Here is a 72,089-nt window from a genome sequence, read left to right as displayed (position 1 = left end):
TCGAATTGTTTTCTCAATATCTTCCCAATCTGGGTGGTTAGGGATGGTCCTTGAATCTCTGAACATGAAATCGTGTTGAGGGTACGGTTGCCTTCTGGTAATTGAACCTGCTTGCCTCTCTTGGTTTTATCTTCGTTATCAATCTTCTGTATATATTGCTTCAGGTCACCTGCTTTGATTAGTTTTTGAATCATTATCTTGAGATTTTTGCACTTTTCTGTTTGGTGACCGTTGAAACAGTGGTATTCACAGTATTCCTTGGATTTTTCTGATCTAGGAGGCTGCTTTCCCTTGGACCGTGGCCAATCTAAGTTCTCCCTCCCTTTGATCTCTCTCAGGATGCGCGAATAACTGGTATTCATCTTGGTATAGATTTGATCTTCAAATTTCCGATCACCTCTTCGTCTATCATCCCTTCGTTTTTTCCTTTCTTCGTTGGGGCGTTCTTCTGTGATTCCTTTTTTGGACCCGCTAGCTTGATCCACGTAATTTGTGCGTGTGGGACGTTGAGTATGAGCTCTGGGATTTTCATGCTGAATTTCTTCTAACCTTGCATGCTTTTCTATGATTATCCGGAGATCTCCTTCGGTGGTAGGGATGGTTCTGTGGATCTCGACAAATAAAGGACTCATCCTGTCCATCCCCCATTTGTAGCAGTTGATACTAACCACGGGATCTACGTTGCCAATAGCTTGGCAAATATTGTGTCATCTATTAGTATATTCTCTGATGGTCTCTTTGTATTTCATCTCCAGCGAGAATAGTTTGTTCATGTCGGTATTCACAACCTTGTTGTACATGTATGTTGATAGAAATTTTTCTGTGAGTTGGTCGTAGGAGTCGATGGAGTTTGATGGAAAATTATCAAACCATGACAACGCGGACCCTTTTAAACTTGATGGAAGTATCTGCACAGTATAGAGTCTTCGTTATCCCAACGGGCCATCATTAGATTATAATATCGAAGATGAGCCGTATGATCAGTTGATCCGTCATAGCAATCGAAAGCAGGAACCGAACACTTATGCGGTATGGAAGCCCTGGCCAAGTGTGGTGTCAGCGGGGTAGTGTTTGCTTCCTTCATCACTTGCTCTAGCCTTCCGCCTCCTTGCCTAGTCTTTAGCTCCTTGGTTTCTTCCAGCATCTCAGTATGCAGACTTTCCATTGCGATCTGGTGTTCCTCATGAATGGTAGATTTTGCTCGTGGGAAGGTGGTACCGTCGTAGTAGTCCGAGTTCTCGGGATTGTAATCAGGGTCTGATCTTTGGCTTCTCCTTGCTCCTCTTCGATTCAATGGAAGTGGTTTGTTTGCGATCACCATTCTTCTATCTTGATTAGGTGTTACAGCCTTGGAGTTGGCTTCGTCGCGTTGGTTTTCTACCTCTACGCTATGAATGATTCTTTTCTTTAGTGTTTGGTTCTCTTGTGCTAATATCGCCACAGTATCTGCGTATGCCTTCTGGTTCTTCCTTAATTCTGTCAGCTCGGCCATCATCTGAGCGGAATGATTTGACCCTTGATTTGGTGTTCCTGCCCGCAATTGCTCATCAGCGGCTATGGTTTGTTCCTCATCCACGATCTGTATTACTGGTTCTGGTGGGTCTAACTGTGCACCTTGGGACCTCGAAGGTTGTTGTGAGGGTTGGCCTGCTATTAGAAGCGGTTGCTTGGCTGGAAAGGGTATGTTTTGTTCGTTGGTTAAGGACATCCTATAGAGGGGTTGTTGTATTACTGACTCTGCCACGACTTCCTGATGTTCCTGTAGTTGAGCATTGGTTACTCTGGGAGCTCCAACTTTGGATCCGCCAGCTCTTGAAGCTCCTTCTTTGTCTGCCGCGGCATTTACTGCGTTTGCTGCGATGATGTTGGCATTGATGGGGGCCATGATATCTGCATTATCCTGCTCCCTATCCGCTGCCTTTAGCTTTTCACCTCTCTGATTACTCCTAGTTACCACTGGGGTTGTCCTTGGAATCTCTTTCGAAGGAGCTTTAGCCTTCCCGACATCTTTGCTTCTCTCCATTTTCCTGAAAGAGAGAGAAAAAATCACGAAGACAATGGGCCTTATCCTCTTGTGTTTTGTGCCACTCACGCAGAAGTCTTCGTGTTCTCGGTTGCATCTGCGTGTTCTGTCTGGATACGCAGTATTATCTGCGCTTCGAATACAGGCTGGCTGACACGTATGTTGTTTGAGGGTATTTAATGCGGGTAGTTGAGATGTCTGTCCGCGGTAGACACCTGTCCTCTGCCCCTGTCTTGTCTGCGTCAGTCTGACTATCCCCAGCCGTAGATCTTAGATCTTTCTAGGGATAGGATAAAGTGACTCTTGGCTGTCCACGCGTGATATCATATCTTGATGCCCTTAGCCGCATGTCCTCCACGTGTGTCTTTGTGGGCACGTGGCGGAAGATGAAATATGTACCTACACCAAGTACACATACCGGTACGCAAACTTGCGTAAGGTATAGGTACGGGAATATCTGCTGGGATTTGGAAGTGTACTAAGTATGCATACCCGTTTGCATACTAGCGAACCCAAACTCAGACTGGCTACTTAAGTATGCATACCCGTTTGCATACTTGAGTGGTTAAAGTTCTAAAATCGGTTGGCTCATGAACTAATACATTTATATATTAAGGAATGCATTCTTTGCAAACCGTGGCTATAATGTTCATGAATTGATTCGAGTGAATCAAACCGATTTTGCTTCAATTGTGTTCTTGTACACTTCTATGAGAATATAGAAATTGAACAACTCTTTAACTAGTTTCATTTGAGTCATTTGAACTAGTTATGATTAAGATGAATAAGGTTGATATGAGAGTGTTCATATGGATAACTTCAGTTAACTATTGTTGAGCTAACATGGTGTACATGTTTAGGTACGATTACATAAAACTAAATTAGGGTACATTTCATTTGTGTATAACAATCTAAGTTCGATCTAACAGTTGAAAGATATTGGATTGAATCTAATCAGGTTTTCATCTAACGGTGAATATTGAATGCTTTGTTACCAAGATAACATTGATTGCAAACCCTGATTTGAAAACTATATAAAGGAGAACTCTAGCAACTGGAAAACCTAAGCCCCACACCTCCTGTGTGATACTAGTTGTATAAGCTAGAGTCGATTCTCCTTTAACCTTAGGTTTTTCACGAGAAGCTGTAGGTTAACGACTTGAAGACTTTATTGGGATTGTGAAGCCAGACCCAACTATTTTCTACGTAGTTGCGTGAACTGATCTTGCTGTTTGTATTGTGTTTGAGTACTATCTTCTTTAAGATTGGCTCGAGATTTAATCTCCGATAGGCAAGATAAAAAGTAATCACAAACATCTTCGTCTCATCGTTTGTGATTCCACAATATCTCATTTCGCTACCATACGATTAAGATTATTGTGAAGTGATTGATATTTCTAGGTTGTTCTTCGGAAATATAAGTCTGGTATATCAATTGGTTCACCTTGATTTATCAAAAGACAGAACAAAACTCGTAGGTATTTCTGTGGGACACAGATTTATATATTCCTATAGAGTTTTCTGTGTGAGACAGATTTGTTTATCAAGTCTTCGATTTTGGGTCGTAGAAACTCTTGGTTGTGGGTGAGATCAAGTGCGTAGTATCCTGCTGGGATCAGAGACTAAGGAGCGCAACTATACCTTGAATCAGTGTGAAATTGATTAGGGTTCAACTACAGTCCAGTTCGAAGTTCATTAGTAGTAGGCTAGTGTCTGTAGCGGCTTAATACAGTGTGGTGTTCAAATATGGACTAGGTCCCGGGGTTTTTCTGCATTTGCGGTTTCCTTGTTAACAAAACTTCTGGTGTCTGTGTTATTTCTTTTCTGCATTATATTTTTTTATATAATTGAAATATTACAGGTTGTGCATTGAATCGATCAATTGGGAAATCCAATCTTTGGTTGTTGATTGAAATTGATTGATCCTTGAACATTGGTCTTTGGTACCGTTCAAGTTAATTCTCTTATATTCAATCGGGCTCGCAAATTCCTATTTGCTGATTGCAGATTGAATTGAGAAAGAGAGATACAAATCTATTTGATATACTTTTCTCTAGATTGAGTCTAACTGTCTAGTTGATTCTCTTGAAAGTATATTGGAGTTTTCTATTCAGATTTCCAAATGAATTGTTGGGTGCGGTTTTTAGACCATCGCTTTTTCAATTGGTATCAGAGCAGGCAAACACATTAAATACCTTATAAGTATGTGTTTGTAGATATGAATATGGACAGAAGTGCTATCTCCATAAACGTACCACCAGTCTCCGATGGCTCAAATTACTTATGGTGGAAAATTGTTATGTTTGTGTTTCTTCAAGCGCGTGATTTTTAATCATGGGTTTATGTGGTTAATGGCTATAATCCTCCGGTAGTTACAGAAGGCGGTGTAACAGTTCCAGAGGATATTGGTAGATATGATGTCACCGAGATTATTGTTACGCGCAAGGCAAAATTATGATGGGTTAAATGCTATCATTCATACCATTACCTCAGATCTCCAGCATTATGTGACTACTTGTACAAAGTCTAAAGATGCTTCGGATATCTTAGAAACTGTATTTGAAGGAAATACCAGTGAAAAGGAAGCTAGGATTCAAAACCTAAACTCCGATTGGAAAAACTTTCGTATGGCAGATGAAGATTCATTTGATGATTTTAATCACTAAGTGTCTGAAATTGTTAATGCATCTTTTACGTTGGGTAAGACTATTCCTGAAAAGGACATTGTGATGAAAATTCTCAGATAGCTGCCATCTAGATACGATTCTAAGAAGCATGCCATCGTTGAAGGTAATAACCTTGCTACTCTTTCCAGAAACACTCTAGTTGGGAAGTTAAAAATCTTTGATCATGAGCTTACAACCAAATCCGGAAAAGATCGATATGGCTTTCAAAGCACAAAAGAACACTAGATTACTTGATAAAAGTAGAAGTGTTTGCATCTCTAAAAATGATCTTTCTGAGGCTGATTCATCAGATGAAGATCTTTACAAGTCCGTCTCCTTGATCACAATGCAGTTTAGGGATCTTCTTTTGAAGAGAACTAAAAGATTCTCCAAAGGTAAACCTAGGTCATCAGTTAAACCATGCACATAACCGTGTTCTCCTAAAAACAGGGATGTTGATGAAACTGATGACGAGGATATGCCTCAGTGCTTTAAGTGTAAAGGTTTTGGCCATTTTGCAAATGAGTGTCCAAATCGTAAAAAAATACACTGAGAACAAAGGTCTAGCTGCAACTCTTGATGAAATGTCTGACAACTATGATTCTAATGAAGACGAAAAGTCAAGTGTTGCACTTCTCTGTGAAAATGTTGATTTTGATAATTGTAGCAATACATATATCAATCTTGATATTCTTTCAGAAGAAATCCCAACAGGTCTGGAAGAAAAAAATGGATCTACCTGTTTCTACTGGAAACTTTTTTTTTCTGATTTTTCAGGTTCCACTACGTGTCTAGCCGCGTACACATCTCAGGCGTCTGAATCATCTTCCAGGTTGACATGCTCTTATTGTTCTCTCAAAGTTCATGAACTTTCAAAGTGTTTCAAGTACAAACACAAAATTAGATATGTCAACAAACTTCAACGAAGAGCGAATGGATTAGCAAACAAGCTCAAACTTGTTCAAAAATCATCAGAGGTATGTAAACGCATCTCTTCTTTAAAGAAGTTAGTTTCCAAAGAAAAGACTAGATCATTAGAGAGAAATTCATGGTCTAAACACTATGAGAAACATAGCTCTATGAATTCCTTTAGAAAAGGGTATGGTGGACAGATTATTGTTCATCCCAGCACAACTTAATTGTGTTGGTTATTGCATCTTGTCTCATGTGCCTGATCAAAAGAGACAAGATTATGCACACCTCGGGCTTTAGGGAAATAAAATTCTTTTAGATTTATTTTTATTTTTTTGTTTTCGTGGTTTTGCTCTGCTGAGCATTATAAGTCTGGAATTTGTGCCTCTTTTCATATCTAATTGATATTGGAAAGGACTTACCTGTTTAATCAATAAAAGAGGGTTATTTTAGAAAATTCTACCCTCTTTAGGGTTGAGAGTTGTGCATGCGCGAAATTGTGTTTAAAAGTTTCGTAACCCTACATTCCTTTTTCCTTCTCTTGAAACTCTTTTTTATCATGAGACTGCTTATTGAGATTACCTTGTGATTTCCTCTCATATTTGCGCTTGTATGGATACTCCAAGCATTATGTCTTCTGATGGAAAAGATGTTAATATGATTGTTAAGCCATCAATCATGAAGGAAAAAGATAAATTTCCGTTATCTCCAACTTTGAAAAGAAAAAGAAGGAATGTGAGGAAGCCAAGAGTTGTTCCTTCAAATTCTCGGAAGTTTTCTGATGTTCTTCAAGAGTTGAAGGAAACAAGGAAGGAGATTCAGGAAATAAAAGCTATAATTGCTTTGAGAACTCTTGAAATTCAGAAGGCCCTGGTTCGGCATCAGTTCAAAAGGTTTGTTAGAATTGACCCCTTTCTTCATGAACCTTATGTTCTCATGGTTGTTGACAACAAGGAGTTCGGGAACGATAAAGAATTTTTCAGAGGTCTCAATGTCTATGAAAACTTCTTCTGAGAATTTATTCTTGTGTTTTTAAGAAGGATAACTAGGGTTTGTAATAGATATTATTGCGAGTACACATAGCTATTGCCAAAGTTTTCATCTTGAAATGTTTCCAGATTTATTTATTTAAATTCTAAAGTTTATTTGGAAGATGACTTTTGCAGTATTAATCTTTATGGTTTTGTATATTGCAAATTGTTATGGGATATGTTGTTTACGTCCGTGAACCTTGACTATCCCATACATGTTCAAAAGTTATGTCTATCATGTGGGTATGAAAGAATTGATAAAAGATAGAATGAACTTTTGACTACAAAAGTTAAGCCTTTTATGTCATTATGCAAATATTGATGGAAGAAAGGATGAACTTTTGTTTACAAAGATTAAGCCTATTATATGTCGCAAATAGTGATGAAAAATAGAATGAATCTTTGATTAATTCCGCAGTATTGGTCGTTCACTTATCCACAAGTTTGTGCATATACTCTGTTGCTCCGTAAGTTCTCTTATGTTCAGCATGACCAATTGAATTGATCATTTTTCTTGTGGTTAATTCAATTGAGATTTTTGGATACAAATTCATATTCTTATATGATTTGTTAATGTCCAAAGAAATCCTTCTTTTCGTGTAAAAGTAAGGTCGCTCTTGTTGTTCTTTTGGGAGTAAAATTTTATGGGGGAGAGTTCTTATTTGAACTTGTGCTTAATTGTCAAATCTTTGTGGGGAGTGCTGCTGTGGAATATTATAGGGGTTATCTTGTATCTTTATAAACCCGTTGATGTATGCATTTAGTTTTTGCTATATGATTGCATCTAAACAAGTTGATATGTTGTTCTCTTTTGGTCATGAAGTATCTCTATGAAAATTTCATGAGGATCCCACTAGTTTTCGTACCTTTGCCTATTTATATTGACAAAAAGGGGGTGAATTAATGTGTAGTTCACACTACAAATACATATGGTTTACGGATCATTATGTAAGGAGGGGTGGTTTTCATGATGAGATGAAGTATTGACTAAGGGGGGGTGATACATATCACCATAGTATTGTTGTCAAAGTTGTGATACAATTATACTTTGATGTTGTATAATAATGATTGAGAGCAATTGTTTTCTCATTGTTATTTCTACGGATCTTCAACAACAATGATGCGGAATTAAACACATTTGGAATCATTGGAGTACCTGGAAGTGACGAAGATTTCGAGTAATGTTGAACCAAGGAGATCAAGCATTTAGATGAGAAGCTACAAAGTTTATTTATTTTGTAATCCATCTTTGTGCATATACTGTGTTTGTAGAGATAAACGTACCACCAGTCTTCTATGGCTCAAACTACTTATGGTGAAAAATCGCTATGTGTGCTTTTCTTCAAGCTCGTGATTTTCAAACATGGGTACGTGTTGTAAATGGCTATGATCCTCCGGTTAATACTGGATGCGATGTATTTATACCTAAGGATATTAGTAGATATAGTCCGGAAGAAATCCTTGCTGAAAAGCAAAACTCTGCCGGCTTAAATGCTATCATACATGTCATTACCCCAGATCTTCAGCACCATAAGAAAAAATGCACAAAGTCTAAAGAAGCCTGGGATATCTTAGAAACCGTATTTAAAGGAAATACCAGTGAGAAAGAATTTAGGCTTAAACACCTAAATTATGATTGAAAAAACCTTCGTATGGCAGATGAAGAAACATTTGATGAGTTTAATCACAAAGTGTCTGAAATTGTTAATGCATCTTTTGCATTGGGTAAGACTATTCCTGAAAAGGACATTCTGATGAAAATTTTTAGATCGCTGCCATCTAGATACGATTCTAAGAAGCTTGCCATCGTCGAAGGAAATAATCTCGCAACACTATCCAGAAATACTCTGGTTGGGAAGTTAAATATCTTTGATCATGAGCATACGTCCAAGTATAATAAGGATGTTGCTTTTAAAGCACTAAAGAACACTAAATTACTTGATAAAAGTAAAAGTTTTTGCATCTCTGTAGATGATTTTTCTGAGGCTGATTCATCATATGAAGATATTGACAAGTCAGTCTCGTTGATCACAAGACATTTTAGAGACCTTCTTTTGAAGAGAAATAAACGGTTCTCTAGAGATAAATCCAGGTCATCGGACAAACCTCATAATTGTGTTCCTCCTAAAAATAGGGATAATGATGAAACTGATGACGAGGATATGCCTCAGTGCTTTAAGTGTAGAGGTTTTGGTCATTTTTCAAATGAGTGTCCAAATCAAAAGAAATACACTAGGAACAAAGGTCTTGATAAAATGTATGACAACTATGATTCTAATGAAGACGAAAAATCAAATGTTGCAGTTCTTTGTGAAAATATTTATTTTGATAATTGTAGCAATACATACATCAATCTTGATATTCTTTCAGAAGAAAACTTAGCCAATCTGGAAGATAAAATTGACCCTCCTATTGGAAACTCTTTGTGTAATGTTTCAAGTTCCATTATGTGTCTAGCAGCTTGCACATCTCAGGTGCCTGAATTATATCAAAGATTGACGTGTTCATATTTTTCATTCAAAGGTCATGAACTATCAAAGTGTTACAAGTATAAACAGAAATTGAGGCATGTCAACAAACTTCAACGAAGAGCAAATCGATTAGCAAACAAGCTCAAACTTGCTCAAAAGACCGCTGAGGTATGTAAGATTTTATTTTCATCTAAGAAGTTAGTTTCCAAGGATAAAATAAGACATTGGAGAGAAATTTGTGGCCTTCGAAGTATGAGAAAATGGTTCTATGAATTCCGATCAAAAGGGATATGATGGACAAATTATTGTTTATCCCAGCACAACATAAATTGTTTTGGTAAGTGCATCTTGTCTCATGTGCCTGATTAAAAAGAGAAAAGATCTTGCACACCTCAAGCCTTAAGAAAAGAAAATTCTATGGTTGTATTGATATTTTTCTTTTGTTTAAACAAAGTCTGGAATTCACGTTTCTTTTCACATCTAATTAATTTTGGAAAGAACTTCCCTATTTAGTCAATAAAAAGAGGGTGAAAATAGACAATTCTGCCTTTTATAGGGTTGAGAGTTGTGTGTCCACGAACCTATGTGTTTATAGGTTTGTAACCCTACATATCTTTTCCTTCTCTGTAACTCTTTTCAATCAAAGACTGTTTGTTGAGCTTATTTTGTAATTTCCTCTCATAAACTCATACGCATATGGATACTCCAAGCATCATGTTTTTTGATGGAAAAGATGTTAATATGATTGTTAAGTCATCAATCATTTAAGGAAAAAGAAAAATCCCCGATACCTTCAACTTTGAAAAGAAAAAGAAGGAATGTGAGGAAGCCAAGAGTTGTTCCTTCAAATTCTCAGAAGTTCTCTGATGTTCTTGAAGAGTTAAAGGAGACAAGGTTGGAGATTCGGCAATAAAGGCTTTTGTTTTGAGAACTCTTGAAATTCAGAAGGCCCTGGTTCGACATCTTCAGCCTAGAAGATTTGTTGAAATTGACTCTTTTCTTCACGAACCATATGTACCCATGGCTGTTGACGACAAGGAGTTTGGGGACGATAAAGAATTTTTCAGAGGCCTCAATGTCTAGTAAATCTTCTTATGAGAATTTTATTCTTGTGTTTTTAGGAAGAATAACTAGAGTTTGGAATATCCATTATTGTGAATACACATAGGTATGTCAAACGTTTTCATCTTCATTGTTTTTATATTTATTTTTTTAAACTCTAAAGTTGTTTGGAAGATGATTTTTTCAGTATTAATATTTAAGTTTTATATATTGCAATTTATAATGGGATATGTGTGTTTACGTCCGTGAACTATGATTGTCCCATACTTTGTCAAAAGTTAAGTCTTTCACATGTCGATATGCAAGTATTGATAAAAGAATGAATGAAATTTTGACATTGCAAAAGTAAAGCCTATTATATGTCATTATGCAAATATTGATGGAAGATAGAATGAACTTTTGTTTACGAGGATTACATGTATTGTATGTCATTGTGCAAATAGTGATGGAAAATAGAATGAATCCTTGTCTATTCCGCAGTATTGATCTTCCCTGATCCATATTTTCATATATTGTGCGGCTCCATAAGTTCTCTTATGTTGAGTATTTCCGATTAAATTAATCATGGGTTTTCTTGTGGTTAATTTAATTGAGTATTTTGGATTCAAATTCATATTCGTATTCGTATGTGATTTGTTATGTCCAAAGAAATCCTTCTTTTCTTGTGAAATTAAGGTCGCTCTTGTTGTTCTTTCGGGAATGACATTTTATGGGGAAGAGTTTTTAATTGAACTTGTGGTTAATTGCCAAATCTTTGTGGGGAGTCCGGCTGTGGAAGATTATAGGGGTTATCTTGTATCTTTATAAACTCCTTGAAGAATGCATTTAGCTTCGGCTATATGATGGCATCTAAAAAGTTGACATGTGCTTTCTTTTGGTCATGAAATGTCTCTATGGAAATTTCATTAGGATCCCACTAGTTTTCGTACCTTTGCCAATTTTATTGACAAAAGGGGGAAGAATTAATGTGTAGTTCACACTACAAATACATATGGTTTTCGGATCATTATGTAAGGGGAAGTGGTTTCCATGTGAGATGGAGTATTGACTAAGGGGGAGTGATACATATCACCATAGTATTATTGTCGAAGTTGTGATACAATTGAACTTTGATGTTGTGTAATAATACTATGACACTGTGTAACAATGATTGAGAACTCTTGTTTTCTCATTGCTATAGCTACATATTTTCAACATTACAACCTTTGGAATCATTGGAGTACCTGAAAGTGACAAAGTTTCGAGTAATGTTGAAGAACCAAGGAGATCATGCATGTAGAAGAGAAGCTATAAAAGTTTATTTATTTATTTTGTATTCCATATGTATTGATAGTTTTGTCATTAAAATTGACAAAGGGGGAGATTGTTAGAGCACTGCTCGGTTGAACTCGCATGTGTTACTATCTCAAGCATGTTTGTCAATATTAGTGATCAAAACTATAAATCTTGATTTCTAGTCTACTAATAGCTAAGTCTTGGACAAGGATAGAAAGTGTTGTTGAGCTCTAGACTCTATGGCGAACATCATACAAAGACTAAGAACTACTCAAGGAACTGGTGGAACTTCATCGACTAAAACGTATGTGGAGAATTGAACTTATCTATAACTCAAAAGTCTATCTACTCTATCTCTTATCTTGAGACAAAAGTCGTATTGCTATATAGACTATGATTATACACATTTGCTATTTCGAGCCGAGTTTATCTCGCTTATCTATTTCTCGAAATATGTGTTAGTAAGCTTTCGCTTTGGCCAAGTTCATCTTTACTAGTGACGAAAGTCATATTAGTTTCAATTACTTGAAAATCGTTTTGACGGAAAATGGCTTGTGAACAGCAACTATATAACGTCCTCTAAGAATGTTTCAATGACTGAAATGAGAGTTTAGAATATAACCTTGAAAGGATATAAACATTGTGTGATAACTCATACGTGTGTAAGTCCTTATTCCTTGAACCAAAGTATGCGTACTTTGTTACTCAGGAAAACCAGAATTGAAGTCCGCGTACCAGTACGCGCACTGTCGGAAGTTTATATCCCGTGAATTTCTGCTGGAGTTTATGAACTGAAAACAAACTTATTCCGGGTACTTAAGTCCACGTACCAATATGCGTACTTAAGTGGGTTAGTTTCTAAAAACGATTATTCGTGAACTTAAACTTATATAAACTAAGAAATACATACTTGCAAACCGTGGATATAAAGTTCATGAATTGATTCGAGTGAATCAAATCGTTTTTGCTTCGATTGTGTCTTATATACTTCTATGAGATTTAAGCAATTGAAAAACTCTCTAACTAGTTTTCTTGAGTCATTTGAACTAGTTATGGTTAAGATGAATATGGTTGATATGAAAGTGCTCATATGGCTAACCATTTAGTTAACTACTGTTGAACCAACTAAATGTACATGTTTGGGTACGATTACACAAACCTAAATAAACGTGAATTTCACTTGTGTGTAACAAGATAAATTCGATCTAATGGTTGAAATATATTAGCTTGAATCTAATCAGGTTTTCATCTGGCGGTGAATATTGAATGCTTTGTTACTAAGCTAACACTGACTGCAAACACTGATTTGAAAGACTATATAAAGGAGAACTCTAGCAATTGGGAAACCTAATCCCCACATCTCCTGTGTGATACTAGTTGTATTATCTAGAGTCGATTCTCCTTTAAACTTAGGTTTCTATCGAGACCCTTTAGGTTAACGACTTGAAGACTTCATTGGGATTTTGAAGCCAAACCCAATTATTTTATCTGTAGTTGCGTGATCTGATCTTGTTGTTCTATTGTATTTGAGTACAATCGTAAGATTGGCTTGAGATTAATTTCTCCGATAGGCAAGATAGAAAAGTAGTCACAAACACCTTCGTCTCATCGTTTGTGATTCCACATTACCTTGTTTCGCTAGTCGATTAAGATTATTGTGAGGTGATTGATAATTCTAAGATGTTCTTCAGGAATACAAGCCCGGGTTATCAATTGGTTCCTGTTCACCTTGATTTATCAAAAGACGGAACAAAAACTCGTTATTATTTCTTTGGGAGACAGATTTATCTATTACCGTAGACTTTTATGTGTGATACAAATTTGTTTATTAAAGTCTTCGACTTTGGGTCATAGCAACTCTTAGTTATGGGTGGGATCATCTTAGGGAATCAAGTGCGTAGTATCTTGCTGGGATCAGAGACGTAAGGAGCGCAACTGTACCTTGGATCAGTGTGAGATTGATTGGGGTTCAACTACAGTCCAGACCGAAGTTATTTTGTAGTAGGCTAGTGTCTGTAGCGGCTTAATACGGTGTGTGTTCAATCTGGACTAGGTCCCGGGGTTTTTCTGCATTTGCGGTTTCCTCGCCAACAAAACTTCTGGTGTCTATTTTATTTCTTTTCCGCATTATATTTTGTTATATAATTGAAATATCACAGGTTGTGCAATGAATCGATCAATTGGGAAATCCAACCTTTGGTTGTTGATTGAAAGTGATTGATCCTTGAAAATTGGTCTTTGGTACCGTTCAAGTGATTTCTCTTGTATTCAATTAGACTCGCATATTTCTATTTGCTTGAGTAAGTAGTGAATCGAGAAAGTGAGATATAACTCTTTGATATACTTTAATAAGATTGAGTCTGACTGTCTAGTTGATTCTCTTAAAAGTATATTGGAGTTTGTCCATACAGATTGCTAAGCGAAATATTGGGTGTGGTTGGTAGACCCCCTCTTTTTCAATTGGTATCAAAGCAGGCAAACACGTTTAAAGACCTTATAAGTCTGTGTTTGTAGCGATCTGACTCTATGGACAGGAATTTTATCTCCATAAACGTACCACCAGTCTTCGATGGCTCAAACTACTTATAGTGGAAAATCGCTATGCGTGCTTTTCTTCAAGCTCGTGATTTTCAAACATGGGTACGTGTTGTTAATGTCTATGATCCTCCGGTTAATACTGAATGTGATGTATCTATACCTAAGGATATTGTAGATATAGTCCGGAAGAAATCCTTGCTGCAAAGTTAACTCTGACGGCTTAAATGCTATCATACATGCCATTACCCCAGATCGTCAGCACCATGTGACAACATGCACAAAGTCTAAAGAAGCCTGGGATATCTTAGAAACCGTATTTGAAGGAAATACCAGTGAAAAAGAAGCTAGGCTTCAAAACTTAAATTATGATTGGGAAAACCTTCGTATGGCAGATGAAGAAACATTTGATGAGTTTAATCACAAAGTGTCTGAAATTGTTAATGCATCTTTTGCATTGGGTAAGACTATTCCTGAAAAGGACATGTCAAATGCCTGAATTATATCAAAGATTGACGTGCTCATATTGTTCATTCAAAGGTCATGAACTATCAAAGACACAAATTGAGGCATGTCAACAAACTTCAACTAAGAGCAAATCGATTAGGAAACTTGCTCAAAAGACCGTTGAGGTATGTAAGATTTTATCTTCATCTAAGAAGTTAGTTTCCAAGGATAAAATAAGACCATCGAAGAGAAAGTTGTGGTCTTCGAAGTATGAGAAACATGGTTTTATGAATTCCGATTAAAAGGGATATGATGGACAAATTATTGTTCATCCCATCACAACTTAAATTGTGTTGGTAAGTGCATCTTGTCTCATGTGCCTGATTAAAAAGAGACAAGATCTTGCACACCTCAGGCTTTAAGAAAAGAAAATTCTATAGTTGTCTTGATATTTCTCTTTTGTTTAAACAAAGTCTGGAATTCACGTTTCTTTGCACATCTAATTGATTTTGGAAAGAACTTCCCTGTTTAGTCAATAAAAAGAGGGTTAAAATAGACAATTCTGCCTTTTATAGGGTTGAGAGTTGTGTGTCCACGAACCTATGTGTTTATAGGTTTTGTAACCCTACATATCTTCCTTCTCTGAAACTCTTTTCAATCAAAGACTGCTTGTTGAGCTTATTTTGTGATTTCCTCTCACAAACTCATACACATATGGACACTCCAAGCATCATGTCTTTTGATGGAAAAGATGTTAATATGATTGTTAAGTCATCAATTATGAAGGAAAATAAAAATATCTGATACCTTCAACTTTGAAAAGAAAAAGAAGCAATGTGAGGAAGCCAAGAGTTGTTCCTTCAATTTCTCAGAAGTTTTCTGATGTTCTTGAAGAGTTAAAGGAGACAAGGAAGGAGATTCGGCAAACAAAGGCTTTTGTTTTGAGAACTCTTGAAATTCAGATGGCCCTGGTTCGACATCTTCAACCTAGAAGATTTTTTGGAATTGACTACTTTCTTCACGAACCATATGCACCCATGGCTGTTGACGACAAGGAGTTTGAGGACGATAAACAATTTTTCAGAGGCCTCAATATCTAGTAAATCTTCTTATGATTATTTTATTCTTGTGTTTTTAGGAAGAATAACTAGAGTTTGGAATAGCCATTATTGTGATTACACATATCTATGTCAAACGATTTCATCTTCATTTTTTTTAGATTTATTTATTTAAATTGTAAAGTTGTTTGGAAGATGATTTTTGCAGTATTAATCTTCATGGTTTTATATATTGCAATTTTTATGGGATATAGGTGTTTGCGTCCGTGAACTATGATTGTCCCATACTTTGTCAAAATTTAAGTCTTTCACATGTCGATATGCAAGTATTGATAAAAGAATGAATGAACTTTTGACATTACAAAAGTAAAGCGTATTGTATGTCATTATGCAAATATTGATGGAAGATAGGATGAACTTTTGTTTTCGAGGATTATGTCTATTGTATGTCATTGTGCAAATAGTGATGGAAAATAGAATAAATCCTTGTTTATTTCGCAATATTGATCTTCCCTGATCCATATTTGTATGTATATACTGTGCGGCTCCATAAGTTCTCTTATGTTGAGTATTTCCGATTACATTAATCATGGGTTTTCTTGTGGTTAATTTAATTGAGTATTTTGGATTCAAATTAATATTCGTATGTTATTTGTTATGTCCAAAGAAATCCTTCTTTTCTTGTGAAAGTAAGGTCACTCTTGTTGTTCTTTCGGGAATGAAATTTTATGGGGGAGAGTTTTTAATTGAACTTGTGCTTAATTGCCAAATCTTTGTAGGGAGTGCGGCTATGGAATATTATAGGGGTTATCTTGTATATTTATAAACTCCTTGATGAATGCATTTAGCTTCGGCTATATGATGGCATCTAAAAAGTTGACATGTGCTTTCTTTTGGTAATGAAATGTCTCTATGGAAATTTCATTAGTTTCCCACCGGTTTTCGTACCTTTGCCAATTTTATTGACAAAAAGGGGAAAAATTAATGTGTAGTTCACACTACAAATACATTAGTTTTCGGATCATTATGTAGGGGAAGTGGTTTCCATGTGAGGTGGAGTATTGACTAAGGGGGAGTGATACATATAACCATAGTATTGTTGTCGAAGTTGTGATACAATTGAACTTTGATGCTGTGTAATAATACTATGACACTGTGTAACAATGATTGAGAACTCTTGTTTTCTCATTCTTATAGCTACGGATTTTCAACATTACAACCTTTGGAATCATTGGAGTACTTGGAAGTTACAAAGATTTCGAGTAATGTTGAAGAACGAATGAGATCATGCATGTGGAGAGAAGCTACAAAAGTTTATTTATTTATTTTGTATTCCATATGTATTGATAGCTTTGTCACTAAAATTGACAAAGGGGATATAGTTAGAGCACTGCTCGGTCGAACTCGCATGTGTTGCTATCTCAAGCATGTTTGTCAATATTAGTGATCAAAACTATAAGTCTTGATTTCTAGTATACTATTCGATAAGTCTCAGATTAAATAGAAAGTGTAATTGAGTTCTAGAATCCATGGCGATCATCATACAAAGACGAAGATCTACTTAAGGAACTGGTGGAACTTCATCCACTAAAAGGTATGTGGAGACTTGAACTTATCTATCACTCAAAAGTCTATCTACTATATCTCCTATCTTGAGATAAAAGTTGTATTGCTATATAAACTATGATTATACATATTTACTATTTCGAGCCGAGTTTATCTCGCTTATGTATTTCTCGAATTATGTGTTGGTAAGCTTTCTCTTTGTCCAAGTTCATCTTTACTAGTGACGAAAGTCATATTAGTTTTAATTACTTAAAAATCGCTTTGACGAAAAATAGCTTGTGAACAACAACTATATAACGTCCTCTAAGAATGTTTCAATGATTGAAATGAGAGTTTAGAATATAACCTTGAAAGGATATAAACAATGTGTGATAACTCATACGTGTGTAAGTCCTTATTCCTTGAACCAAAGTATGCGTACTTTGCTACTCAGGAAAACCAGAACTGAAGTCCGCGTACCAGTACGCGCAGTGTCGAAAGTTCACATCCCGTGAATTTCTGCTGGACTTTATGAACTGAAAACAAACTTATTCTGGGTACTTAAGTCCGCATACCAGTATGCGTACTTAAGTGGGTTAGTTTCTAAAAACGATTATCCGTGAACTTAAACTTGTATAAACTAAGGAATGCATACTTGCAAACCGTGGCTATAAAGTTCATGAATAGATTCGAGTGAATCAAATATTTTTTGCTTCGATTGTGTCTTATATACTTATATGAGATCTAAGCAATTGAAAAACTCTCTAACTAGTTTTCTTGAGTCATTTGAACTAGTTATGGTTAAGATGAATATGGTTGATATAAAAGTGCTCATATGCTAACCATTTAGTTAACTACTGTTGAACCAACTAAATGTACATGTTTGGGTACGATTACACAAACCTAAATAAACGTGCATTTCATTTGTGTGTAACAAGCTAAGTTCGATCTAACGGTTGAAAGATATTAGCTTGAATATAATCAGGTTTTCATTTTAACGGTCAATATTGAATGCTTTGTTACTAAGCTAACATTGATTGCAAACCCTAATTTGAAAGACTATATAAAGGAGAACTCTAGCAACTGGGAAACCTAATCCCCATACCTCATGTGTGATACTGGTTGTATTAGCTAGAGTCGATTCTCCTTTAACCTTAGGTTTCTATCGAGACCCTGTAGGTTAACGACTTGAACACTTTATTGGGATTGTGAATCCAGACCCAACTATTTTCTCTGTAGTTGTGTGACCTGATCTTGTTGTTTCTATCGTTTTTGAGTACAATCGTAAGATTGCCTTGAGATTAATTTCTCCGATAGGAAAGATAGAAACGTAGTCACAAACACCTTCGTCTCATCGTTTGTGATTCCACATTACCTTTTTTCGCTAGTAGATTAAGATTATTGTGAGGTGATTGATAATTCTAGGTTGTTCTTCGGGAATATAAGTCCCGGTTATCAATTGGTTCCTGTTCACCTTGATTTATCAAAAGACGGAACAAAAACTCGTAGGTATTTCTGTGGGAGACAGATTTATCTATTACCGTAGACTTTTCTGTGTGATACAGATTTGTTTATTAAATTCTTCGACTTCGGGTGTAGAAACTCTTAGTTGTTGGTGGGATCAGCTAAGGGAATCAAGTGCGTAGTATCCTGCTGGGATCAAAGACGTAAGGAGCGTAATTGTACCTTGTATCAGTGTGAGATTGATTGGGGTTCAACTTCAGTCCAGACCGAAGTTAGTTTGTAGTAGGCTAGTGTCTGTAGCGACTTAATATGGTGTGTGTTCAATCTGGACTAGGTCCCGGGGTTTTTCTGCATTAGCGATTTCTTCGTCAACAAAACTTCTGGTGTCTGTGTTATTTCTTTTCCGCATTATATTTTATTATATAATTGAAATATCACATGTTGTGCGTTGGATCGATCAATTGGGAAATCCAACCTTTGGTTGTTGATTGAAATTGATTGATCCTTGAAAATTGGTCTTTGGTACCGTTCAAGTGATTTCTCTTGTATTCAATTAGACTCACGGATTTCTATTTGCTTAAGTAAGTAGTGAATCGAGAAAGTGAGATATAAATCTTTGATATACTTTTAATAAGATTGAGTCTGACTGTCTAATTGGTTCTCTTAAAAGTATATTGGATTTTATCCATACAGATTGCTAAGCGAAATATTGGGTGTGGTTGTTAGACCCCCTCCTTTTCAATTGGTATCAGATCAGGCAAACACGTTTAAAGACCTTATAAGTATGTGTTTGTAGCGATCTGACTCTATGGACAGGAATTTTATCTCCATAAACGTACCACCAGTCTTCGATGGCTCAAACTACTTATGGTGGAAAATCGCTATGCGTGCTTTTCTTCAAGCTCGTGATTTTCAAACATGGGTACGTGTTGTTAATGACTATGATCCTATGGTTAATACTGAATGCGATGTCTATACCTAAGGATATTGGTAGATATAGTCCGGAAGAAATCCTTGCTGCAAAGCAAAAACTCTGATGGCTTAAATGCATCATACATGCCATTACCCCAGATCTTCAGCACCATGTGACAACGTGCACAAAGTCTAAAGAAGCCTGGGATATCTTAGAAACCGTATTTGAAGGAAATACCAGTGAGAAACAAGCTAGGCTTCAAAACCTAAACTATGATTGGGAAAACCTTCGTATGGCGGATGAAGAAACATTTGATGTGTTTAATCAGAAATTGTCTGAAATTGTTAATGCATCTTTTGCATTGGGTAAGACTATTCCTGAAAAGGACATTCTGATGAAAATTTTCAGATCGCTGCTATCTAGATACGATGCTAAAAAGCATGCAATCGTTGAAGGAGATAATCTCGCAACACTATCCAGAAATACTCTGGTTGGGAAGTTAAATATCTTTGATCATGAGCATACGTCCAAGTATAGTAAGGATGTTTCTTTTAAAGCACTAAAGAACACTAAATTATTTGATAAAAGTAAAAGTGTTTGCATCTCTGTAGATGATTTTTCTGAGGCTGATTCATCAGATGAAGATATTGACAAGTCAGTCTCGTTGATCACAAGACAATTTAGAGATCTTCTTTTGAAGAGAAATAAACGGTTCTCCAGAGATAAATCCAGGTCATCGGATAAACCACATAATTGTGTTCCTCCTAAAAATAGGGATAATGATGAAACTGATGACGAGGATATGCCTCAGTGCTTTAAGTGTAGAGGTTTTGTTCATTTTTCAAATGAGTGTCCAAATCAAAAGAAATACACTAGGAACAAAGGTCTTGATAAAATGTCTGACAACTATGATTCTAATGAAGATGAAAAATCAAATGTCGCACTTCTTTGTGAAAATATTGATTTTGATAATTGTAGCAATACATACATCAATCTTGATATTCTTTCAGAAGAAAACTTAGCCAATCTGGAAGATAAAATTGACCCTCCTATTGGAAACTCTTTGTGTAATGTTTCAACTTCCACTATATGTCTAGCAGCTTGCACATCTCAGATGCCTGAATTATATCAAAGATTGACGTGTTCATATTGTTCATTCAAAGGTCATGAAATATCAAAGTGTTACAAGTATAAACACAAATTGAGGCATGTCAACAAACTTCAATGAAGAGCAAATCGATTAGCAAACAAGCTCAAACTTCCTCAAAAGACCGCTGAGGTATGCAAGATTTTATCTTCATCTAAGAAGTTAGTTTGCAAGGATAAAATAAGACCATTGGAGAGAAAGTTATGGTCTTAGAAGTATGAGAAACATGGTTCTATGAATTCCGATCAAAAGGGATATGATGGACAAATTATTGTTTATCCCAGCACAACATAAACTTTGTTGGTAAGTGCATCTTGTCTCGTGTGCCTGATTAAAAAGAGACAAGATCTTGCACACCTCAGGCTTTAATAAAAGAAAATTCTATAGTTATCTTGATATTTTTCTTTTCTTTATACAAAGTCTGGAATTCACGTTTCTTTTCACATCTAATTGATTTTGGAAAGAACTTCCCTGTTTAGTCAATAAAAAGAGGGTTAAAATAGATAATTCTTCCTTTTATAGGGTTGAGAGTTGTGTGTCCACGAACCTATGTGTTTATAGGTTTCATAACCCTACATATCTTTTCCTTCTCTGCAACTCTTTTCAATCAAAGACTGCTTGTTGAGCTTATTTAGTGATTTCCTCTCATAAACTCATACGCATATGGATGCTCCAAGCATCATGTCTTTTAATGGAAAAGATGTTAATATGATTGTTAAGTCATCAATTATTAAGGAAAAAGAAAAATCTCTGATACCTTCAACTTTGAAAAGAAAAAGAAGGAATGTGAGGAAGCCAAGAGTTTTTCTTTCAAGGAAGTTTTCTGATGTTCTTGAAGAGTTAAAGGAGACAAGGAAGGAGACTCGGAAAATAAAGGCTTTTGTTTTGAGAACTCTTGAAATTCAGAAGGCCCTGGTTCGACATCTTCAGCCTAGAAGATTTGTTGGAATTGACTCCTTCCTTCACGAACCATATGTACCCATGGTTGTTGACGACAAGGAGTTTGGGGACGATAAAGAATTTTTCAGAGGCTTCAATGTCTAGTAAATCTTCTTATGAGAATTTTATTCTGGTGTTTTTAGGAAGAATAACTAGAGTTTGGAATAGCCATTATTGTGATTACACATAGTTATGTCAAACGTTTTCATCTTCATTGTTTTTAGATTTATTTGTTTAAATTCTAAAGTTGTTTGGAAGATGATTTTTGCAGTATTAATCTCTATGGTTTTATATATTGCAATTTGTTATGGGATATGTGTGTTTGCGTCCGTGAACTATGATTGTCCCATACTTTATCAAAAGTTAAGTCTTTCACATGTCGATATGAAAGTATTGATAAAAGAATGAATGAACTTTTGACATTACAAAAGTAAAGCATATTGTATGTCATTATGCAAATATTGATGGAAGATAGGATGAACTTTTTTTTACGAGGATTACGTGTATTGTATGTCATTGTGCAAATAGTGGTGGAAAATAGAATGAATCCTTGTCTATTCTGCAGTATTGATCTTCACTGATCCATATTTTTATGTATTACTGTGCGGCTCCATAAGTTCTCTTATGTTGAATATTTCCGATTAAATTAATCATGGGTTTTTTTGTGGTTAATTTAATTGAGTATTTTGGATTCAAATTCATATTCGTATGTGATTTGTTATGTCCAAGGAAATCCTTCTTTTCTTGTGAAAGTAAGGTCGCTCGTGTTGTTCTTTCGGGAATGACATTTTATGGGGGAGAGTTCTTAATTGAACTTGTGCTTAATTGCCAAATATTTGTGGGGAGTGCGGCTGTGGAATATTATAGGGGTTATCTTGTATCTTTATAAACTTATTGATGAATGCATTTAGCTTCGGCTATATGATGGCATCTAAAAAGTTGACATGTGCTTTCTTTTGGTCATGAAATGTCTCTATGGAAATTTCATTAGGATCCCACTAGTTTTCGTATCATTGCCAATTTTATTGAAAAAAAAGGGAAGAATTAATGTGTAGTTCACACTACAAATACATATGGTTTTCGGATCATTATATAAGAGGGAGTGGTTTCCATGTGAGATGGAGTATTGACTAAGGGGGAGTGATACATATCACCATAGTATTGTTGTCGAAGTTGTGATACAATTGAACTTTGATGCTGTGTAATGTTACTATGACACTGTATAACAATGATTGAGAACTCTTGTTTTCTCATTGTTATAGCTACGGATTTTCAAGATTATAACCTTTGGAATCATTGGAGTACTTGGAAGTGACAAAGATTTCGAGTAATGTTGAAGAACCAAGGAGATCATGCATGTGTAAGAGAAGCTACAAAAGTTTATTTATTTATTTTGTATTCCATATGTATTGATAGTTTTGTCACTAAAATTGACAAAGGGGGAGATTTTTATAGCACTGCTCGGTCGAACTCGCATGTGTTGTTATCTCAAGCATGTTTGTCAATATTAGTGATCAAAACTATAAGTATTGATTTCTAGTATACTATTCGATAAGTCTCAGATTAAATAGAAAGTGTAATTGAGTTCTAGAATCCATGGCGATCATCATACAAAGACGAAGAACTACTTAAGGAACTGGTGGAACTTCGTCGACAAAAAGGTATGTGGAGACTTGAACTTATCTATCACTCAAAAGTCTATATACTCTATCTCCTATCTTGAGACAAAAGTCATATTACTATATAGACTATGATTATACACATTTGCTATTTCGAGCCGAGTTTATCTCGCTTATCTATTTCTCGAAATATGTGTTGGTAAGCTTTCGCTTTGGCCAAGTCCATCTTTACTAGTGACGAAAGTCATATTAGTTTCAATTACTTGAAAATCGCTTTGACGAAAAATAGCTTGTGAACAACAACTATATAACGTCCTTTAAGAATGTTTCAATGATTGAAATGAGAGTTTAGAATATAACCTTGAAAGGATATAAACATTGTGTGATAACTCATACGTGTGTAAGTCCTTAATCCTTGAACTAAAGTATGCGTACTTTGCTGCTCAGGAAAACCAGAACTGAAGTCCCCGTACCAGTACGTGCACTGTCGGAAGTTCACATCCCGTGAATTTCTGCTGGAGTTTATGAACTGAAAACAAACTTATTCCGGGTACTTAAGTCCGCGTACCAGTCTGCGTACTTAAGTAGGTTAGTTTCTAAAATTGATTATTCGTGAACTTAAACTTATATAAACTAAGGAATGCATACTTGCAAACCGTGGCTATAAAGTTCATGAAATGATTCTAGTGAATCAAATCATTTTTGCTTCGATTGTGTCTTATATACTTCTATGAGATCTAATCAATTGAACAACTCTCTAACTAGTTTTCTTGAGTCATTTGAACTAGTTATGGTTAAGATGATATGGTTGATATGAAAGTTCCCATATGGCTAACCATTTAGTTAACTACTGTTGAACCAACTAAATGTACATGTTTGGGTACGATTACACAAACCTAAATAAACGTGCATTTCAATTGTGTGTAACAAGCTAAATTCGATCTAATGGTTGAAAGATATTAGCTTGAATCTAATCAGGTTTTCATCTAACGGTGAATATTGAATGCTTTGTTACTAAGCTAACATTGACCGCAAACACTGATTTGAAAGACTATATAAAGGAGAACTCTAGCAATTGGGAAACCTAATCCCCACAGCTCATGTGTGATACTAGTTGTATTATATAGAGTCGATTCTCCTTTAACCTTAGGTTTCTATCGATACCCTGTAGGTTAACGACTTGAATACTTCATTGGGATTGTGAATCCAGCCCCAACTATTTTCTCTGTAGTTGCGTGATCTGATCTTGTTGTTTCTATCGTATTTGAGTGCAATCATAAGATTGGCTTAATATTAATTTCTCTGATAGGAAAGATAGAAAAGTAGTCACAAACACCTTCGTCTCATCGTTTGTGATTCCACATTACCTTGTTTCGCTAGTCGATTAAGATTATTGTGAAGTAATTGATAATCCTAGGTTGTTCTTCGGGAATATAAGTCTGGGTTATCAATTGGTTCTTGTTCACCTTGATTTACCAAAAGACGGAACAAAAACTCGTAGGTATTTCTGTGGGAGACAGATTTATCTATTACCGTAGACTTTTCTGTGTGATACAGATTTGTTTATTAAAGTCTTCGACTTTGGGTCGTAGCAACTCAGAGTTGTGGGTGAGATCAGCTAAGGGAATCAAGTGTGTAGTATCCTGCTGGGATCAGAGACGTAAGGAGCGCAACTGTACCTTGGATCAGTGTGAGATTGATTGGGGTTCAACTATAGTCCAGATCGAAGTTAGTTTGTAGTAGGCTAGTGTCTGTAGCGGCTCAATACGGCGTGTGTTCAATCTGTATTAGGTCATGGGGTTTTTCTGCATTTGCGGTTACCTCGTTAACAAAACTTCTGGTGTCTGTGTTATTTCTTTTCCAAATTATATTTTGTTATATAATTGAAATACCATAGGTTGTACGTTGAATCGATCAATTGGGAAATCCAACCTTTGGTTGTAGATTGAAATTGATTGATCCTTGAACATTGGTCTTTGGTACCATTCAAGTGATTTCTCGTGTATTCAATTAGACTCGCAGATTTTTGTTTGCTTGAGTAAGTATTGAATCAAGAAAGTGAGATATAACTCTTTGATATACTTTTAATAAGATTGAGTCTGACTGTCTAGCTGATTCTCTTAAAAGTATATTGGAGTTTGTCCATACAGATTGCTAAGCGAAATATTGGGTGTGGTTGTTAGACCCCCCACCTTTTCAATTGGTATCAGAGCAGGCAAACACGTTTAAGTACCTTATAAGTCTGTGTTTGTAGCGATCTGACTCTATGGACAGAAATTCTATCCCCATTAACGTACCACCAGTCTTCGATGGCTCAAACTACTTATGGTGGAAAATCGATATGCGTGCTTTTCTTCAATCTCGTGATTTTCAAACATGGGTACGTGTTTTTAATGGTTATGATCCTCCGGTTAATACTGAAGGCGATGTATCTATACCTAAGGATATTGGTAGATATAGTCCGGAAGAAATCCTTGCTGCAAAGCAAAACTCTGACGGCTTAAATGCTATCATACATGCCATTACCCCAGATCTTCAGCACTCTGTGACTACGTGCACAAAGTCTAAAGAAGCCTGGCATATCTTAGAAACCGTATTTGTGATCGCTGTCGTATGCGTCAAAAATAAATTAATTTCTCACTACTCAAAATATATAATATAGCAAGCGCAAGAAAGGATCGTTCCCACACAGAGGACTAAGGTTGTCAAGTTGTTTCGGTTTCCTATAAATGACAATGGAGAATTTTCTGATTTTTATAAACTAAAAGTAAAATAAAAGCAAACAAAATAATAAAGCACGCAAATCAAGGATGAGAAAATATTGGATAAAGGTTTCATCTTCAATTGTAAACAAGTTTTTGAATGTATGAATAGAATTCGTATTTAATCTCGCTATCATCAAAAGCCCTAGAATACCTTATTGCAAGAATACTCCGTAAATTTCCTAAGTTCATCAACACACACATTAGAACTGCGTATGTGAATTCTACCTAAAGAATAACCTAACGCCTTGCGCTAATTAAGTTCAATTCCTACGAGAATTAAGTTTCAGAAATAGGCTAATCAATGCAATTATCATACATTGCGCATAACAATTCGGACAAAGGTCAAACTCTACATATGATTACAAGGATGTATGACTACAAACCATGATCATATTCAAGGTTATCGCTCGATGATAAACCCTAAAATAGATATAGATATGGATGTAAGTTCAATCAATTCTAGACTTAACTAAACAAACATTCAATCATATTGCAATACGTCAATCATGCAATTATTATAAACCGTAGAAAGTGAATGATGATATTGAGAGGAAACTAATTCATAAATCAAATACCATGCTTGCAAAATCCGACTACATCTTTAACCAATAATAAAATATCTAGCTCATGTTCATGGAGTTCATAATAAGAAGAAAGAGAAAATATTTCATGTCTAAACCCTAAAACAAAAGTAGAAGCGGCCGCAACGGAGATGGGAGATGATTTTAGGTTCAGGAAGCCTCCTCCCTTTTACATGTTTCTCCTGCCAATTTGGTCCGCAAAATCCCATGGGAAAACAGCATACCTTGGTCAAGACTTCTCCAAACACTTTCGTGAACCGTCCCAAAAGCCCATTATCCAGATATATTTGGTTTGTCAGTTCTAGAGAACCGACAGCCTACTTCAAACCCATTCCTAGCCAATGGCAATCATGCCTTGTACACATCCAACCACGACAACAGTCATTCAGTTTCCATCTAACCCTACAAATCACCAACCCATTTATTCTTCAGACAATTATTGCACACACTTCTCATTCGGAGCATCAATTTCAGCTGCTTTACTCACTGCAGCATCAAAACGAACTCATTAAACACCAGCATAGCATCTCCTACTTGAACTGCACCTGCAAATTCCTCATGTGCAACATCATCCATATCAGCTTCAGTAAACACACAAATCCCTCTCTGCCATGTGCAAATCATCAGCTGCGCTGCATCTTCTTTACTTCTGTTCCATTCTCCTTGACTGCAGCTCATCCTCATTCCAGTCGCCATCTCAACTTCTTCCTTGCACAACCTGCAGAATCTCAGATACATATACTCATTCCTCCTTCAAATACCACACCTGTATCCCTTAGCTCGCAGCCGTCAGCATCACCATATTCCTCCCAGCAAACAGACTCAACCATTGCACCACCAGTGCATCACACACCTACTGCATTTTCTCCAGTGCCACTGCCTCATTCTTCTTATCATCATACTTGCACAAAACCGCAAAGCCACACCAAATCATCATCTGCAGTTCAAGTTCACTTGCGAGTTCGCCAACGCCTGCAATTTGACACCATTGTTGCCTCTACTTGCTTCCATCTCAACACTCCGAACCCTGCAGACATACATTCACATTCATCATGACTCAGCCAAGGACTCTTCACAGCCTCATTGTACTGCACCATAAGCCATACTTCACAATCATGCACACAAATCTCATTTGTTTGCTGTCTTCATTGTCAATCTCAGGCCACACAGATTCCTACAGCACCATTAGCTCAATTAACACAATTCCATGGCACAACTAACCCTTGCTGCAACAGCTGCAACCACCAACATCTTCAGTTCCTCCCTAGAGCTCAGATTCATCACCAACTCCTAACTGTTCATCTTAGCTACGATTTCAGCCTCTAAATCTCCCATTGTTGCAGCAGCCACAGTTTAAACTATGTCCATCCATCTTCACTACAAGACCCAAATCTGGTTCCATTCATCTCAGACCAAGCCACCAGAACCATCTAACACTTCATTCTGCTGCCAATTGCAACTTCAAACCAAATCCAGCTTGTAATTCCCTTCTTAATTTGAATCTCAGATCTCCTCATTCTTCAAGACATCCACAACAACTCAATATTTCTTCATCCTTCTTCTTCTTCCACAGGTACCAAAACCCATCTTCTGAGATCAATCAACACCACAAACCCACACTACTACTGTAACATTTCATCACGAATCCATCACTTCCATTCCCATCACAAAATCACTGGAACCCATCTGTTCTTCGTCTGCAGCTCAATCCCTCCATTCTCAAACCCTAACTCTGAATTTCAAGGATTCTTTTTCTATTTTTCACTGGATTTGTAAACTCATGTCAATTTATCCTTCTCCATATCAGACAGCACCTTCAGTTCAGATCATTATCTTCTCAGTCCCCCAATTTCAGCCAGCTGCAGTAACCCATTTCTTCCATGAGCTCCATCTTAGCTTCAACACCATTTTCTCCTTCCATCTGAAACAACCAGTAGCCTAAATTTCCATAAATCTTCAACCATGTTCTCTCGATTCAAACTTCCAGCAGCAGCCACACCTCCTCCATTATCACTGACCTTCAACAATTCGAACTCAACCCATCGAATCCCATAAACATCTCCACTGATACCATCCTCTTCTTCTCTTCAATTTCGATCTCAAAAACCCTTGAATCTCCTCAATTGAACAATCAGAGAGACCCATCTCTTTCATCAGCTTCAATTCTTCATCTCTGCCTCAACTTCAGATGGAAATTGGCTCAGACCTGCGCCTCCCTTTCCTCTCTCTCTCAAATTTATTTCAGGTGAACAAATGATAAGAGAGACTCTGAATTTTAGGTCGCGTAGGAATGAATGTGGATATAACCACCCTGGTAAAGTGGATAAGGGGCAACCAACCCATACAGGCTTGTCGGTTTCAGATAACCGACGACCCACTCAATCGTGAGTTATGCGAAACTGACAGTTCATTCTTCACATCCTCCTTGTAACTTTAGCAGACTTCAAATATTAGTCGCCTGCGAAGTGACGACTTTGCTCCCTTTAGCTCCAATTGAATGATTTTTTCTTCTTTTGCTCATAATGACTCCAAAGTACCTAAACACTCAAAAGTAAACATAAGATACATAATTCACACGAAAAATCGCAGAGAAAGCATAAACAACAGATATATATCAAGGCGTTTACAACACCTATCAAATTCTCCCACACTTATACTTTGCTAGTTCTCGAGCAAATCAAACAAAAAAATTCTAAAACGTACATACAACTCCGTGTCGTCGAGGCTACGGTCACACTTAGCACGTATAACAAGCCTTTAAACCCCTAGGTGTCTCTGGTGGACGAGTTTTAGTCTCGTGAAGGTTTACAAGAGGTATACCTACAAAACCTATACTTCCAAACTCCAGCCACCTGTGAAAATTTAAGAATGACACTAAATATTTTTATTAATTGGCATACTATCAATGATTACAAGAGGAAGTACCCACTTTCAAATCCAATTCATAAATTAGTGATATAGCTTCATTCGGAAAGTTGAACACAACCACAATACTCGGAATCTAATCAACCACAATCACATGAAAAGATTAAGAAGATGGATATAGAAAGTATATGGTGGAGGACTGTTGACTAAGGTGAACGGTGTTTCCCATATCTCTCTGAAGGTCACTGCCAAAACAAAGCTAAAAATCCTATTGGATTGAGCTACTAGTATGAATACTAATATCAATACGACTAGCATATACAAGGGAGCCAGCGGTTTAATTCACTAACATATACAAGGGAACCAGTGATCGATTTTATTCAACACAATAATAATACTTTTTTTTTTTCAAATCGACAACATGATTGGATCTTTTGGATCCAAGCGCATGATTCTTGTCAGCAGATTACATGGTAATTCCCATGGATCCTGCATTCCATGCTTGTTTAGGCAACGGAGACAGGGAGAACACACACATATTTCTATCCAAGTGTCATTTTTTTTATGTTCACCATTTGGTCAAATTGGTCTAGTATTTTTTTTTAATATATAGTAACCCAATCACACTATTTCATCCTAGCAGTGATAACAACTCGATGCTGGTGCCCCACCAAATCACTTAGAGAAACAATAGATAAATACGGAAAAATAAAAATAGAACGTGATTTGGTTAAGACTCTGAGATATAGTGACAACTATCATGTTATTTGTTTTTATATTTTATTTATTTATATATGAATAGACTCTACTAATGGGTTCCTCAACTCCTACAACTACGATGTTTCCATTAGTGTAAGGCACAAGTTTCTAGACTTAGGAGTTTATCATCTCTTTTTTTTCTTTCTTTTTTTTGTTTTTCTACTTTTTTTTATAAACACAAGGGAAAACTAACAAGGCTAAAAACTCTATATGAGAACATTCCCCCACACTTAAACTTTATATTGTCCTCAATGTAAAATTTAGTTATTCAAAGTAAAGTTCAAGATGGGAAATTCATAACATGATATATATACACAATAAGAAAATAAAATGTATAATAAAAACTCATACTCCAACTCATATCTATTTCTGAACAATAGAGGATAAACACTAAACAACCTATTTAGTTGGCATCTAATCCCAACTCAACAAATATATACCTCATCGTCAAGAAAAAATTCCATCTACTTAGAAAGGCTAGTGTTTATTCTAAATTGTTCAAAAATCTCTAAAAGTTGGAGTTTTGATATGAAAATATCCAAAATAAGAAAATAAAGATAAAAGACTTGAGAAATAAAAAGATAAAGATAGATACACAAAACCAGTGGGTTGCCTCCCATTTAGCGCTTGGTTTAAAGTTGTCAGCCCGACTTGCAAGACGAATCCTCCATACACCAATAATCGGAAAATTTGGGGATCCACCCATAGCACTTGTTTTCCAAACACTAGATTCGCACAAATATTAGTAATATAAAACAGAAACGAAGCTATCGACCGAAAGAAGTTTCCCCACACTTATTCTTCTCCACTCTTGGAAGTGTATAAAGAATATAGAATTCGGGAACTTCCATGGTTTCTTGTTCCAAAACCTGCATAGTTTGAGAATCAAGTATCTCTAATAGCGGATACCGAGAAATAAAGTCATTCAACAATATTCTCGAAGCACATAAATTCAAACCAATAAGAGTTAAAGGAGAAGAATCAATAGGCAAATGGTTAGACAAACCTTGCACAATCTTTTGGATCACGGAATCCTCTTCATCCTTGAAAAACTCAAGTGAATTATTCACCTCTTGTATATCATGGTCCTCAATCAAATCTTGCAATCATTCTTCATCCGTTTCTACCTTAACCAAGGTCTCGACATCAACATCATCCTTACAATCCTTTGCAAGCTCAATTGGGTCTTCCACAATATTGGTCATAACGGTCACATTCTCAATATATTCCTCCTTGTTGTAAGGTACATACTCCACCGTGGATCCAAATTTCACTTTAAGAAACTTCTTTAGAACATCCAAAAATGCATCATCCTCAAGCTCCACCCTTTGAATAGGCTCTTGATCATTATTAAGATCAATGCTTGAGTAATCTACACAAGCGTCATCATATTCCTCTTCGTCTTCATCTTGATCCCAAAAAGACTCCATCGTACATTCCTTGTTGTTGTCACCATGAGTTGTTTCAAGCAATGTATTATAATCACCGTCACTTTCATAGTTAACATAAGATTGGTCCTCGCTGAATTTGGTGTTGCTAATCTCGAACTCATCCTTTGAATAGGTGAATGATCATTATTACGATCAAGAGTTGAGTTAACTACACAATTATCAACGAAAGTGCCCAAGGATCGGCCTTTTTCAACATTAGCATCAATCAAATATTCATCACAAACCATATGCACATTAGAATTATCCATATCTTCCTTGCATTGATCAATGCCTCTTCGCAAGTTAGCAATACCTTTACGAAGTTCTTGGAGTTGCTCTTCTCTAGTCTCTTTATCCTTTTGAAACTCTTGTTGTACAAAGTTCAAAAATTTGTCTACAAAGTTAGAGACTTTTTGTTCACGGGCATAAGAATCTTCGCATCCTTGTGGTTGTTCACACACATACCCGTCATAAGGTTGTTGAGGAAAACCATAAGGTTCCATGGAATATTGGTCATAACCAATGAATTGGTTTTGATTATACCCCTGGAATTGGCAGTTGTCATATTGTTGAGGTTGTTGAAAACCGTATCCATTCATGTAGTATGCTCCTTCCATGAGAAAAAAGTACCTGAAATAAGATTCTCAAACCAAGGTTAAAAACCAGAAAATAAGAAATGTAAAGCTAAAAACAAAAAATAAGAAACCAAAAACAAGTGACAACCGCTGCCGGCGCCAAAATTTGATCGTTGTCGTATGCGTCAAAAATAAATTACTTTCTCACTACTCAAAATATATAATATAGCAAGGGCAAGAAAGGATCGTTCCCACAGAGAGGACTAAGGTTGTCAAGTTGTTTCGGTTTCCTATAAATGACAATAGGGAATTTTCTGATTTTTATAAACTAAAAGTAAAATAAAAGCAAACAAAACAATAAAGCACGCAAATCAAGGATGAGAAAATATTGGATAAAGGTTTCATCTTCAATTGTAAATAAGTTTTTGAATGTATGAATAGATTTCGTATTTAATCTCGCTATCATCAAAATCCTTAGAATACCTTATTGCAAGAATACTCCGTAAATTTCCCAAGTTCATCAACACACAACATTAGAGCTGGTATGTGAACTCTACCTAGAATAACCTAACGCCTTGCGCTAATTAAGTTCAATTCCTAGGAGCATTAAGTTTCAGAAATAGGCTAATCAATGCAATTATCATACATTGCGCATAACAATTTGGACAAAGGTCAAACTCGACATATGATTACAAGGATGTATCACTACAAACCATAATCATATCATGCTATTCGTATTCAAGGTTATCGCTCGATGATAAATCCTAAAATAGATATAGATATGGATGTAAGTTCAACCAATTCTAGACTTAACTAAACAAACATTCAATCATATTGCAATACGTCAATCATGCAATTATTATAAACCGTAGAAAATGTGCGATGATTTTGAGAGGAAACTAATTCATAAATCAAATAACATGCTTGCAAAATCCGACTACATCTTTAACCAATAATAAAATATCTAGCTCATGTTCATGGAGTTCATAACAAGAAGAAAGAGAAATATTTCATGTCTAAACCCTAGAACAAAAGTAGAAGCGGCCGTAACGGAGATGATTTTAGGTTCAGGAAGCCTCCTCCCTTTTATATGTTTCTCCTTCCAATTTCGTCCGCAAAATCCCATGGCAAAACAGCATACCTTGGTCAAGACTTCTCCAAACACTTTCCTGGCCAAAAGCCCATTATCCAGATATATTTGGCTTGTCAGTTCTAGAGAAACGACAGCCTACTTCAAACCCATTCCTAACCATTGGCAATCATGCCTTCATTCTGTTTCCATCTAACCCTATAAATCACTAACCCATTCATTCTTTATTGCACACACTTCTCATCCGGAGCATCAATTTCAGCTGCTTTACTCACTGCAGCATCAAAACGATCTCATTAAACACCAGCATAGCATCTCCTACTTGAACTGCACCTGCAAATTCCTCATGTGCAACACCATCCATATCAGCTTCAGTAAACACATAAATTCCTCTCTGCCATGTGCAAATCATCAGCTGCGCTACATCTTCTTTACTTCTGTTCCATTCTCTTTAACTGCAGCTCATCCTCATTCCAGTCACCATCTCAACTTCTGCCTGGCACAACTTGCAGCATCTCAGATCCATATACTCATTCCTCCTGCAAATACAACACCTTTATCTGTTAGCTCGCAGCCGTCAGCATCACCATATTCTTCCCTGCAAACAGACTCAACCATTGCACCACCAGTGCATCACACACCAACTGCTTTTTCTCCAGTGCCACTGCCTCATTCTTATCATCATACTTTCACAAACCCGCAAAGCCACACTAAATCATCATCTTCAGTTCAAGTTCACTTGCGAGTTCGCCAACGCCTGCAGTTTGACACCATTGTTGCCTCTACTTGCTTCCATCTCAACACTCCGAACCCTGCAGACATACATTCACATTCATCATGACTCAGCCAAGGACTCTTCATTGCCTCATTTTACTGCACCATAAGCCATACTTCCCAATCCTGCACACAAATCTCATTTGTTTGCTGTCTTCATTGCCAATCTCAGACCACGCAGATTCCTACAGCACCATTAGCTCAATCACCACAATTCCATGGCACAACTAACCCTTGCCTGAAACAGCTGCAACCACCAACATCTTCAGTTCCTCCCTAGAGCTCAGATTCATCACCAACTCCTAGTTGTTCATCTTAGCTACGATTTCAGCCTCTAAATCTCCCATAGTTGCAGCAGCCACAGTTTAAAATATGTCCATCCATCTTCACTACAAGACCCAAATCTAGTTCCATTCATCTCAGACCAAGCCACCAGAACCATCTAACACTTTATTCTGCTGCCAATTGCAACTTCAAACCAAATCCAGCTTGTAATTCCCTTCTTAATTTGAATCTCAGATCTCCTCATTCTTCAAGACATCCACAACAACTCAATATTTCTTCATCCTTCTGCTTCTTCCACAGGTACCAAAACCCATCTTCTGAGATCAATCAACACCACAAACCTACACTACTACTGCAACATTTCATCACGAATCCATCACTTCCATTCCCATCACAAAATCACTGGAACCCATCTGTTCTTCGTCTGCAGCTCAATCCCTCCATTCTCAAACCCTAACTCTGAATTTCAAGGATTCTTTTTCTATTTTTCACTGGATTTGTAAACTCATCTCAATTTATCCTTCTCCATATCAGACAGCGCCTTCAGTTCAGCTCATTATCTTCTCAGTCCCCCGATTTCAGCCAGCTGCAGTAACCCATTTCTTCCATGAGCTCCATCTTAGCTTCAACACCATTTTCTCCTTCCATCTGAAACAACCAGTAGCCTAAATTTCCGTAAATCTTCAACCATGTTCTCTCGATTCAAACTTCCAGCAGCAGCCTAATCTCCTCCATTATCTCTGACCTTCAACAATTCGAACTCAACCCAATGTATCCCATAAACATCTCCACTGATACCATCCTCTTCTTCTCTTCAATTTCGATCTCAAAAACCCTTGAATCTCCTCAATCGAACAATCAGAGAGACCCATCTCTTTCATCAGCTTCAATTCTTCATCTCTGCCTCAACTTCAGATGGAAATTGGCTCAGACCTGCGTCTCCCTTTCCTCTCTCTCTCAAATTTATTTCAGGTGAACAAATCATAAGAGAGACTCTGAATTTTAGGTCGTGTAGGAATGAATGTGGATATAACCACACTGGTAGAGTAGATGAGGGCCAACCAACCCCTACAGGCTTGTCGGTTTCAGATAACCGACGACCCAATTCTTCGACTCAACCATGAGTTATGCAAAACTGACAGTTCATTTTTCACATCCTCCTTGTAACTTTAGCAGGCTTCAAATATCAGTCGCCTGCGAAGTGACGACTTTGCTCCTTTTAGCTCCAAGTGAATGATTTTTCCTTCGTTTGCTCATAATGACTCCAAAGTACCTAAACACTCAAAAGTAAACATAAGATACATAATTCACACGAAAACTCGCAGAGAAAGCATAAACAATAGATAAATATCAAGACGTTTACAACACCTATCAATTTGAAAAAAATACTAGTGATAAAGAAGCAAGGCTTCAAAACCTAAATTATGATTGGGAAAACCTTTGTATGGAAGATGAAGAAACATTTGATGAGTTTAATCACAAAGTGTCTGAAATTGTTAATGCATCTTTTGCATTGGGTAAGACTATTCCTGAAAAGGAATTGTGATGAAAATTCTCAGATCGCTGTCATCTAGATACGATTCTAAGAAGCATGTCATCGCTGAAGGAAATAATCTCGCAAAAGTATCCAGAAATACTCTTGTTGGGAAGTTAAAGATCTTTGATCATGAGCATATGTCCAAGTCTAGTAAAGATGTTGCTTTTAAAGCACTAAAGAATACTAAATTACTTGATAAAAGTAAAAGTGTTTGCATCTCTGAAGATGATTTTTCTGAGGATGATTCATTAGATGAAGATCTTGACAAGTCAGTCTCGTTGATCACAAGACAGTTTAGAGATCTTCTTTTGAAGAGAAGTAAACGATTGTCCAGAGATAAATCCAGGTCATCGAATAAACCCCATAATTGTGTTCCTCCTAAAAATAGGGATAATGATGAAACTGATGACGAGGATATGCCTTAGTGTTGTAAGTGTAAAGGTTTTGGTCATTTTGCAAATGAGTGCCCAAATCGAAAGAAATACATTGGGAACAAAGGTCTTGCTGCAACTCTTGATGAAATGTATGACAATTATGATTCTAATGAAGACGAAAAATCAAATGTTGCACTTCTTTGTGAAAATATTGATTTTGATAATTGTAGCAATACATATATTAATCTTGATATTCTTTCAGAAGAAAACTCAGCCAATCTGGAAAATAAAATTGACCCTCCTATTGGAAACTCTTTGTGTAATGTTTCAGGTTCCACTATGTGACTAGAAGCTTGCACATCTCAGATGCCTGAATTATATCAAAGATTGACGTGCTCATATTTTTCACTCAAAGGTCATGAATTATCAAAGTGTTACAAGTATAAACACAAGTTGAGGCATGTCAACAAACTTCAACGAAGAGCAAATCGATTAGCAAACAAGCTCAAACTTCCTCAAAAGACCGCTGAGGTATGTAAGATTTTTTCTTCGTCTAAGAAGTTAGTTTCCAAGGACAAAATACGACCATTGGAGAAAAGTTTGTGGTCTAAGAAGTATGAAAAACATGGTTCTATGAATTCCGATCAAAAGGGATATGATGGACAAATTATTGTTCATCCCAGCACAACTTAAATTGTGTTGGTAAGTGCATCTTGTCTCATGTGCTTGATTAAAAAGAGACAAGATCTTGCACACCTCAGGCTTTAAGAAAAGAAAATTCTATAGTTGTCTTGATATTTTTCTTTTGTTTAAACAAAGTATGGAATTCACGTTTCTTTTTACATCTAATTGATTTTGGAAAGAACCTCCCTGTTTAGTCAATAAAAAGAGGGTTAAAATAGACAATTCTGCCTTTTATATAGTTGAGAGTTGTGTGTCCACGAACCTATGTGTTTATAGGTTTCTAACCCTACATATCTTTTCCTTCTGTGAAACTCTTTTCAATCAAATACTGCTTGTTGAGCTTATTTTGTGATTTCCTCTCACAAACTCATACGCATATGGATACTCCAAGCATCATGTCTTCTGATGGAAAAGATGTTAATATGATTGTTAAGCCATCAATCATGAAGGAAAAAGAAAAATATCTGATACCTTCAACTTTGAAAAGAAAAAGTAGGAATGTGAGGAAGCCAAGAGATGTTCCTTCAAATTTTCAGAAGTTTTCTGATGTTCTTGAAGAGTTAAAGGAGACAAGGAAGGAGATTCAGCAAATAAAGATGTTGATGGTGGATTTTAGTTCGGGCTAAAATTGTAAAACCAAATTTAATATGCTGACACCCTGCAAAGGGTAAATCCAATTGATAAATGATGAGCGCAGAAATCCTCTCGTTTTATTTATTCGAAGCAATTCAATAAATATACAAAGTTCACTCAGAATGGTGCATGTAGCAACAATCCCAAATATTCTGTGTATTCACAACATTATTAATTGATGCATGAGTTTCCTTATATTTCTTGTGCTGTTCTCAGTAGGGCTCTTATTATTGGTGCGGCATGACGACTGAGTGTCTACTCTCAGTGGAGTAACACAAATCTACAAGTGTCAATGGTGAGGTATGCACGAAATACCCGTAGGCCCTACTATTGTCTAACAAAGAGAATCTCGTATCAGCACGCTTATATTAGCCTGATCGAGCGTTTTTAATTCCTCAAGGAAATCTGGACTGTCCATGTCAATCTCAGAAACGATCACACCCACGCAAGCTGGCCCTATAATTTAACTAGCCTAAAAGAGCCCTAACATGAGCAGGAAATCACCGTGATGTTAACCGGCGGTCCCTCCAATGCCCTAGCCGGTCGAGTACCATGCTATACCCATAACGCCTGTCAAACGCCGGCCCCCAAAAGGGATATCGGCGTTTCTTTGGGAAAGGCTTGGTCGAGCAAGACTGTCTAAGGCAGTCTCAAATTCATCACCACCGTCCAACTTCACCAGCCTGCTTGGACAGATTAGATCATCCCACGATTGATCAGTGAAGCGCTAATGCACACATTGGCGGGCCCACTCTCTACCTACCTGACCGACTCTCTCACGGCCTAGCCATGGAGCAGCCAACGCTTGATCGAAGTACGGTCGGCGTGATGCTTAAGAGTCGCGGAAAATTCCACTAGTGTCTTAAATTGATCGCAACTATCCAACTTCACCGGCATGTTTGGATGGCTTAGATCAAGCCTATGACCGTGGGACATGTACCAGCATGCTCACCAGCGGCCCAACGTGGGTCCCACACGAACGGTTTCTCCATAGGAGAAGCGTAGCTTGCCAAACCGTTTGGCTAAAGTCATGTATACGTGACTATTTCAAAACCCTAATTAAGGTTTGCGGCGTTGCATAACTGTCGTAGTTCGATCACGACCATCCATCTTCGCAAGCTTGGATGGAGGGTGTAGATATAGATTAAAGAGGTCCAGAGAGCATCAACATGATCACCAGGGGCCCACCTATATGTGTGACCGATCGTCCTAGGCCAACCATGGCTGAGCGCCTCGAAACGCACGCCCAAATATGACATGTCACGCGGCTTACAAATCCTTTGTGGCAAAGGATTTCTGCCGCAAATCGATCACGACCACTCATCTTTTCCAGACAAATTGAGTAGTCTAGATCGCACCTCCGCGAGACAAAGTGGTATGGACATGTACACTGGCAAGCTGTCTACATGCATGCCCGGTCGGTCCCACCAAAAATATCGTCCATGCTTGGTTTCAGTCAAGCTGAAGAGTGATGCTTGCGCACCACTTCAAAACCCTAAAACTCCATCGACGGTCGCAAATGAGCGTCATAGATCATCTCAGCCGTCTAACTCTACCAGCTTGGTCGGGCAGCCTAGGCTGGGAGTTAAACGGCCGATGAGACGTCGGGGTGATCATCATCCGTCACTCTATCACATGGAGTGATCGGCCAAAGGAGGGCCCGCCCATGCGGCCTCCAAACCATCACTCGAAGATGGCTAGGTATGCAGCTGTTTTAAGACGTTTAATCGCGACTTACTCCGTTAAGCTTTAAAACAGCGATGCTTCATACATATTGATTATATTCGATGTATTACATGCATAGAGTATACACGATATTTCATGTATATCGATTTCCTAAATAACTCAGTTATTAAATCTAGCATATGCTACTTCATGTGGGTCCCACGATACACACATTCGAGACATCAAACATGTCACAAACTGGGGGATACTTACTGGGGTATTGGTCTGGCGGTTTACAGCGTGCAGCGCACAACGCGCCATTACAAGAACGTTTCAGGAGGCATGGAAGGTTAGCGATGATGGGAGAAGTGGGCTTAGACCTGATCGTGTGATAATCACCAGCACGACCCCACTACTCCATCACTCCACTTCCTCCACTTCCTACGAGAGACGAGGTTTGTGCTTTATGACTTGTATAAATAGGTTATCCTCCCTATTTTCCAAGACAGACGAACACAAAGAAACCAAGTGTTGTCATCTGTATCCAGAAAACATCCAGAACTGATAGCTTTCATTATTGCAAGCCAGTTCATCTTTCTGATACAAGTCATAAACAGCCAACACCTTCACAATCTCAACACCTTCTTCGCTTCCCTCCCTAAGATCAACCCCATCCCCTTCACTTTGTGACCGAAGCAAGTCTGGAACGGTCATTTCTTAGTTTAGGCCAAAATTGTATAGATTGATCTCTCGAATCAGAAAGCACTCCCGTGCAGTGCATTTGTTTAGGGTTTAGATTTATTTCTTAACCACACTCACACCCAAAATTACCAAAACCAGCAGAAATAGTTTTCACCCATAAACAATTGGCGACCACAGTGGGAGATTAATCTCTCGGTTGCAAGATTAATTTTCAATTTCGTTTCAATTTGTTCAATTTCATTTCAATTTTTTCAAATTGCACGATGGTAGATTTAGATCAGGATCAGCGATCAATTCCGATGGAACTAGCACCGACAATACTCTTGGTGTTGATATCCCTGTCAGTGGGGCTGCCGTGCAGAATATGATTAATACATTTCGTGGAGCCGTCTCCTCTACCACCAACACCAGCGGAGCAGGAGATATTCCAGTGGGTGCGACGCCTCCTATCACTATAGCAAGAGCAGCCGCAAACCCCGACATTTCTTCAAGTGTAACGCCTCCAGTCGTCACTAGAGCAGCTGCCACTCCCCCATCAGGGTGGGGGACTGGAGGAACGAGAGCAGGACAACCATATGTTACCATTGTGAATTTGATGGAAAGGCAGGAAGTTCTTTCTAAGGCTTAGACGGACATGGCTACAACTCAGAGAGAGGTAATCACTTTTCTCAAGACATTGACTGAGCGATTGCCACAGAAGTCACGACATCCCCCAGAGCCAATAAGGAGCGCAGTCAATACATCTGGATCAGGCACTTCAGCGGGGGCCTACCTGGACGAAGAAACTCGTGTTGCTCCTGAGCGCCCAGGGGAAAGGGACCAGTCATCCAGCTTCATTACGCGTGAGGACCTAGAGCGACTCCTTCAAAAACGGGGCAAAGGAAATTCGATGGACATGCACCAGCATCAGCCTCCATACCCTCAGGATGTACAACGGATTCCCCTTACAAGAGGCTACGCCTCTCCTCAATTCTCCCTTTATGATGGTACTGGTAACGCTCGTGAACATATCTCTCGATTTTTAGAATCTTTAAGGGAACATGAATATAATCATGTTCTCCGCCTGAAAGAGTTCTCGAAGTCACTTACCGGAAGAGCATACACCTGGTACAACAACATCGCACCTAAAAGCGTATCCAATTAGATTGAGATGGTCAGTGCCTTCTACAAGAAGTATTTCTTCGTGTCTGAGAAGATTACCTTTTCAGACTTGGGAAGAATCTTTCAACAGAACAACGAACATCCAAATGACTTCGTTAAGAGGTTCAGGATTCAAGCATTGGATTGTCACGATCTTAATGTCACCGAATGCCAGTTGGTGGAGTTATGCATTAACGGAATGGTTCCCATATACCGTTCTTTGTTAGAGAATTTGGGCTTTCGAACATTTTCTGAGCTCCATGAAGCCGCTAAACGATCGGACACAACAGCCCGAGCATTGTTGGAAAAAACCAGAGTTGTTCGAAACGAAGATACACGTGAGAGTCGAGGAAGCAGGAGGATCATCAAAAAGCAATATAACACCGGTCCTTCTGTGAGTGTGGTGGGCGAAGGCGAAAAAAGGAAAGCCTCAACAACAGAACAACCACCCAAGCTTGCAGCACTAGCACAGACAACTTCATCTCGAAAGGGGGGAGGCAAGGCTCCTGGGAGAGAAACTGGAGACGCAGTCCCGAAATTTCCATTCCCCCTAAGCGAAGTCATAGAACTCTTGGAAGCATGGATTCAAGATGACACGATCAAGCTACCTCCTATCAGAGTCCGCCAACTGAGGAAGAAATGGAAAACCCCAAGTATTGTCATTACCATAGGTTTGTCCATCCCCCACCAAAGATTGCAACAAACTCAAGCAAATTTTCAGGGAAAAGGTAGAAGCAGGAGAACTTCAGTTAGGAAACAAGGCGTTCATAGGGATCCTCTTTCTATTAGGAGCTGCATGATTTCCGGGGATTCTGTTCGCAATACAGTGCAGTCTATGATGGAGCATTTATGTGAAATCCTATACTTCTCCAGGGCGCAACGTCAAGATATATTTGCAGCCCTCAACCGGGTTGTGTCAGGCAGGCATTTATATCCAGAAAAGGAAACAGTCTCAGAACCTCAGTCTTTCCCGGAAGATGCGACCAGCAAAAGGAACTGGGAAGTTTTGATCGTCACTCGTTTGAAGGATGTTGAGTTCGACGGCACATTGATTGCTGCAGCCTCCGAATTCAACATCATCACTGTCAAAACTCTGAGAACCGCAAAAATTTCAAAACAGGAAGTTGTTCGTAACCCAACCGTGATCAGGAGCTTAGAGGGAGAATTCAGAGACGCCTATGGATGCATTGACCTTGAAGTTAAAATCGGTGATGTTCCAACACAGGCTGAATTTTACATTGTCAAAGAAGATCCGAATTACGACATGGTCATGGGACGTCCGTGGATACACGACAACAAAGCATCGCTGGGAGTGTGTTCTTTGCTGATTTCAACACCTGAAAGAATCTCCAATAAGCCGTCGAATCTTGAAAATCATTTGTTGCAATATCAACAACTTACAAATGTGACGCAACTTCATGGAGAAATCCTTCCATCGTACCTTAAGAGGTTTCGAGCCCCAGTAAGTCTCATTGAACAACCTTTTTTACGAACAGTAGGTCCTCTTCCCACTAAGGCCCGGGGACTTGTTCCGGTCAACAACCTGACTACCACTAAGAGATGTGAGTGGGGTGCCGGTCCTTTTAAACGTTTTTCCAAGAGTTTGGAAGCAGTTAGAGACAACGTGTCCTAGAATCGAGTTATTATCTCAGGTCCAAATCCGTTTCAAATTGGAGATATGGTGGTAAAGGTGACCACGTTTCAAGTTGGAAACGTGGAGGTGGAAATGACTACCGCTTCTTTCTTTGGATCTGCCTCAGCCTCCACTTTGGATGTTTCTACAACAATGTTCTCCGCTTTAATAACATCCTCAGTAGGGTCAGCTTCCATACCTTCTTCAAGAGCCACTGCAGGGATTGTGCTGAAGACCTTTGGGTGCTCGGGTTCATCCCTGTCAGAATCGAGGATTATCATACCATCACGGATCGTATAATCACGCATATCTTCCTTTGGAGGACGTTCATGTTCAACCCTTCTCCTTTTCAGTTGTGTTGCAAACCTTTCAGCCCTTGCGCTCTCCGGTAGTAGTAGCGAAGCTTCATCATGTCGTCATTTCTCCTCCCTATCGATTGAATCTAAAAGGGTTTGAATGCGTTCTCGATCGATGCGCAAGTATAGAACAGACATTCCCCGTATAGCGGGATCTGCCTCGCGGAGCGGAATATCAATTCTAGTCATCACCTCCTCGAACGCGTCATCGTCCTCAGGTTTATTGACTTCGAAGCTCCTTTCTGAAGAAGTACCAGAGTAATCCTTACCAGCTGCTTCCATGGGATTCTGCGGGAAGAGAGATGGAGATGCTTCTGCGAAAAGAGTTTTGGAATATTATTTATATTCCACAAACTAACGATACCCTGGGAAGAAAGGAGTCTTCACTTACCGTCTATAAAGGCTACGGGATAATGATCAGCAATGCTTATCAAATATATTTGAAGGAGGCCTACTTTACAGTAAAAAGAAATGCATCTAGTCCAAGAAACAGGCCAGACTCTATCCTGGGGACTTAATTATATCAATGTTCGGCCATGGGAGAATATGAGCACAGCGGGCCCGCGTCCACGTTTGAGTGAAGAAGGCACAACAGGGCCGACGTCCCACGTCCACGTCAACGTTTGAGTGAAGCAGGGACAACAGGGACGACGTCCCATGTCCACGTCTACGTTCGAGCGAAGCAGGCATAGCGATCTGGAAGAAAAACAGTGGACTCACGTTTGACCAGAGCATGCATACGGTGGGACCCACGATTCGTCCAGGGTTGCATGTAAGTTACGCAAATAATCATGGCACGACTCTTCTACGGGCGGAGTCAAGTCACGACCAAAGGCTAGGTTTTGCATGCAAAGACAAAATAAAACAACGGTGAAGCACCTACCTCGTTGACGGACCGATGACAACAACGGCAGCAAGATCCAACGGCATCGATAGTGGTGGCAGCGTCAGCAACAGTGGCAGCAAAGCCACAGACGGGAGGAGCTATACGAATGACAAAAATAAGGAAAAATATAAGGATTAGCATCCCTTTTATACGCGAGTAATTGAGGAATTCTAATAGAAGAGGGATTCCCTTCTCGGCTCAAACACTCGGGGGAGGAAACCGGCCCCACCAAGGCCCATGATCACGCCTGGCATACTCGAGGACAATTGCTAACGTGACCGACCTGAACCCCTCCAGGTCAAACTTCCTTTATTTTGTCTCCTTACGATTATGTCACCATCTTATGCCTACCCCACAATAGTGCAACCATTACGTGCTAGGCAAGGGACTTAATGTTGATGGTGGATTTTAGTTCGGGGCTAAAATTGTAAAACCAAATTTAATATGCTGACACCCTGCAAAGGGTAAATCCATTTGATAAACGATGAGCGTCGAAATCCTCTCGTTTTATTTATTCGAAGCAATTCAATAAATATACAAAGTTCACTCAGAATGGTGCATGTAGCAACAATCCCAAATATTTTGTGTATTCATAGCATTATTAATTGATGCATGAGTTTCCTTGTATTTTCTGTGTTGTTCTCAACAGGGCTCTAATTATTGGTGCGGTATGAAAACTGAGTGTCTACTCTCAGCAGAGTAACACGAATCTCCAAGTGTCAATGGTGAGGTATGAACGAAATACTTGTAGGCCCTACCATTCTCTGACAAAGCGAATCTCGTACTAGCATGCTTATATTAGCCTGATCGAGCGTGTTTAATTCTTCAAGGGAAATCTGGACTGTCCATGTCAGCCTCAGAAATGATCACGTCCACGAAAGCTGGCCACATAATTTTAACTAGCCTAGACGAGCCCTAACATGAGCAGACAATCACCGTGATGTTAACCGGCGGGCCCGCCAATGCCCTAGCCGGCCGAGTACCATGTTATACCCCTAATACCTGTCAAACACCGGCCCCCAAAAGGGATAGCCGCGTTTCTTTGGGAAAGGCTTGGTCGAGCAAGACTGTCTAAGGCAGTCTCAAATTCATCACCACCGTCCAACTTCACCAGCCTGGTTGGACGGATTAGATCATCCCATGATTGATCAGTGAAGCGCTAATGCACACATTGGCGGGCCCACTCTCTACCTACCTGACCGACTCTCTCACGGCATAGCCCTGGAGCAGCCAACGCTTGCTCAAAGTATGGCCGACGTGATGCTTAAGAGTCTCGGAAAATTCCACTAGTGTCTTAAATCGATCGCAACCATCCAACTTCACCGACATGTTTGGATGGCTTAGATCAAGCCTATGACCGTGGGACAGGTACCACCATGCTCACCAGTGCCCAACGTGGGTCCCACATGAACGGTTTCTCCGGAGGAGAAGCGTGGCTTGCCAAACCGTTTGGACAAAGTCATGTATACGTGACTATTTCAAAACCCTAATTAGGGTTTGCGGCGTTGCATAACTGCCGTAGTTCGATCACGTCCATCCATCTTCGCAAGCTTGGATGGAGGGTGAAGATATAGATTAAAGAGGTCCAGAGAGCATCAACATGATCACCAGGGGCCAACCTATATGTGTGACTGGTCGGCCTAGGCCAACCATGGACGAGCACCTTGACGCGCACGCCCAAAGATGACATGTCACGCGTCTTCCAAATCCTTTGCGGCAAAGGATTTCTGTCGCAAATCGATCACGGCCACTCATCTTTGCCAGACAAATTGAGTGGTCGCACCTCCGCGAGACAAAGTGGTATGGACACGTACACCGGCAAGCTGTCTACACGCATGCCCGGTGGGTCCCACCAAAAACATTGTCCATGCTTGGTTTCGGTCAAGCTGAAGAGTGATGCTTGCGCACCTCTTCAAAACCCTAAAAATCCATCGACGGTCACAAATGAGCGTCATAGATCATCTCGTCCGTCCAACTCTACCAGCTTGGTCGGGCAGCCTGTGCTGGGAGTTAAACGACCAATGAGACGTCGTGGTGATCACCATCCGTCACTCTATCACATGGAGTGATCGGCCAAAAGAGGGCCCGCCCATGTAGCCTCCAAACCATCACTCGAAGATGGCTAGGTATGCAGCTGTTTTAAGACGTTTAATCGCGACTTACTCCGTTAAGCTTTAAAACAGCGATGCTTCATACATATTGATTATATGCGATGCATTACATGCATAGAGTATACACGATATTTCATGTATATCGATTTCCTAAATAACTCAGTTATTTAATCTAGCACCGTATGCTACTTCATGTGGGTTCCACGATCCACACACTCGAGACATCAAACATATCACAAACTGGGGGATACTTACTGGGGTATTGGTATGACGGTTCACAGCGTGCAGCGCGCCATTACAAGAACGTGTCATGAGGCATGGACGGTTAGCGATGATGGGAGAAGTGGGCTTAGACCTGGTCATGTGACAATCACCAGCACGACCCCACTACTCCATCACTCCACTTCCTCCACTTCCTACGAGAGGCGAGGTTTGTGCTTTATGACTTGTATAAATAGGTTCTCCTCCCTATTTTCCAAGACAGACGAACACAGAGAAACCAAGTGTTGTCATCTGTATCCAGAAAACATCCAGAACTGATAGCTTTCATTATTGCAAGCCAGTTCATCTTTCTGATACAAGTCATAGTCATCCAACACCTTCACAATCTCAACACCTTCTTCGCTTCCCTCCCTAAGATCAACCCCATCTTCTTCACTTTGTGACCTAAGCAAGTCTGGAACGACCATTTCTTGGTTTAGGCCAGAATTATATAGATGGATCTCTCGAATCAGAAATCACTCTCGTGCAGTGCATTTATTTAGGGTTTAGATTCATTTTTCATCTACACACACACCCAAAATTTCCAAAACCAGCAGAAATAGTTTTCACCCATAAACAAAAGGCTTTTGTTTTGAGAACTCTTGAAATTAAGAAGGTCCTGGTTCGACATCTTCAACCTAGAAGATTTGTTGGAATTGACTCCTTTCTTCACGAACCATATGTTCCCATGGATGTTGACGACAAGGAGTTTGGGGACGATAAAGAATTTTTTAGAGGCCTTAATGTTAGTAAATCTTCTTATGAGAATTTTATTCTTGTGTTTTTAGGAAGAATAACTAGAGTTTGGAATAGCCATTATTGTGATTACACATAGCTATGTCCAACGTTTTCATCTTCATTGTTTTTATATTTATTTGTTTAAATTCTAAAGTTGTTTGGAAGATGATTTTTGAATTATTAATCTTTATAGTTTTATATATTGCAATTTGTTATCGGATATGTGTGTTTGCGTCCGTGAACTATGATTGTCCCATACTTTGTCAAAAGTTAAGTCTTTCACATGTCGATATGCAAGTATTGATAAAAGAATGAATGAACTTTTGACATTACAAAACTTAAGCCTATTGTATGTCATTATGCAAATATTGATGGAAAATAGGATGAACTGTACCTTGAATCAGTATGAGATTGATTAGGGTTCAACTACAGTCCAGTCCGAAGTTCATTGGTAGTAGGATACTTTCTGTAGCGTCTTAATACAGTGTGGTGTTCAAATCTGGACCAGGTCCCGTGGTTTTTCTGCATTTGCGGTTTCCTCATTAACAAAACTTCTGGTGTATGTGTTATTTATTTTTCGCATTATATTTTGTTATATAATTAAAATATCACAGGTTGTGCGTTGAATCGATCAATTGGGAAATTCAACCTTTGGTTGTTGGTTGAAATTGATTGATCCTTGAACATTGGTCTTTGGTACCGTTCAAGTTAATTCTCTTATATTCAATCGGGATCGCAAATTCCTATTTGATGATTGCAGATTGAATTGAGAAAGAGAGATACAAAACTCTTTGATATACTTTTCTCTAGATTGAGTCTAACTGTCTAGTTGATTCTCTTGAAAGTATGTTGGAGTTTGTCTATTTAGATTTCCAAACGAATTGTTGGATGTGGTTGTTAGACCCCCGCTTTTTCAATTTCGAGTAGTGATAAAGTAATTTATTTTTGACCCCTACTAAAGCGATCAAATTTTGGCACCGTTACCGAGGAGGCAACGGATTATTATTATTTTTTGGTTTTGGTTTCTTTTTGTTTTTAGTTTTGTTTTCGTTTTTCTTATTTTCTGGTTTTTGACATAGTTTTGGGAACTCTGGTTTTTGACATAGTTTTGGGAACTCTTGTTTCAAGTGCTTATTATGGAAGGAGCATATTGGAACAACGGGTACGTTTTTCAAACTCCTCAACACTATGACAATTTATCACTAACTTTTGGATACAATCAAAACCAATTTATTGGTTATGATTCATATCGTAGACATCCTTATGGTGATTTTCATACATACCAACAACAATCTTGTAGTGGGTATATAAGTCAAGCACCAAGATGGGACAATTCTAATTCCAATTAGCTTTATTCAAGTTGTATACATGTTATGAATGGATTACAAGACATGCAACAAAGACTAGACCAACTTGACCGTGATAGAGATAACGTCGCATAAACCTTTTTCTGCAATACTTTTTCTTACCCGACTCCGAATCGTAGTTATGATCATTCACCCATTCAAAGGAAAGAGTCATGGGAAAGAGTACTCAATGGTGGTAAGCGTGTGAACATTAAGAAACTTGTACAGAAATTATACAAGTTGGAAGATGATGGAGCTAGCCTCGGAAGAGCTTGTCGATGAAATTAGTAGGACCTTTTGTATGGAACTTAAAGGACGTCGTGATAAAGGTTGGGAAACCGACGACGATTCTTATTACGGTGAGTCTGAAAATGAAGATGAAGATGAAGACGAGTGTGTTGAGACTATGACCGGTTTAACCAATATTGTGGAAGACCCAATTGAGCTTGCACATGATTGTAATGATGATGTTGATGTCGAGACTTTGGTTACGGCGGAAACGGACGAAGAATGGTTGCAAGATTTGATAAAGGACCATGATATACAAGAGGTGAATAATTCACTTGAATTTTTCAAAGATGAAGAGGATCCAGTGCTACAAGAGATTGTGCAAGGTTTGTCTAACCCTTTGCATATTGTTTCTTCTCCTTTACCTCTTATTGGCTTGAATGTATGTGCTTCAGAAACATTGTTAAATGACTTTGTTTCTCGATATCCTCCATTAGAGATACTTGATTCTCATACTATGCAGGTTTTAGAACAAGAAACTGTAGAAGTTCCCGAATTCTATGTTCTTTATACGCTTCCAAGTGTGGACAATAATAAGTGTAGGGGAAGCTTTTATCGGTATATAGCTTCATTTCTGTTTTATTGTGATAATTTTTTTTTTTGTTGAAAGAAAAGCTTTAAAAAGAGAAGAAGAGCTAAAATCACAAACCAAAATAAAAGCTAAAAAAGACTAAGAAACAAAAAAAACTAAACAAATCTGTAGTATGGTTTCCCTAGGGATTAAAGCCTTTGCAAGTTGCTTGGCCTTTCATTGAAACTCATTATCTGCCCCTTCTGCAAATGTGTCCCCTTCTTAGAAAAATGATCACCTGAGAAATTGACCTCTCTGTAGGCATGTCTGAAAGTGATAGAGTGAATACTAACCATAATTTTCTGCCATTTAGCACGCATGAACCAAGGGATTTTCTATTGTTGTAAAGCCTTAACACACATACTAGAATCAGATTGCATAATTAAATGGAAAGATTGTTTCTCAACTGCCCATTCTAAAGCTTTGATACAAGAAATGAATTCTGCTACATAGTTAGTAGTAATCCCCAGACCACCAGATTCTGCAAAGATAAAAGCTCCAACATGATTTCTTACCACAAAGCCATAGCCCGCATTGCCCGGATTACCTCTAGCATCCCCATCACAGCATAATAGCAATTCATTCTCATTTGGAAGATAAAAAAAGATTTCAATAATTCTTGTTCTTTTGATTTTTCTGACTTGGATGTTAAAGAATTGTAAGATAGATTTCTCATTTTCAGTTCCCCACATAACACCTTTCAGCCTAACTTCACATTCATGGAATTTTTTAGCAATTCTTACCTGAATTTTGGATAGTACAGGCTTCACATCATCATAGTAAATTTCATTTCTTATGAACCACAATTCAACCATAGCAGTATAAGCACTAATGATCCATAACTCTTTAATCATAGGACTGAAGTTTTTTTGCATTTTCAAAATATGCTCAAAAGAATTTGTTTATGGGATGAAAAGATACCTGAAAGCCAATTCCACAACCTGAAACTGAATTCACAATTCCATAAGATATGCTCTATATTGTCTTCTCCATCATGACAAATGTAACACCTTGAAGCAAAATGAAATCCCTTTTTTCTCGGGTTGTCTTCAGTTGCACATACATTTCTAGCAATCTTCCACACAATTGCAGAGGTTGAAGGTAGCACTGCAGGATTCCAGATCTTTTTATACCAATGTAGTTTAGGTTGGTGCAGTCTAATTTTATTGATAGCATCAGAAACAGTGAAAACCCCAGAATGACTGTTACCCCAGATAAGCAGGTATTCTCCTTCTTTCAGAACAGGCAATTGATCAATAGTAAAGAATTTAAGAAAGTCTTCATGAAAGCACCAATGATTATCAATAATCAATTCTTGGACTTGTAGGTGGGGATGCAAGGCAATATAAGGATGATTAGGAAATAGCTTGCATATTGGTTCCTCAAAAATCCACCTGTCATTCCACAAAGAAACTTTTGCACCATTACCAACTATCCATCTAGTATTTTCAATGAATTCTGGAGAACCCATCTAATACCATTCCATACAGAGGATTTCCTGTAGAAAGTAATCCAATTTCCATTTTTATCCATATACTTAGCAAGAAAGAAATTAGCCATTCATCCTGGCAGTTAAGAATCTTCCAAAAGTTTCATTAGGAGAGCCATATCCACATCTTCTAGCTTTCTGATACCCGGACCACCTTCTTCTTTAGAGGTACAAACATTGTCCCACTTTAAGGTAATACATTTCCTTTCTTCAGCATTGCCATACCATAAGTAGTTCCTAATAATTTTTTCACAAGCTTCTAGAACTTTTCTATGCCATTTATAGATGGATAGATTATAAATAGGGATACTACTCAAAACATGATTTACCAAAGTGAGCCTAGCTTGAAAATTTAAAATCTTACCACTCCATGAAGCTAGTCTAAGATGCATATAATCAACTAAATACCAAATGTGAATAGATTTGATTTTACCTTGAGCAAGGAAAACACCCAGATATTTGTCAGGAAAAGCTGAGAGATCCATTTGAAAATATGTAGCAATCTGTCTCTTTCTTGTTTCAGAAGTACCATCTACAAAACATTTGCTTTTAGAAGCATTAAAGATTTGACCAGAAGTAGATTGGTATTCCATTAAGAGTGTTTTCAGGTGTTCTATACTTCTCTTTCATCCATTGCAAAACAAGAAAATGTCATCAGCAAACATTAAGTGAGTAGGATGAATATCAAATCTTATCACCATTGGCTGAATTTTTCTTTCCATAACTAATTGATGAATCTTCCTACTAAGAACATCTTGAACTAAAATAAACAGGATTGGAGAAAGTGGGTCTCCCTGTTTAAGGCCTCTACCAACACCAAAAAAACCAATTGGTCCTCCATTAAGCATAATAGACAATTTAGTATATTGAAGAAGAACCATGATCCAATTACAAAATTTAGCTGAAAATCCAAATTTTTTTAAGGCTCTGTATAAAAATTCCCAGCTCATAGTGTCATAAGCTTGTGAAATATCTAGTTTGAGACCTACATTTCCCCCTGTTCTAGTAGTTGACATCTCATTGACTAGTTCAGAAGATAACAAAAAATTTTCATGGATATTTCTATTTTTAACAAAAGCATATTGCTACTGAGAAACAAGATTTGGCAGATAGCTAGCAACTCTCTCAGTAATGATCTTAGTGATAATTTTAAAACAGAAGTTACTAAGACCAATTGATCTAAAGCTTTTAGCAGTTTTAGCTCCTTTAATTTTAGGAATCAAGACAAGAAAGTTGGAGTTCATACCACTTGGTATTATGTTGTTTCTCTAGCAGAATTGAATAGCCTCCAATAAGTTGCGCTTAATGATTTCCCTAGATTCTCTATAAAAAATTCCAGTGAACCCATCAGGACCTGGTGCACTATCAGCATTCAGATTGAAAACAGCTCTCTTAATTTCCTCTTCATTTGGACATTCTTCTAAGTATAGATTATCATCTTCAGAAATAAGATGAGGCACAACATCAAATATAGAATCATTTATCTGAACTGACTGGTATTCAAATTTCTTCTTGAAGTAGTCAATTAAATCTCTGAAATACCCTAGTAATAATGTCTCCTGAGTCATTCTCCAATTCAGAAATAGTATTCTGAGCTTGTGTCATTTTAATGCTAGTATGAAAAAATTTGGTATTTACATCACTATCCTTAATCCAGTTCATTCTGGCTTTATCTCTTAAATATAGTTATTAGCAGCTATCTCATAATTGTCTCTAGCAATAACCAGATTATTCAATAAAGAAATATTTGCAGGATCAACATCTGATTTTATAGTTTCTTCCATAACCTTGTCTTCAGCTTTTTTAAGATTTTCTTGAACATTTCCAAAAATTTCCCAGTTTCAAGTCTTGAGTACTTTCTTTAGTTTTTTTAATTTGTTCATAAAAATAAAGATACGATTACCAGTGATATCTTCATTCCAAGAATCAATAACCACTTGTAAGAAGGAAGGATGAGTAAGCCACATTTGTTGAAACCTGAAAGGAGTATTTAAATCCCTTCCAATTATAGTATCAGAACCAATAAGGGGACCATGATCAGAAATCCCTCTTGCAACTACATGATAATGCCAACCACTAAATAATCAAGCCATTTCAAGTTAAAAAGAGCTTTATCCAAGTTACAAAGAATTCTATTGTTCCATCTCTGCCATTACACCAGGAGAACTCTAGACCACTTTTAGGAGCCTGAATTAAACCACAAGCATCAACACAATCATTAAATTCAGTCATTGCATAATTTAGAGGACTCCTACCACCCTTTTTCTCATCTGCATTTAACACAGTGTTAAAGTCACCTATTAAAAGCCAAGGTTTATCCAGTAAACTTATTTCATATAAATCCTTCCACAAATCTCTTCTATTCACTGTATAAGAATTTGCATGAATTCCAGTCACCAATACACCACCAACTTCCACAGTAATACATTGACTAGAAGATTGAATCACAGTAGGAGCTTGAATAAAGCAGTTCCAGAACAATCAAATATTTCCTTTATTATTATCTTTAGAATTATGAATAATTTTATGATGCATACCACGCAATTTTATTCCAGTTTTTGAACTTTAATTTTAGGTTCTACAACCCATACCAGAGATGGATTATTTTTTTTGACTAAAGAATAAAGTTTATCCTTGGACTTTTGTCTCTTAAGGCCTCTAAGATTCCAAAAAACAACTATCATTTGAAAGGAGGTTGAGGAGGAGGAGTTGAACTCCCTTTATCAACCATATACTTCATACTTTCTTTACTAGCCTTCCTTGTAACTACAACTGGTTTTATTGGAGGTTTTTTCTTTCCAGCTACCTTACCATTTTCATTTATCTCAGGGATAACCTGAGATATAACCTTTCTTTTTGTAAAATAGTAATAGGTTGAGATATTGAACCAAACTCTAATAAACTTGAGGTACTGACTTCCTTAATTTCACCATCTTCAGATTCAGAATATTCACTATCATTATCTTATAAGACTTCATATTGATTATTATTAATTTGAATAGCAGGAGTAGAGATAGGATTTAAACCTGGATTAGAAACTCCTCTTATAATCTCAATGAAAGGAATTTCACCATTTGTATTAGCTTCTGCTGGAGGTAATGGATTCATATCCTTTGGATTATTAGAAGTACTTGGACTTGAAAACTGGGATATCTCCACTGGCTTAGGAGATAACTTTGGAACAACTGCAGGCTGATTAGTCACCTGTGGAGTAGAAGTATCATAATGAGTATTCTTTGTTGGTGTAGAATTAGAAGACTTCTGCCCATCTGTTGCAGAATCTTGTTTGTTAATTCTGCATTCAGATATTTGATGTCCAACAATTTTGCACTTGTGGCAGAATTTTGGTAAATTTGTTAATGTAACCTCTTGAGAAAAAGCTCCATATCTGGTAACAATCCAAAGCTTATTAGGAATATTCTTAGCTAAATCAATTTCAATTAAAACTTTATCATAGTATCCACTCTGATAATTCAATGTAGCTGTATCAACCTTATTGGATTTCCAATTGCTCTACTAATCTTGAACAAAGCTTTCTCATCCCAGTATTCTAGACTTAAACCTGGAAATTGTACCCAAACCATGGCTTTTGAAGTGCGTTGATTCTATGATCTAAAATTTGGAATCCATTTTCTAACTTTTAGTATTTGATCCAAAACTTCCCAAGTGTCATCTTTAATGTAATTCTTATCTTCTTCATTATCTAACTTGATCGTAAAAAAACCTTTACCCAGTGGTATCAGTTGATATTTTCCTTTTAACCTCCATTGATTTTTTAATAAAGTAGAAGCTTCTGAAAATTTAATTCGAAGAAAATCTAGTCTCCTAATCAGAGAGAACTTCCAAGACTCATATCTATCATTATCTTGATCATCAATCAAGTTAATTGCAGGATGAATTTCAGGAGTTTTTGATAAATCAACAATCGATGGGTGAATTTCAGATATATCGTTGTTAACCTCAAAATTCATCTTGATCTAGAAAAATTAAAAAAATACTCGAAAGCATTGCTAGAGTTGAAGAAAAGAGTAGATTGAAACACCAATCATTTGAGTCTAACAAGAAATCACCTGAAATAAATGCAGATCGATTAAAATTTTGATAGCGTTGAAAAAAGAGAGAGCTGAGTCAGTCGCCCGATCCTCAGAGCCTAAAACCCATTGTGGTAATATTTGTGTGAAGCTAGTTTTTGCAAAACAGGTTCTATGGGTGGATCCCCAACTTTTTAGATTATTTGTATATGAGGAGTCTACATTATAAGTCGGGTTGACGACTTTAAACCAAGCGCTAAGCGGGAGGCAACCACTGGTTTCATATTTCTTACCTTTCATTTTGATGTAGGCAAAACTCCAACTTTTAGAGATTTTTTAACAATTTAGAATGAACACTAGCCTTTCTAAGTAGATGGAATTTTTCTTGACGATGAGGTATATATTGGCTGAGTTGGGATTAGATGCCAACTAAATAGCTTGTTTAGTGTTTATCCTCTATCGTTCAGAAGTAGCTATGAGTTGGAGTATCAGTTTTGTAATTATATTCCTATGTTTTTATTTTTTTATTTTTTTTTACGCATTCTATCTTCTTATTTTGTATATCATGTTAGGAATTTCCCATCTTAAATTTTACTTTGAATGACTAAATTTTATATCGAGGAAAACGTAAAGTTTAAGTGTGGGGGAGTATTTGTCATACAGAGTTTTTAGCCTTGTTAGTTTTCCCTTGTGTATATATATATATATAAAATACATGATAAACTACTAAGTCTAGAAACTTGTGCCTTACACTAATGGAAACATCGTGGTTGTAGGAGTTTAGGGACCCATAAATAGATTTTATTCATAAAAGGACAGAGCTCAGGTGTTGGAAATAACATGATAGTTGTCACCACCTTCTGTTTTTATTTTTTCCATTTTTCTCTTGTTTCTCTAAGTGATTTGGTGGGGCACATCGAATTGTTATCACTGCTAGGTTGAAGTAGAGTGATTGAGTTACTCAAGAAAAAAAAAAGACTAGACCAATCAGAGTATATATGCAAAAAAGAAAATAAAAGTTGAGAAATATGTGTGTGTTCTCCCTGTCTCTGTCGCCTAAACAAGCGTGGAATGCAGGATCCATGTGAATTACCATGTAATCTGCTAACAAAAAGCATGCGCTTGGATCCAAAAGATCTAATCATATTGCCAATCCAAAAAAAAAGACAAAAAATTTTTTTATTATTATTACAGTAGAACCTCTATATAAGAATATTGGGGGGACTACAAAAAAATATTCTTATATAGAGGTTATTCTTATATGGAGGTCAACCTTGGAAATATCAAAAAAAAATTGTTATACATAGAGCTATGAAAAATACATGCATAACAGCATAAGCATATGAAGCACCAAAATGTAGTACAAATATTGTTTAGTTTATAAATAAGGGTATACATTATGAAGTTTAGTATGCACTACAAATCCACACAAAACTCAACCAGGGCATGGACAATATGTAAAACAAAGCATCAAACTCACTTAGAAGTACAAGAATCTTGCAAAAAGGTTACATAAATCTCTTTATCTTAAACTGTGATGTACGAGAAGACCTATATTATTTGTATTTTTATGCCAATTATTCTTATATGGAGGTAACTTCCTTAAGATGGGATCGGAAAAAAAGATGACTTATTCTAATATGGAGTGTATTTTTAAATACAACTGGCCCAAGTTGGGACCAGAAATTTTTATTCTTATATGGAGGTTAGTCTTATATGGAGTATTTTTATATGGAGGTTCTACTGTATCATTGTTTTGTTAATAAATCGACCACTGATTACCTTGTATATGCCAGCTGAGTTGATCTAGAATTAAGATTATTGACCACTGGTTCCCTTGTATATGCCAGTTGTGTGATATTAGAATTCAGACCAGTATCTCAATCCAATAGGATTTTTAGGTTTCTCTTGGCAGTGACCTTCAGACAGACATGGGAAACACCGTTCACCTTAGTCAACATTCGCAAAACATCTACCTCCATATGTATCTTCTTAATCTATTCATGTGATTGTGGTTAGTTATATTCCGAGTATTGTGGTTCTGTTCAACTTTCTGAGTAGAGCTTTGTCACTTATATATAATTGGATTCGCATCAGGGTACTTCCTCCTGTAGTCATTGAGAATATGTCAATTCTAAGGAGATTGTTTAGTGTCGTTCTTAAATTTTTCATAGGTAACTGGAGTTGAAAATATAGGTTTTTTGGGTATGCCTCTTGTAAACCCTTACGAGACTATAACTCGTCCACTTGGGATACCTAGGGGTTCAAAGGCTCGTCATACATGCTAAGTGTAACCGTAACCTCAACATAAGGGAGTTGTATGTATGTTTTAGAATTAGATTTGTTTGATTTTCTCAAGGACTAGCAAAGTCTAAGTGTGGGGGAATTTGATAGGTGTTTAAAATACCTTGATATTTATCTATTGTTTATGCTTTCTTTGCTAAATTTTCTTGTAAATTAAGTACCTTATGTTTGCTTTTGAGTGTTTAGGTGTTCTGAAGCCATATGGAGCAAAAGAGGAAGAAAATAGAGTGAAGGCAGAATAGTCATTTCGCAAGCGAATGACATTGGAGCCGAGTCAAGTCAACATAAGTAGGGATGCACAAAACCGAACCATAACCGAAAACCGAAACTGAATCCGAAGATTTTTAACCGAACCGAACCATAACCATATTCCTATGGTTCATTAATGGTTGCCAGTTTCAGATAACCGACAGTATCGGTTTCGGTTTAGGTTTTATATCAAAACCGAACCAAAAACCAATTGGTTAACCGATTAATAGTGACCATATGATTAAATTATTTTAGGCCGTGGATGGGGATATTTAACCCTAATAACTTACTTCACTCGACTGAGTCTTCCCGAATCTTCTCTTCTTTCGTTCTTTTCTTCTTTCGTTCTTCCTCACGACTGAGTCTTCCCAAAAACGGAAAACCAAAGCCTAAAACCTATCGAAGTCCCACCATCACCTTCTAGTTTTACTTCTTCTTCTTATTCTTCTAGTTTGATAAGTAACAAATCTATCGAAGTCCTAATCACTAATCAGTCGAACGAAGCTGGAGTAGAACTGTAGAAGAGACCGAAAATTGAAAAAGGTATTGTGTGTATCATTTGAACTGATTTTGATAAAGGTATTGCGATTGTGTATTTGTGTGTATCATTTGAAATGATTTTGATATTATGATTTTAATTATGATATTAGGGTTTGTAAAATTGAAAAAAATTGGGGATTTCAAGTTAAGGTCATTTAGGTTGATTTACACAGTGGGTTTTGCTTAATTTTAATAACTTTTACAAGTTAATTCAGATTGAATTTTTTAGTGGTGGAGTTGTAAGCTTAGGTTTAGATTTGAGCACAAGGACGGATTACGAAATGTACTTCTCGTTCCCGTCTGTTTTGATGCTTTGTTTGTGAATTGGATACTTTTTTTTGCTGTAGTTGATATTTGTACGCACTTGACCTGGATTTTTGCTATAGTTGATACTTGTTTTTGCTATAGTTGATATTTGTATGCACTTGATTGAAACCCTTTTATGTAGTGTGCTTTGAACTCAAGCCTTTGGACAAAAGTTGGAAGTGTACCTATTTTTCTCTCTATTTGATGCTTAATGATTCTTAAATCAATAAAATTACATTTTAGATGTTCATAAACCTTATATTTTAGAATTTTTTATGGCTTCCTAAATCAACAAAATTATCTCTTTTCGAGAGACTGAATTAGATATCACTTCTTCTAAAGTGTTGTAGTGATTGTGGAGTGGTCAAATCACATTTCATTCATGTACAGACTCAATTGCATGTACTGTGGGCCTGTGGCTACACCTGAAAGAATACACATCTCTTTTTCGCAAATTTTGATTGCACGAATGGAGTATAGCAGAGAATTGCTAGTATGCCGTTTGGAGTGGTTGTACATTGACATTGTTTAACTGAGTTGTTTTGTTTCCCTTTCTATTTATAAATTACGATTAAATTGCTAGAACAAATGCTAAATGCAGACTTGCTTTTTGACATAAATTACGATTAACATAAATGTATGGTTTATCACATTGCAGACTTGCCTTTTGACAATGCGAGGATCCAGTTCAACACCTACTGCCTCTGTTTCTTCTAATAAGCGTCCACCTCGACCTCCTTGCTGCGAAAGACTTAGCTTATCGACTGAAAATGATTGGAAATATGTCGACCATGTGCTGCTGATCTTGTTTATTTTGCTTGGGAATGTTGTTATTTGTTATTGTTGTTATTGCTTGGGAATGTTAAAAATGATTTGTGAATCCACCATTTGTATGCTCATCTCTGTTTGTTTATCATTCGCAGGAGTTCCCGTGGAAGGAGGAGAGGTAGCTTGGGAGCCAGCAACTGCACTAGTTTTGTTTCAATTAATATGTAATTAAAATATGTTTGGGATTTTTCTTAGCTCGATATTGCGAACCTCTATTATTTTTCAATTTCTCATAGTAGAATGAATCTTTTCACACTGATGAATTGTAGTTAATGAATGGTTAGGACTCTTAGGAGGATTATTCGAGTTAAAGCACTGACACATTATTGTTTATAAATCATTCGGTTAACCAAAAATCGTCTGGTTTTTAACAAAACCGAGTAGAAACCGAAACCAAATAAACCAAATAGGCTATTCGGTTTCATTGGTTTTAATTATTGGAAAACCGAGTACATTAGTTTCGGTTTAGGTTTTGCCAAAAACCGATAAAAACCGAACCATGTGCAGCCCTAAACATAAGGGCTGCCATTTGGTTGGCCCTTATCCTATTTATGGGTGCTTAGAGTCATTCTGGCTACCCCATATCAAATTCCCCTGAGTGGGTATAGCCAGTCTCGTTCCTACGTAAAACCCTAAAATTGGGAGAAGTGCAACTGAAAATCAGAAAAGAAATGAAACAGTGGCTGCTGCTGATGAATCAGATCGAGAATAAAAGGAGAGATGGTGAGGAGATTTTGAGAAGAAATTAAGTGATGGGTCTGTTTGAAATTGAGACAAGGAAGAGAAATTGATGGTGGTTTGAGATCGATTAGGGTTTTGTTGAATGAATGGGTTTCTGGTGGAATTGCTGGACATTGAGAGGGGTTTAAATCTGGTGCTGTTTCAAGGAAGAAGTGAAGGAATTATCAAATGAAATCAGAGAGGATGAGAAAGGGTTCCTGTGGCTGCTGATTAAAGTATGGATTGAGGAGATGCAGATAAATTAGGGAAGAAGAATTTCTGTGATTTCAACACAGAGAAATTGATAGTTAGGGTTGATATTCAGGGGATGTGTTATGGGTTGCAGTAGAAGAAGTTTCTGAGAAATTGAAGTTTGGGTTCGCCATATATTACATGGAGAAGAAGAACTGTGGAAAGAAGAGAAGATTGTTCTTGAGTTGCAGAGAAGAAATGGGTTGCTGCTGGTGTTGGATGCTGTGTGTGGTGGTTTGCTAATGAAGATGTTTATGCAGCTGAATTATGTTGTGTCCTGTGATGGGTATTTTGCAGCTGAATTATGTTGTGTCCTGTGATGGGTATTTTGCAGGTGATTTGAGAAATGGTTGAGCTGTGAAACAAGGAGGATTATGAAACTAGACTGATTGCAGAAAGCTGAAATGAATGAACTTAGATGAATGCCTAGGTTCAGGTGGTGGTTGAATGATGTTGGAGATGTAACTAGTGGATGTCAATGGCCAAGAGATGTTTTGGAGACCAAATGGCCTGAGTCTGAGACTCTGAGATGCAATTACCAGGCAGTGGTTATCTTACAGGAACTGGTGATGGTTTGCAGGTGGAATTGAAGATGTGTATGAATGGAGGGTGAGCTTCTTAGATGTATGCTTAGGATATGAAGCAAGCTGGAGAGAATCTGATGCTGCAGGCAGGTGATTGAGGCAATTGCAGGAGATAAGAGCTTTTGTCGGTGGTTGTAAGCTCAGGTTGCAGGTGATGGTGCTGACTGCAGTGGCTAGGAATGTACAGAAGGGAGGATGCTAGAAATGGTACAAGTCTGCTAGTGGTTAGTGGGTTGGCTTGGTCAGAATGAAGCAGGGAGAGAGCTACAGATAGTACTGATGAAGTTGAGCATAAAGTTGGGTTTGAGAAGTGCAGTGAACGCATGAACTCTGTATTGCAGGGTAGATTATGCTGTTGCTACAGAGAATGTGCAAGGATTGTGCTGCGTGTGATGCATTGCAGGGAGTTGGATGGCTGAAGTTGTAATAGAAATTATAGAATTGAGTTCAGTCTGAATGTTGTGCTGTCAGTCCGTGGAACTGACTGTTGAACCGAGTTGACTCAATCTGGTGAGACAGGTGACTCGACTCAGACCTAGTTCAGACCGGGCTTGGACCTGGACGTGTATTGTCTGTTATGGCTAGACTCATAGGTGTTTCAGGGACTGATTTTTGGCGGATGGGCGTGACTAGGGGTGTGCAGAAAAACCGAAACCGCGGTTTTCACCCGCAACCGTCCGCAAAATTACGGGTGAAAACCAATCCGCAAGAGTCTATGGATCGGACACTGTTGAGTTTTCAAATCCGTAAGGTTTAGCGGTTTGGTTGCGGTTGGATTTTGAAATCCGTGGATTCACCCGCACCCGCAAAAATTGAGTTTTAGATTTTAAATTAGATTAGATATCTCTAATTTAATTTACTGGGAATAAGAGGTTCGTCCTCTTCAGAGAACATTTCAAGATCTGCATAATCTTCTTGAAGAAACTGAAGGTTTTGAAGCTTCTCGATGCTTGCATGTGATCCACTCCGTGCGTTGTGAGAACTACTGGAAAAAGAAGTTGTGCCCTCCTCTTGATACAGAATATAAACACAAAACAAGGTAGCAGTTAATTATCCGCCAAAGGTGGTCTAATGTGGACAAGAATCCTGCTAAAGCACTAATCCAGGAAATTTATCCTGTTGTTTGTCAATTCATAAAGGAAATTAAATTCGTTTTCAAAAACAAGGTGCTATATCAAATGATTAATGATCACTACACTTATCAGTTGCAATGTTAATTAAGATTACTACCTAGTAAGTATATATTGTACTCATAATATTGTGCAATAAAACTTTGGCATTTGCTTCATTGTTATTAATTTATTATCATGGGAGTGAGACAGTGAGTTAACATAAATAGAGAGATCAATTACCTATACGAAGGGATTTTCACAGATAGGCAGACTTTTTTTTTTTTTAATTCTACATCCGCGGTTAATCCGCATCCGGTCCGCATCACCCGCTAATCTGTGGATGTCAAATTCGCGGGTGATTTTCCAAATCCGCAACTTTGACGGTTTGGTTGCGGGTGACCCCTAATCCGCAACCGTCTGTCCGTTGCACACCCCTAGGCGTGACCCTAATAAAGAACCGGTGGAGAAAGGAAGGGGGATATAATAGGAACCTCTCTACTTTTCTTAGATCTCTTCTTCTATTTTTGTTTTTGGGTTTAGAAAAGATGATTTTTTAGGGCCATGGTTTTTTTGGAGGACCATGGTCTAATTAGGCCAACCTCCCTATACTTATAAGGGGTGTCCTAAAGTTAGGTAAATACACATTTACCCTTTACTTTAATTTAAATTAAAACTAACCTAATAACTATATAAATCTAATCATATACATCTAATCTAAATGAATCTATTACCAAAATCAAAATCAAAAACAAAAATGGGAGGGGAATCGAAAATTTTAGTTTTGAAAATAAATAAATTATTCTCTTCTTCTTCTCTCTTTCCTTGACGTTCCTTGTTCGATTGAAAATTATTCTTTTCTCGTGTTCTTCTCTTCTTCCCCATTACTTTTAATTGAATAGGTATCATCAAAATAGGGTTCATATGGAAGTTACAGTGCTTTGTTCGGTTAGGACGCGTCTCACAAAAATCCTAGTTTCTTAATTGAACTTCCTGAAAGGAAGAACACGAAGAACAGTGCGGTTCAATAGGATTTAAAATTAGGTTACCGAACTGCGAGTTCGGTTGGTTCGCAAAAATTTCTAAAACTATTTAGTAACCGAACTCTACCCATATTACAAAAAGAAAAAAAAATCCAATGTAACCGAACTGTGCTATTTTTCCCACTATGTTGAGTTCTCATTCAACCGAACTTTTCCCACTCTGTTCGGTTGGTTCGCAAAAAATTCTAAAACTAGTTAGTAACCGAACTCTACCCATAATACAAGGAAAAAAACACCAATGTAACCGAACTGTGTTATTTTTCCCACTATGTAGAGTTATGATTTAACCGAACTTGTCCCACTATGTTCGGTTTGTTCGCAAAAAAATTTGACAAACCGAACTCTTCACTAATTGCATACATGTGGAGTTCGGTTAGATATGTTGTTACGTTAAAGTTTGCGAACCAACCGAACATGACTCTGCAAGTCTTATAAACAAAGTTCGGTAACATGTCTGTTAACCGAACGACTAAAAACCTCCATTAAAGAGCGAGTTCGGTAACCTACGTGTTTGGAAAAAGTTATCGAATTACACTTTCAGATGAGTTCGGTAACCTGTTCTTCACATAAGGTAACCGAACAAGCCCAAATCTACTCTAAAAATTTACATTTTTTTTGAAAATTTGGAGCAATTCAACCAACATTATCTAAGTTTGAAGCATACCTGGGTACCCAAATACTCTTCCTCCGATTGTGGTTGGTAAAATCCATCGTTTTTCATGTTTTCCTTCTTCATCTTCTTTAACTTTATTCTCTCAATAATTCTACTTCTTTTAAAAAAAAAAAACATTTGATTTTTTAATGTCACTAATTATTTTTAACTTAATCATTACACTAACTATTATTAACACTAACTAATCATTACCCAAAATTAATTAGGAGGGTAATTTAGGTATTAATATAAATATCTAGATAAGGGGTGACCTAGATTTACTTCTAATGTCTTACCCAAAATAAAACAATAGTCCCCATAAAAAAACCATGGTCCCCAAAAAATCATTCTTTAGAAACATGAAAACCTTTCTTTTTCTTTTTGTTATGAACTCCATGAACATGGGCTAAATTATCTTTCTTTTTCTTCTTGTTATGAACTCCATGAACATGAGCTAAACTCTTATCATTGGTTAATGATTAAGTTGATTTCACATAACATGTTTCTTGGTTTGACGAATTAGTTTGTCTCGATATTATCGTTTATGATTCACTATTAATGTTGTTATATGATCTGAATGCTTGTTTGGTCGAGTCTGGAATCGATTGAGTTTGTTTTCATCTCTGAAAAAGTGGGGGTATAACAACAAACACACTCAAAAATTCGTTTGGCAATCCGTATGGACTAAACTCCAATATAAATCCGAGAGAACTAACTTAAAAGCGAGCTCAATCAAGCGATATATCAAAGAGCTTTATCCGTTTCTCAATACAATCAGCAAATCAAACAGATGGAAATCTGCGAGCCTGATTGATATGAGAAATAACTTGGACGGTACCAATGCCCAAGTATCAGTCAAGTTCTATCCAACAAACAAAGTCGGATTTATCAACTGATTGAACTACGCACAACCTGTGATATTTCAATTATATAAAAAATATAATGCGGAAAATAAATAACACAGACACCAGAAGTTTTGTTAACGAGGAAACCGCAAATGCAGAAAAACCCCGGGACCTAGTCCAGATTTGAACACCATATTGTATTAAGCCGCTACAAACTCTAGCCTACTACAAGTTAATTTCGGACTAAAATATAGTTGAGCCCTAACCAAGTCTCACACCGATTAAGGTACAGTCGCGTTCCTTACGCCTTTAGAACCACGCCGGGTTCAGCGCACTTGATTCCCTTAGCTGATCTCACCCACAACTAAGAGTTATTACGACACAAAGTCGAAGAATTATAAATAAATCTGTCTCCCACAGATATGTCTATTCTTTATTCGGTTTTTGTTCCATATTTTGATAAATCAGATAATCCGGTCTTATACTCCGGAAGACCAGCCTAGAAATATCAATCACCTCACAATAACCCAACTGATTAACAGGAAAAGTTATTGCGAAATCACAAGAGTCTGAGACGAAGAACTGTTGTGATTACTTTTCACAGCTTACCTATCGGAGATAAGTCTCGAGTAAATCTTAGAGAAGATAAAACTCAATACGATAGAACAAGTAAGAACATAATACGCAACTACAGATAAAATAACTGGATCTGGCTTCACGAATCCCAATGAAGTCTTCAAGTCGTTAACCTATAATGGTTTTAGGAAAAACCTAGGTTAAAGGAGAATCGACTCTAGTACGCAACTAGGAACACACATAAGTGTGGGGATTAGGTATTCCTATTTCTAGAGTTCTCCCTTATATAGTCTTTCAAATCAGGGTTGCTTTCAGTCAAAGTTAAGATAGCTTAATAACAAAGCATTCAATATTCACCGTTAGATGAAAACCTGATTTAAGATTCAAGCTAAGTCTGCTTAAAAATAAAGCAATCAATCTCCACCGTTAGATGGTCTTATCTTGTTACACACAAATGAAATATACATTCATTTAGATATGGGTTACCGTACCAAAACGTGTATATTGAGTTGGCTCAATAATAATTAACCGAAGTTAGCCATATGAATACTTTTATCTTAGCCGTATTCATCTAACACTTCTAGATCAAATATGAAGATCAATCAATCGTGAAAGATAATCAAATGAATTTAATTGTATTTCAAATAGAGTTGTTCAGTTATTCACTATCTCATAGAAATATATATGAACAAATTGAATCGAAATCGGTTTGATTCGTAATCATACAAAGTACTTATATAAGAATCAATTCATGAACATTAAGCCACGGTTTGCAAAAATTGCATTCCTTAGATCATAAATGATTTAGTTCATACGTATGAGACTCATACATGACCGGTTCTAGAACATCACCATTGTGTCCGCCAACCAGGTACGCGAACAGCAGCTCCAGACCTTGGCATGTCAAGCCATTCGCAAACATCCATCCCGGACCCAACTCAGGTAAAACCGCTCGCATACTAGGTACGCAAACAAGGTTCCCGGACGTAAATCATTACAAAACAGTTCGCGTACTAGGTATGCATACCGTGTTGTACCCAGACATAGGTAATCGTTCTAAATTCTCATTTCAATCACTAAAACATCCTTGGAATACGAGAATGGTTGTCTCACACAAACCATTAGCTTCAAGTAATTTTCAAGTGATCGAATGATCAATACGAAACTTCCCAAGTTAACATCAAATGAATGTCTCACACAAATTACATAAGATGTTCAAGGTAATTTCACACGATCATCTTTTGACTTATATTTGGTTTCCAAGAATAAATTGTATCCAACTAAACTCGTCAAGAATATGATGAACATAGCTAAAGCAAAAAGCTTCCAAAACATATTTCGAGAGATAGATAAGCGAGATAAACTCGGTTCGAAATATCAAATGTGTATAATGTAAAAGTTTATATATCTATATGACTTAGTCTCATTAGAAGATATAATAGAATAAACTTCTGAGTGATAGATAAGCTTTAGTCTCCACATACCTTTCGTTGATGAAGTTCCTCCAAGCTCCTCAGTAGATCTTCGTCTTCAATTGGTGAACGCTCTAAAGTGCGAAGCTCAATTACACATTCTATCCTAATCCGAGACATAGCTATAAGTAGACTCGAAATCAAGTATATAGTTTTGATTAACTAAACTTGACAAACAAGCTTGAGTTAGCAACACTTGCGAGTTCGACCGAGCAGTGCTATAACAATCTCCCCATTTGCCAATTTTAATGACAATACTATCAATACATATGGATTACAAAATAAATAAACTTTGTAGCTTCTCATCCATCATGCTTTATTTCCTTGGCTCTTCAACATTTCTTGAATGTGTTCAAATCAGCATTATTTTTGTTGAAAATCCATAGCCATAACAATAAGAAAAAAAATGTTTTTAATCATTGTTATACAGTGTCATAGTATTACTATAGATAATCAAAGTTCAATTGTATCACAACTTTGAAATAATACTATGGTGGTATATATCACCCCCCCTTAGTTAATACTTCATCTTACAATGAAAACCACCCCGCCTTACATAATGATCTGTAAACCATATGTATGTAGTGTGAACTACCAAATAATTCTCCTCCTTTTTGTCAATATAAATTGGCAAAGGTACGAAAACTATGGGATCATAATGAAATTTTCAAAAAGATACTTCATGACGAAAATAGAACATATCAACTTTGTTTCGATGATTTCACATTGTCGAAACTTAGTGTGTTCATCAAGGAGTTTATAAAGATACAAGATTACTCCTACAATATTCCACAACCGCACTCCCCACAAAGATATGGCAATTAAGCACATGTCCAATTAATAACCCTCCCCATTTGATGTCATTCCCGAAAGAACAACAAAAGCGACCTTACTTTTACAAAAAAAAAAAAAAGGATTTCTTCGAAAACTTTGATACCTAACAGAAACAAAACAACTACAAACGCGGAATTTAGACAACACTACACTTGAACTTCAAGCTTTTACTTCCCAAAAGATATAGATAAACCCAGGGTAAAAATCTAGAAATCTAATGAACCAAAACAACACCAATAGACTGCCATAAGTGTTGAAACATTGCAGTATCTAGAGTTTTAATGAGAACATCAGCCAATTGTTGTTCGGATGACACAATTTCCATTTTAATAACACCATTTTTATAGATATCTCTAATAAAATGATACCTTATATCGATGTGCTTAGTTCTTGAGTGCTCAACAGGATTCTCAGTGATGCAAATCACACTTGAGATATCACAAAAGATCTTCATTATGCCAGTTTCAATTCCATAATAAGCAAGCATTTTTTTCATCCATAGAAGTTGAGTACAACACGAACCTATAACAATATACTCTTCTTCGCATGTTAAAAGAGATTGATAGTTTTGTTTCTTGCTATGCAATGCAACAAGAATCAAACCTACATAGTAAAATCCCCCGGATGTAATATTTCTGTCCTCCACACATCCTTCCCAGTCAGCATCTGAATAAGCAGTAAGATCAATGCTAGTATCAAAAGTATAAGATATACCAAAACCAATAGTATGTTGAATGTATCGCATGATCTATTTTTCAGCAGCAAGATGAGATTCCTTCGGATTAGCCTGAAATCTAGCATAACAACCAACACTAAAACTAATATCAGGACTGGTCGTTGTAAGATATACAAGATTTCCAATGATATATCGATAAAGTTTCTGATCCGCACTGATTCCTTTCTCATATCTGTGTAGCTTACGAGTAGTGGGCATGGGAGTAATTTTTGGAGTAGACTTATCAAGACCGAACTTCTTTACAAGATCCCTAGCATACTTTTCTTGAGATAAGTATATTTCATCCTTGTGTTGTTGAATTTGTGATCCCAAAAAGAATTTTAATTCACCAACATTTCTCATCTCAAATTCCCTTCCAAGAGACACTTGAAAATCCTTTGCCAGTTTTTCGAAGGTCGATCCACAGATGATATCATGTACATAAACTTGAGCAATAACAACCTCCTTCCCACTCCATTTGGTAAAAATGTCTTATCAACTCCACCTCTTGAAAAACCTTTCCTAAGAAGAGAAGTAGTTAGTTTTTCAAACCAGGCACGAGGTGATTTTTTTAATCCATACAATTCCTTTCTGTTCCTAAAGACATGATCTGGAAATTCTGAACTTTCAAATCCTTTAGGTTGAGCAACATAGACCTCTTCCTTTAAACACCCATTTAAGAATGCGGATTTTACGTCCATTTGAAATAGCTTAATCTTGAGAAAAAAAGCATGAGATAATAATAATCTAATGGAATCAAGGCGTGCCACATGAGCAAAGGTTTCGTCAAAGTCGATACCTTCAATCTGTGAATATCCCTGAGCGACAAGTCTAGCTTTGTTTCTGACAATTGTGCCAAATTCATTTGACTTGTTCTTAAATATCCATTTAGTACCAAAAATATGTACATTACAGGGAAAAGGTACCAGTTCCCATACATCTTGTCTTTGGAATTGATTTAACTCTTCGTGCATTGCATTCACCCAAAAGGGATCGCTAAGTGCTTCATCAATGTTTCTTGGTTCTACTTGCGATAGATAACATCCAAAATTGCAAATATTTTGAAGTTGACCTCTCATCTTAGCTGTAGAATATATTCCTCCAATAATATTGTTAGTATCATGATTCCTTTGAATCCAGAGATGTCGTGGTGGAGCACGTTCACGTTCAACAGGAATACCCTGACTAGAGGTTTTCTCCTCGTCACTAGAAATGTCAACATCTGCAAAAGTTTGTACAAATTCTACTGATTCTGAGAATTCTTTGACTTTCTCAATTGTCTCTGTTGGAGGCAATTCAGCAGGAGAGTCATCATGACGGAAATCACTCAGATCGTCAATGATAACACTTGCAGATTCCATCATAATATGGCTTCTAATATTTTACACTCGAAAGCCACGACTGTCAGATGCATAGCCAAGAAAAATACCTTCATCGATTTTGGAATCAAATTTTCCTTTTTGTTCTCGATCTTTTAGAATGTAGCACTTACTGCAAAAAAAAGTTAAAATAGTGTAAGTTGGGTTTCTTACCATACCACAACTCATAAGGAGTACTCAGGGTCTTAGACTGTAAATAAACACGGTTGATGAAATAGCATGTCGTAAAAAAAGATTCTCCCCAAAACTTTAACGGTAAGTTTTTGTTATAGAGCATTACCCTTGCCGTTTCTTGAATATTCGTATTCTTCCTTTCTGCAACTCCATTGGATTGTGGAGTAATGGGTGGTGAGTATTGTTGAATAATCCCCAGTTTATCACAAAATTCAAACACCTTGGTGTCCTTGAATTCAGTACCATGATCACTTCTAATTTTCTTTAGCTTGCAACCCTGTTCATTTGGATTTTATTAACAATGATCTTAAACTCACTTAGAGATTCATTTTTATGAGCTCAAAATGCCACCCAAGTGAATATGGTGTAATCATCTATCATAACTAAAGCATACTTCTTTCCAGCAACAGTAGGTTGTTGAATAAGACCGAAGAGATCCATAGGAATTAAATCAATTGGAGCTTTAGCGAGAATATCTCGAGATGATTTATGTGGGACTTTAGTTTGTTTACCCTTTTGACAGGCACCATAGAAACCATTAATCTTGGCATTGGTTTTGGGAACGCCTTTAACAAGTTCTTTGTTAATGATCTTAGTTAGAAGACGATAATTGATGTGACCAAAACGCTCATGCCAAAGATGTGTAGATTCCACCTTAGTCAAATTGCAACAATTATTAAACTGAGTATCCAAGAGATAACAATTATTTTTACAACGAGTTCCCTGAAAAATTACTTTTCCAGTCTTGTCTACAATGTCACATCCATTCGCACTGAAGACAACTTTATATCCTTTGCCACAAATTTGACTAACAAAAAGAAGATTACCAGTCATACCTTTAACGTACACGACATCATGAATTTCAGGAACACCTGATAATTTTATGGTCCCCTTTTTGCTTATGTAGCAACAACTTCCATATCCAAATGTTACTGGCCCTCCTCAAAAATCGTTTGTGTTTACAAACCAAGAAAGGTCACATGTCATATGTCGGCTACATCCACTATCAAGGAACCATTGAAAGGGTTATGTTGATTTTAGAGCAAAATCTCCCATACTAACAGTACTTTCCCGTTTGGGTTTTCCTGTTAGTTTTGTACACCTCTTAAGAGTAGTAAACAGTTGTTCAGATTTCTTATGAAGATCACTAGCAACCTTTAAAATTTTCTTATAAGGTATACATGCATGTTGGAAATGATCATGAGAACCACGGAACATACATGATCCAACATCACAAAACTTATCTGAGAAATTCCGAGTCACATCAGGATTCACAAAGCCTAACCCTCGCTTATCTCCTGACTTATGACAATCTTTCGAAGAAGAATTAAAGGGGTTTCTCAAATCCATTGAAGATACTTTGACAGAATTCAAATCCTTATACTTTGCAATATCTGCAATAAGATCAGTATTGATCCGAATTTGTTCATCTAACTACTTTTGGAGATCAACAACCTTTTCAGAACATTCTCGAAGAACAGAAGTTTTGATGTAAATTTCGCAATGAAGAACATTTCTTTATTGATCTTTGTTTCTCTCGACAAATATTTTTGATGATTTTTTCAAGATCAAAACCCACAACCTCATCGATGGTTTCTATAACACACTCGGAGTTGGGTGGATCTGAAACTGGTGAAGCGTTAGCAGAGACTTTATTGTCCATACACATTGGATTGCTTAAAATACAGACATGTGAGGTATTAACGTGTTTTCCTGCTCCGTTACTAATTGAAAAAGTGGGGGTATAACAACCACACCCACTAATTTGTTTGGAAATCTATATGGACTAAACTCCAATATAATTCTGAGAGCACCAACTTAAAAGTGATCCCAATCAAGAGATATATCAAAGAGCTTTATCTCTTTCTCAATACAATCAGCAAATCAAACAGATAGAAATCTGCGAGCCTGATTGATATGAGAAATAACTTGGACGGTACCAATGCCCAAGTGTCAATCAGGTTCAATCCAATAAACAAGGTAGGATTTATCAACTGATTGAACTACGCACAACCAGTGATATTTCAATTATATAGAAAATATAATATGGAAAAGATATAACACAGACACCAGAAGTTTTGTTAACGAGGAAACCGCAAATGCAGAAAAACCCCGGGACCTAGTCCAGATTTGAACACCACACTGTATTAAGCCCCTACATACTCTAGCCTACTACAAGTTAACTTCGGACTGGAATGTAGTTGAGCCGTAACCAGGTCTCATACCGATTAAAGTATAGTCGTGTTCCTTACGCCTCTAGAACCACGCCGAATTCTGCGCACTTGATTCCCTTAGCTGATCTCACCCACAACTAAGAGTTGCTACGACCCAAAGTCGAAGACTTATAAACAAATCTTTCTCCCGCAGATATGTTTATTCTTTATTCAGTTTTTGTTCTGTCTTTTGATAAATCAAGGTGAACATGAACTAATTGATAATCCGGTCTTATACTCCGGAAGAGAAGCCTAGAAATATCAATCACCTCACAATAACCCAACTGATTAACAAGAAAAGTTATTGTGGAATCACAAGAGTCTGAGATGAAGAACTGTTGTGATTACTTTTTATAACTTACCTATCGGAGATAAATCTCGAGTAAATCTTAGAGAAGATAAAACTCAATATGATAGAACAAGTAAGATCATAATATGCAACTACAGAGAAAATAGTTGGATCTAGCTTCACGAATCCCAATGAAGTCTTCAAGTCATTAACCTGTAATGGTTATAGTAAAAACCTAGGTTAAAGGAGAATCGACTCTAGTACGCAACTAGGAACATACAAAATTGTAGGGATTAGGTCTTCCCATTTATAGAGTTATCCCTTATATA

The 72,089-nt window shown here is 37.3% G+C and overlaps 1 protein-coding gene across 1 annotated transcript; it reads right to left on the bottom strand.

Annotated features, from left to right (window-relative positions):
- Positions 1–49,491: 49,491 nt before the first annotated feature.
- Positions 49,492–50,627, bottom strand: LOC113330462. The gene is made up of 2 exons (XM_026577269.1): positions 50,098–50,627; positions 49,492–50,014 (listed from the first exon to the last, which is right to left on the bottom strand). The coding sequence occupies exons 1-2, from the start codon at positions 50,625–50,627 to the stop codon at positions 49,492–49,494; spliced, it is 1,053 nt and encodes a 350-aa protein (XP_026433054.1).
- Between the last annotated feature and the right edge of the window lie 21,462 nt (positions 50,628–72,089).

This window comes from Papaver somniferum, unplaced genomic scaffold (genome assembly GCF_003573695.1).
Source record: "Papaver somniferum cultivar HN1 unplaced genomic scaffold, ASM357369v1 unplaced-scaffold_118, whole genome shotgun sequence".
Lineage (NCBI taxonomy): Eukaryota > Viridiplantae > Streptophyta > Magnoliopsida > Ranunculales > Papaveraceae > Papaver > Papaver somniferum.
This window is presented reverse-complemented; position numbering and strand designations above follow the sequence as displayed.

Coding starts and splice junctions, on each gene's coding strand:
- LOC113330462 (XM_026577269.1), bottom strand. CDS start 50,627: ATGGGTTCTCCAGAATTCATTGAAAATACTAGATGGATAGTTGGTAAT. Junction 50,015..50,097: donor AATTGTGAATTCAGTTTCAG/GTTGTGGAATTG, acceptor AAAAAACTTCAG/TCCTATGATTAAAGAGTTAT.